The sequence below is a fragment of the Ailuropoda melanoleuca genome, chromosome X, assembly GCF_002007445.2.
Source record: "Ailuropoda melanoleuca isolate Jingjing chromosome X, ASM200744v2, whole genome shotgun sequence".
Taxonomy (NCBI): Eukaryota; Metazoa; Chordata; class Mammalia; order Carnivora; family Ursidae; genus Ailuropoda; species Ailuropoda melanoleuca.
The window spans coordinates 81,129,422-81,201,510 of record NC_048238.1 but is presented as its reverse complement, the minus strand read 5'-3'; the positions used below and the strand labels follow the sequence as shown (position 1 = coordinate 81,201,510).

The window sequence follows — 72,089 nt, the reverse complement described above, 5'->3', positions numbered from 1 at the left end:
GGTTGAACTTGAATAGAGATAGGGGCCAACGATCACCAGGATCAGCATCTATTATAAGGGATTGGTATAGGAGAAGACCTAGGGGGAACGATAAATTTAGGAAACATTGGAAGGTATAAAGCAAAGAAAAGGAGGTTTTTGTTTTTTGGTGTTTTTTTTTTTTTTGCTTCAGCATTGCTGAAAGTATTATTCTAATCTGCTATTTATTTATAGACTCTGGAATTAAGAAAAAACTTGACAGGACATTTAAATTCATCCTTTCTCAAGAAAGGACCACACCCAACCCAGCTCAGAAGCCTGAGGACAGTTGAACAACTGGTTATTTTGTTGCAACTCTGAGGTCAGAAAGAGCCCTTTCAGTTAGGAAATATAATAATTATTCACTTCAACAACATTCCTGAATACCTACTATGTGTGCAGTGCTGAGGGAACAAGGTGTGTGGGGGGGGAGCCAATCAGTCATAGTTCCAACATTCAAGAAACTCACATACGGGTTGCCAAGATGGATGTATAAACAGGTATTTATGACGCAACAAGGAAGTACCATAACGCAGGTATATGCAAAAGAGAGAACAAGTAATAATGGATAATGAGTTAGGGAAGGATTCCCTGAGAAGGTGAGATTTGAATTAAGTCTCCCAGGATGGAGAAAAGTTCAACTCGAGGTCAGAAGCAGGTAGGCAGGAGAAACACACGCAGAGGGACCGTGATGTACAGAACAAAGCCAAAACCAGCACGCTTGCGGCTCTATTTCAGAAGGGTTGGAGCGTAGAGTGGAAGATGAGGGTAGGGAATGGTAGGGGGTGAAGCCGAAGAGCTAGGCGGGAGGCAAATCATGAAGAGTGATTTGTGTTTTAGATCAATCGCTCTGGTTGCAGTGTGGAGACTGGATTGTAAACAGCGAAAGACTGAGCCAGGGAAACCAGTTACGAGGGTGTTGCAATAATATAGGTGTGAGGTGATGGCGGTCTGCATTGAGGTACTAGCGGTGGACACGTAGGGCAGCATCAAGCACTGCCCAGGTGCAAAGGCTTCTTATCAGAAGGGCAGCAAGGGGGTAGAGAAGTAGTCTCAGGAAGCACACCAGTACATTCTCGAAGCCCTCACTGTGGGTGTGAATGCAAATCACATCCGTTTTGTCCGACTTCTCTTGAGCACAAGTAGGTGGCCAGAGCATCGACCATTCTGGTTTATCAAACATGTAATAGTGTATTTCTCTCCTGAAGTACACACACCCCAGGTCACAGAACTCAAAAGAAAAACAAGACAGGATTAAGGTGGCATGGGTTCTCACTTTTGACATAATGCAAGCCATTGTGTTCGGCTCCTCACCAAAATGGTGTACCCAGCAGAGCTCGAGGTGCGGAGACTTCCATATTCTTCCCTTGTGAATCTCCCTTCACTCATCTACTATCGACATCAAGAGTAAAGGAGGCAAGGCAAACCAAAGCACCAGTATTTCCAGAGTGCCTCCTGGGTGCGCAGCCCTACATCAGTCCTTGCAGAAGGTAAGAGGCTGGTGAGGGTGTGGGTGGGGGGTACGGGACCATAAGACACACTCCTTGCCCTCAAGAAGCTCACACTCTACCTGGGAAGGCAGGCCTGAGATAGAACCAGTACCCCCATAACAAGGGAGTGAAAAACTTGACAACCTCGTTCTTTCCTGTACTTCTCGTGTCCCCAGGGCTGAGTGGTTCTCTACCTGTGGACAGCACACTGGGCTTGCACTCTGAAGAGCTTAGTTCAAGATTTAGCTCTCCCACTCACTATCGGTGTAAATATTAATCACAGGCTTTCCTAATCTCCAGTTCCTTATACAAGTATGAAAGGCAAAAAAATATCTACACCACTCAGTCCGCAGGATTGTTATAAAAGTTACATGAGATAATACACATGAAAGCAGTTTGCAGAGTGTAAACACTACACAAATATACACCCTATCGTGGTTCATGGAAACAGCAAACGCTCCATTCTGCCATTTACTACCTGTGCAAACTCCAGATAGCCACAGCTTTCCCCTGACATTCTCCCCAGGGCTGTAAGGAGAGAAAGCTCACCAAAACCCATCCATCCACTCATCTGTAAATGTTTGTTGATCATCTACTCTCTGCCAGGCACTGAGCTAGCTAAAAGCTTGGTATGAAGAGATTGCTCCATTTTCAAGGAACTGCCAATCTAGTTGGAGATACAGGCTAGGAGACATATAAACGTAGTAAAATAGGCCTCACTCTTACGGGGATATATACGCATGGAGAGCAGCAAAACTCGGGAAAGAAAGCCCTAACAATGACTAAGGGGGGGTGTGAGAAAGAGTCACAACTTGTAAATCCTAACCAAAGATTCTCAGAATAGAAAGGATTTGCCTAGAGGCCTAGAGGCGGGGTAGGAGAGCTCACTCAGCTACAGTGTACGAGATAAGAAGACCTTGGGCCCAAGATGAAATTCCAACATTCAAGAGATAGACAGAAATAGGAGACTCTAAAGTAGACTGAGGAAAAGGTAGAACACAATGAAAGAGCAGTATCATGACACCCCAAAAAGGGAGAGTGGTCAAAAGTCAAAGATGAAATTGTTACACTGTATGCCTGAAGCTAATATAACACTGTCTATTGATTATACTTGAATAAATAAATACATAAATAATTTTTAAGTCAAATAAAATTAGACTTGAAAAATATCCCCTGAATTTTGCGGCAAGGGGGTCATTGGTGACCTTGACAAGATCTTGTTAGTGAAATGGTTGTGCTGGGTTCCATATTGAAGAGGGTTAGGAAGTGAGTGGAAATTGAGGAAGTGGGGGTTGCAGGTGTAGTATACCATTATTCTACAAATTTTGCCAATAAAAATAGCTGAAGATAGGAAGTCATGTAGAGGGATATAGGATTCAGAGAAGTGTTGGTTTATTGTTTTGGATTTTGGAGGTCACAGAGACTTAAGCATACTATCTTCAAGGCAAATATCAAAGGGAGAGGGCCATTGAGAATATAAGGGAAATAAAAGACACTTGATAGATCGAGGTTCACTGGAGGCAAGGGTAGAAATAAGAATGCAGGAAGAAAGGGGGGTGCACCTGGGTGGCTCAGTTGGTGAAGCACCGCCTTGGGCTCAGGTCATGATCCCGGAGTCTGGGATCGAGCCCCGCATCAGGGTCCCTGCTCAGTGGGGAGCCTGCTTCTTCCTCTCCCCCTGCCCCTCCCCCTGCTCATGAGTGTGCATGCTCTCTATCCCTGTCAAATGAATAAATAAAATCTTAAAACAAAATGCAGGAAGAAAGATTTATTTCTGACAGAAGCGATACCTCTTCACCTGAAGTGGGTGGGAGGCAGGTGAAGCTGAGTGTAGAACGACCATTCGTGTCGCCCCACCGTATGCATATTCTGCTCTCTCTGCTCCAGATGCTCTTTCCCCCTCATCACGAGGCCAAATCCTTACTCATCTCTCAGACTTCTGCTCAACTGTCACTTTGGCAAGGAAGCCTTCAACTCCTCAGAGACGAGGCTCCGTCCCCCTGTTGTATGCTTGCATAACACTCTTTCTTCTCCCTCCTGGCATTTTTGACAGATTGAAAAAATGCATTCATCAATGTGATCATTTGAATATCTGCTTCACCCACCAGACTGGGGGTTCCATGAGGAACGAAGTCAAGCCTTTTTTTTTTTTTTTGCTCACTTTATTATCTCCAGTATGTAGTACACAGTGTTGAGCATAGAGTAGGTATTTAATGAATACATATTAAATCATCTTAAGTGTATACGATTAATCGCACTAGGTGCTGACAAAATAGGAAATTCCTATTTTGTTTCCTATAAGGGACTGTCAGTCTAGCAGAGAAGATACTCCCATATCCAAATGATTCCAAGGCAGAGATAGCACTTGGTTCAAATAACACTTCCTCCATAAAATGGAACACTCAGCCTGCCCAGAATCAATCACAACTTCCTCTCACCTTTCATTGAACGTTTCTTGTACTGATATTCTAGTACGATCTTCAGTCTGCAATTTATTAGCTTAGCTCCCGAGTCATCCTGTCCATTCTGTGCATTTCTCTTCTGTTAAAATCAACACAGAGTCAGGGTCAGTTGCCTTCAACTGAGAATCCTAGTGCACGTGATCATTTTCACTGAAACATGGAGCCATTTGGCTCTGTCATTTCACAACTAGGTTTTTTCTGTTGTTTTTTTTTTAATTAAATGCACTTTGGGGACACATTTGATATAAACTTCATTTATTTTTTTAAAGATTTTATTACTTATGTATTTATTTGAGAGAGAGAGAGAGCAGGGGGAGGAGCAAAGGGGGATGGAGGGGGAAAGAATCTCAAGCAGACCTGGCACCCAATGCAGGGCTCGATCTCATGACCCTGAGATCAAGACCTGAGCTGAAACCAAGAGTAGGACGCTTAACCAACTGAGTCACCCAGGCACCCCTGATATAAATTGCAAAAACTGGTCAAAAAGTGGATTTTTTTTTGGCCTTTGCTTTTGCCAATCCAATGACATATTCGATTTTTGCCCTATATTTAGGCAATTCAACAACTCACTTTGCTTCAGCAACCTCCTGGCTGGCTGGCATCGTTACAGTGGCTTAACATTATGCTGGTGTCATGACAGATTTGATTATTTCTTTTCTCTTTTCTTTAAAATAAAGATACCACTAGACCCCAAAGCACAAAAGCAGCTAGGCTTTCCTGTGTGGGGTTTCTTTTGCCAGTTCAAATGAGTTATGACTTCCCATAATGGCACAAATTCTAGCATACTTCGAGGCAATTAGGAAAAGCAACAAAAAGGATCTAGGAATCCTGAAAGTTCTCCCCAAAGCCCTAGGATCCAAAAAAGACATTTATCATGCTTTTGGGAAATATTTTAGGGTATTTTGGGAAGCACTGGGCTAGAAAGGGGGAATTTGCAACATCTGGCTGGGAAACCTAAGTATAACATGGTATTCAGCACCTCCTGTCTTTGGAAAAATCATGACAGAACTTTGTCATTGCCCACAATTTCCTTAAAGTTTTCAAGTCAGCTTCTGTGGATGTCACAATGCTCTTTAGTCTGTATGGTCTGGTCTGGTGCATAAAATACCGCCAGTGGGGCCTAGAAGGCAGTATCTGTATTTTCACCCAAATTGCCAGAAAATGATATAGAGCATGATAGCCGATTATAGGTGATAACTTAGAGCTGATAAAGGCAGGAATATCTAATTTCATCTAAACTATGTAAAAAATGTTCCCCCTCTTACATTCCATTTTCCGACCCTGATAAAGAAAGAGCATGGGTTTTGAAGTCAGACACATGTGGGATCAAATTCTAGTTCCACCACTTGGAGCCACCTTCTGGTGTCTTAACGCTTAGTTTCTTTATCTGCCAAATGGGAAACATGCCACCTTCCTCATGGGATTTTTGTAAGGATTAAGTAAAATAACACATGAAAAGTCCCTGGAACACAGTGTCTGGCTCATAGGATACACTCTTGAAATATTACTGTTCTTTTCATTTTTTAAAAAATAGTGGGCATGCCATTTAAAGCTTTAGTTTCCATTTACTTTTATACCAAAATGAATTTTATTTTAGGAGCAGCTGATTTTATTCTTTCGCTAGGAAATGAACTATCTTTTGGAAAATGGGATCACATTTCACAGGGTGGAATCTAATGCATATGACTTTGCATTCTCGAAAATCACCAAATGAGGACTTCTATCTCTCGGAAGAGCAAACAGACCACAGACAAGACCCAGATTTGGGAAGTATATAAATACAAACTACTTCTGTTGCTTTGTCAGCACGTTATCAGGAAATAGCACAGAAAAGTACTTGAGCAGTCTAGCAACATAGCCCAGAGCGTTATGTGATAAGAAGGATCTCCTTCTATTTAAGAAACAAAACGAACAAAGGAAAAAGAGAGAGAGAGACCAACCAAGAAAGAGACTCTTAACTCTAGAGAACACACTGATGGTTATCAGAGAGGAGGTGGGTGGGGGCGATGGGTGAAATAGGCAATGGGAGTTAAAGGGGACACTTGTCCCGGTGAACACAGTGATGTGCGTAAGTGTTGAATCACTGTATTGTACACCTGAAACTAACATAAACACTGTGTGTCAACTAACTGGAGGGAATATTTTAAAAATTTGGGATGAGTTACATTTAAGAATAAATTATCAATTTTGAAAAAAAAAAAAAGCGGGATCTCCTCGTGATCAAGTGACCTTCCGGGAAAGAACAGAGATCTGAATACAAAATTAGGTTTGGGAGAAATTGGCTAATGCTTTATAAAATGGAGATTTAATTTTTTTTAAGATTTTCTAAGCATTATTCTTTGCATTGAATAGTAAAATCGTCCGAAGATATTTTGGTGTTTTAATATAATCTTAATATTTTATATTTCAGTTTCTGAAGCTGGTTGAAAATAAATATGATCACAGTCTGAAATTTTGTACATGGACTTTTCTTGCTGCTCACCTTGATTTAGTTTATGGTTTTAGAAAAATGTGGGTTTTTTTTATTTGAGGATCGTGCCATGGCTGATAATAAAAGAATATTAATCCATTTAGACTTTTATTATGCCTTATGCTTTTATTTACATGATTTCTTCTTCCTTTCTCTTTTTAGTAATTAGGAAGGAAGAGGAGACGAGGTATTTTTTGGACAAAGTTATGTTAGGAACACTTTGCCAGTTCTAATGTTCCCTTTTTGCAAGGTGATCTTAGCCTACCAGGGACCTTTTTCAGAATCCTTTACTTATGCTGCCAGTGGGGAGATGGAAGGACACACTTAACTGGTAAATTTGGGAAGAATAAATGGGCATAATTGGCTTGATTTCGCCTATTTCTCCTCTTGGGGGCCAGCCTTCCAACGGACAGCATAAGTTCTGTACACCGTACATGGCACTTGAACTCACAACCCCGAGATCAAGAGTCACATGCTCCATGGACTGAGCCAGCCAGGCGCCCCGGCCAGTTCCGTCTAAAACTGAACGGATGTATTTGCCTAATTCTGGAGATCAATGAGCAGATCCGCTTGGATACCAGACCTCAAGACAAACGCTCACATTGGAACTTCCCTCTAATAAAGGTGATATCTGGGTGCCCGTATTATAGTCTTTGTTTTGTTTCGCAAAAATATCTATAACCTGGCATAGAGGAGAGTTGGTGTTTATTGGGTGCCTTCCCTCCCTTTCCCTGGAGAGCACATCATGTAAGAAAAATGTTTTTTCTAAATATTAATAAATAATGCAAACCAAAAGTCCTATAGATCTGAAGTAGCATGTTACATTTTTAGTATTTGCTCTTTTAGCATGTGTTGCAACATCATATCTACTAATTTTCTCCACATTTATTGGCAAAAAATTGGGATTTGAAACTTGAAAGTTCCTCACAATGACTAATGTTAACCCTTTACTTAGTGATTTATGGGAAGAAAGCCAAATCCCTGAAACAGCTGAGGAAAGGTTAGTATACAAGAAAAATTAATGTTCACAATTTGGAAAGAGTCTGGAATAGCATTTGATATCTGGCATCCAAAAACAATTCTCCATTTCATGATTAAAGGAACATTTTTGAACCATAACCAAACACAAATGCGGCGTTAAATAGAATTCAGATGGTCACCTTTCAACCTTAAAGGGAGTAAAAAGGCAGTGTTTTACTTTTTTTAATCACTGGGAAAATGAAGACAATCAATGAGACGGAAGTGCTTAAAAATGTTTCTTCAGCCTTGGGCATTAAACTAGTTAACAGCCACTGCTCAGTATTTTTACAAAGGCCAAAGTCCAAGTTCCTAGATATCCATATTCTGATATTGCCCCCAGAGGTATACGTGATTTTATTTCTTGGATCGTATACTGTGGATAGGACTTAGTAGGGGTGACTATATAAAGTGCTATGCCTGTCTCTAATAAACGTGGCAGAGCAAATATGTTCGGATTTATGTTGTCTCCTTAAAGTAGCACCTGTGTATTTACAGTGATGCTGCCATTCAACAAGGATACTTGGACTTGGACTCCTCCTTGCAATTGTTGAACAGCCACAGCCGAGTGCACAAATCTTAAGTACGCAAAGCAATTAATTTTACGTAAGTGTACATCCATGCAGCCAGGACCCAGACCAAGATGTAGAATATTTCAAAAAGCTCAGAAAGCTCCTCTATGCTAACAGCCGTTACTCTTTCCAGAAGGAGACCATTTTTCTAAGCAGTATAAACATAGACTGGTTTTGACAATTTTTGAACTTTATATAAGTAGAGGCATACATTATGTATTCTTGGGTATTCTGGCTTCTTTTTCTCAGCATCTTGGTTTTTTTATTGTAACAATTGATTTATTTTATTCCTGTCTCACATCCTGTTTTATCTTTATTTTACAAATCAGTTCTCCCCACCCCAGCCACTTTCCTTATGTCTTTATGATTTGAGCAGTTCATTCATCACCCCCCACCCTTTGTTGATTTGGAAACTACTGTATTCTCCACCCGCTGCTGGTAGTTAGCTTCCTTTTTCTGTCACTTTCTCTACTGTTATGGGAAAATGAGTTTCCAAATATTTTTCCTTCAGTAAGATTCTCTTGGCTTATTGTTTTCCCCCTCCATCTCAATGAGACTCAGAATGCTTTTACATTTTACCTCTAAGTACCCAACTGCTAGATTTTACTAAGGCAGTTTAGTATTTTGAATTTCAGACCATTGTAGGTTTTTTCCTTCAAGTATTTCTCCCCCATTGTAAGAGTCTTTGCCAAAGCACTCGGCTTCCCCCCACCCGCAATGCACACATGCTTAGCATTGTTCTTAAAGTAATCCACATTCTTGTGTTTATTGCTATATAATATCGCATTGTATGAGTATCCCACAGTTTTTGTATGCATTCTACTCCTGAAGGATGTTTGGATCGCTTCTAATATGGAGCTACTATGAATAGCACCACTAGGCATATTGTTGTACACATTTTCTTATGGGCATAGATAACATTCCTTGCCCAAAAGTGGAGTTGTCAAGTTATATAAAAGTATTTAGCTTGTAAAAAAAAAATAATAATACCAACCCCGAAGCACTAAAGCAGGATCTTGAACGGATATTTGTATAGCCATGTTCATAGCAACATTATTTACAAGAGCCAATGGGTGGAGGCAACTCAAATATTCATTGACAGATGAACGGATAAGCAAACGGTCATATATTCATAAAATGGCATATTAGTCAGCCTTAAAAAGAAATTCTGACCTGAAACAATGTGCATGAACCTTAAGAATATCATGCTAAATGAAATAAGCCAATCACAAAAAGACAAATACTGTATTATTCCACTTATATGAAGGACCTAGAGTAGCCAACTTCATAGAGACAGAATAGAATGTTAGTTGCTGGGGTCTGGTGAGAGAGAGTCATAGAGAGTCATCGTTTAATGGTACAGAGTTTCAGTTTTGCCAGATGAAAAGAGTTCTGGGGATGGGTGGTGGAGACAGTTGCACAACAATATGAATGTGCTTAATATCACTGAGGTGTACATTTAAAAATGGTTAAGATAGTAAATTTTATGTTGTGTGTACGTTACCATGATTAAAAACTTTTTTAACCATTCTATTTATTTTTTTGAGAGAGAGAGCACGAGCAGGGGGAGGTTAAGGGAAGGGCAAAGGGAAAGGGAGAAGCAGACTCCCACTGAGCAGGGAGCCCAACTCGGGGCTCCATCCCAGGACCCTGGGATCACGACCTGAGCTGAAGGCAGATGTCTAACTGACTGAGCCACCCAGGTGCCCGTAAATTTTTTTTAAATACTATCAAATGCTTTGCAAACATAATTGTAGTAGTTTCTACTTCCATCAGCCAAATAGGAGAGTTCTAATTGTTCCATGTTCTCACCAAGACTTGGTATCATTCATCCATTTAATTTTAACCATGATAGCAAGTGTGTCCTAGTATTTCATTATGGTTTTATTTTGCCTTTTCCTGCCGAATAACAATGGTGAGCATCCTTGAGTATTGTGTATCGGTTATCTGGATACCTTCTTTTGTCAAGTGACTGTTGAGCTCTTTTGCCCCAATTTTTTTGTTGGTTTGTCTTCCTTTGTTTTCATTTTGATCTGTAGGAGTTCTTTATATATTCCAGATATATATTGTTTGTCAGCTTGATGTCTTACAAATATCTTCTCCCACGCTGTAGCTTGGCTTTTCACTCGCTTAATGATATCGTTCGATGAATAGTTCTTATAGCATATTCTTTTGAATTTCCTAAATAGAAAAATCTTCTTATAATCCAGGGTGAAGGGATTTGATCACCAGAAAAAAAACTCATCTTTAAGGCCGAGATGATGATGAGAGGATGTTGATGAAGATACACCATCACCCCAAGTCTACTCATGGCGATACAAGGACTGTCTGTGAGGTCAGAACATAGATAAAGGTGGGAAGAAGTTATTCCAAGTAGTAGACTTAGGAATTGCCTTAGCAGGAACTGATGTTTCATGTGTAACTGGTTTATACATCTTGGCTTCCTCCTTGGAGCTGAGAGGGACCCTAAAGGGGCATAACTGTGTCAAACAGTAATAAATGTGCTGAAGAATATTAATAAAGTAACTGACTTAGCCATGGTTACCATTTGGAGTTTAAAACTATTCAAGGCCATGAAATAACACCTGTGTGTGGGTACATGCGCGTGCATGCCCAAAAGGAAAAAGAAGCAGAAAGTGTCCCTTAAGACGATCCAAAAGGACAAGTTCTAAAAACGATTTGGATCATGGCAGACCACTGGACTATGTATACGGTTTTCCAAAGGGATAACATCCATTTGGATGTATGTCTCATTACTTTTTAGTCACAAGTACAGTTGGGCCAATATCCACTAGAACACTTGGACATGGATGAATGAACACTCATGGCCTTTGTGAGGAGCATTGCCTCACCTCTTGCCTGCCCCACCACTCAAAAAATATTGCAATTTTCAAATCAGAAATGGAGTGAAATGACCTCCCGATCCTAAAAGGAACTTAGGCATAGCCCTAGCTTCTGAAATGTCACAGTTATTGACCATTAAAGCTTCTAAGAGCCATCATGGAAGTTCACAGGTTGATCCAAGTTTAGACTTAATACACAGAACTATCTTCCCTGTTTTCTCTTTTTTTTTTTTTTGCTTTCATTCATGCAGTAAGGGAATTCATTAAATAAAATAGATTGTTATTGTTGCATATTGTATAGAGAAATGGGCCTGTTTAGGCCACACACAAAAACAAGCTTCAGTGAAAAGCCAAGGAGCCCTTGTGAGCAAGACAAAGCCTACACGTGCATTCTTATTATGAGCAAACATAAACATTTTTTTGAGCACTTATTTTCCAAGTACCAGGATAAGTTCTTCATATTAATTATCTCATATTACCCTTACAACATTATGAGTCAGACACTGTGATCATCTCCAACTTATAGTTGAAAGAACTGAACTATGTGGAGCTTAAAGTAACTTACCTGAGTAAGTAACATGGTGAGTAACAGAACTTAAACCCGATCCATCTGACCTCAGAGCTACAATACTCCATTGCTTCCACCACCAGAACCTACCTAACATGAGTACTCCAAGGGGCTGGAATGTCAACTAGTTTGTTTAGTTAAATGTGCTAGTCCCACGTATATTGGCCAGAGTTCTTCCGTATAGACAACTGAATCCACTTCAGCTAGTTTTAAGGAGAAAGAGATTAGTAAAATAGTTCGGGTGCCCCCATAGAATCTCTGGGAGTGCCAGGAACCAGGCTTGGATGGCAAATAGCCAGGAGCAGTGATTTAGCAGTGAGAAAATCACAACCATGCCTCAAGGTGGCTCCACCCTGAGCCACAAACTCTGCCGCTGCTCTTTCAGAAGTACCACGTGCTTCAGATCTCTGCTTGACACAACATCCGTCTCCCCAGATGCACTTTCTGCACAACCAGGTCGCCTGCCAGCCTTCTAGCCGCAAGGCAATCTGAAAAATGAAATTTAGCTTCTCTGGCACCAAGTACAGAAAGACAAGCTAGCAGGGAGATAATACGCATGTTGAAGGACTTCACCTAGGGTATCATTGATACATGTAACAGAGTTTCACTTTGGCTTTCTTCTGCAGTAACCTTTTCGTACGTGATCAGTTAGTGACTCCATTGGGTATTTCGGGTCAGGAAGATTGAATGATAATTTTAAACAGAAATGCTGACCTTCCTTAAATAAATCCACGTAGAGGACCTACACTGCCTAAACACAGACCCAGACCTAAGAGTTATATTCTGAATCCCTATCTCTCTATCTCCAGATCTATATCTAGGTATATAGTACTCCTACCCAGTAGGCAGTCCAAAAAACAAAAACAAAAAACAAAAAAAAAAATCAAGAAAACCGGAAGCCTTCCTCAATTTATTGCTCCTTTCTGCCTTCATCTCAACTAATCAGTTACCAGGACCTGTGATCTCTGCCTCCTAAATCTTTCTCAAAATATCTCTCCTTTCCATCATTGCCGTTTCTGCATCAGAATTCATGTGAAAATTACACCATCTCTCTCTGTACAGTCGATTCCCTGTGGCTGGAATGTTCTTTATTCCACAGTCCAACGTGAAATCTCACCCTTCAAAGCCAAATTTAAGAGTCCTCTTCCTTTACACCTTCCCTAAGTTCTCAGATTCCCAAATTCTCTGTTCATGCTTCCAGCGTAACATCAACGACATTCTTTTTTGTTGGTGCTGTTCCTGAGTCCGGCTCTCTCAACTAGACTCCGGGTTATTGGTGAGCAAAAATCATCTTCTTTATTTTTTTAAAGATTTTTATTTATTTCACAGAGAAAGACATAGCGAGAGAGGGAACACAAGCAGGGGGTGTGGGAGAGGGAGAAGCAGGCTTCCCACTGAGCAGGGAGCCCAATGCAGGGCTTGATTCCAGGACTCTGGGATCATGACCTGAGCCAAAGGAAGACGCTTAACAACTGAGCCACCCAGGTGCCCCAAAAATCATCTTCTTATTCCTGTCTGTATCTACAGCACCTAGACTTCTGTCAGATACATAATAGACAGGAATTGTCGACAGAATCAATCTAAGTCCATACAGGGGATAAGATCTTATCCATACTCTGATTTTAATTTTTCATTCTGTAGCAGGGTTGTATTACTAATCCATTTTGACTCTTGCCATTATTAGATCCAACCCGTTGATTGTATATTTTTAAATGTGGTAAAATGCACATAACCTAAAATTTACCATCTCTACCATTTGTAAGTGTACAATTCGGTAGTTGTTAAGTATATTCGTGTTGTCATGCAATGAACCTTTAGAAGTTTTCACCTTGAAAACTGAAACTCTAGGCTCATTAAGAAACAATTCCCCGTTCCTCCCTCCCCACAGCCCCTGGCCACCACCATTCTATTTTCTGTTTCTATAAATGTGACTACTCCAAATACCTCATGTAAGTGGTATCACTGAGAATTCGTCTTTTTGTGACTCCACTGCTTTGTTTTAAACGCTAAAATGTGGGGCACTTGGGTGGCTATGTCAGTGAAGCGTCTGCCTTCGGCTTAGGTCACGATCCCAGGTCCTGGGATCAAGCCCCACATCGAACCCCGCATCGAGCCTCTGATAAAATAATAAAAACTTTTAAAAAGGGCGCCTGGGTGGCTCAGTCAGTAAAGTGGCTGCCTTTGGCTCAGGTCATGATCCTGGAGTCCCAGGATGGAGTCCCACATCGGGCTCCTTGCTCAGCAGGGAGCCTGCTTCTCCCTCCGCCCCTCCCCCCTGCTTGTGCGCTCTCTGTCTCTCAAATAACTAAATAAAATCTTTTTTAAAAATTACAAAGAAATTAACTCCTAAATTGTTCCATGACCAATTGGCATCAGAACAGGAAAACTTTGAAGAGGAAGTGTTCTTATTTTAATAATTTCTTCACTCACAGTGGGGTTCATCCTGTCGGGACATCGCCAAGCTTATCAGAATTCTGTTTCCTGTATTGGAGGAGCTAAAGTGCATTTTTTCATTGTACGTTTTCAGATCCCTCGGAGAAAAGACAAGATAGCAGCTGGCATTGCCGAGGAGAAGAAATTCCAGTTAAGGGCGGTAAGCTTTGCAGTGTGTGCCGTACAGCTGGAAAAGACAAACAAGTGTCAGAAAAGACAGGAAGCAAATTAAAGAAATTCCAGTAACATGACAACAACTGATCTAGGGAAAATGGTATCTGTTTCATTCACTCTTGACAAACACAAGACTTGCCTACAGTTGTCCTAGGGGAAAAGAATTAACAACGGGAAATGTTTGATGTTGAAATTTGCAGAATTTAATGCCGTGAATGAGTAGCTGAATATGATATCAAATCATCGAAATTAAAATGACAAATTCAAACCATATTCCAATCATTGCCTATTTTTTTGCTATTGTTCAAGTCTCATCTTGTTCACAATAAAATTCAAAGTCTTTATGATGGCCTGCAAGGCTCTATGTGAACTGGATTCTATCACTGAATTTCTTCATTCACTGTTCAGCCTTCCCCAACCATAGTGATCTGCACAGCGTTTCTTAAACACTCTAAGCAGACCTCAGGGCCGGTCCCTCCACCTGGAAAGCTTAACCCCAAGACATTCTCTTAGCTTGCCTTTTTTTATTTTGTTGAAGTCTCTACTCAGTGTCTCTTCCTCAAAGAGGCTTCCCTTGGCCATCTTTTATAAAATAGTAACCCTCCTCTGTCATTTTCTCTCCCCTTACTTGGTTTTATTTTTCTTCGTAGATGCTATCATTGTCTGGTACTTCTCAATATTTCTTGTTGTCACCCCCTACTATAATGAAAAATCTCTGTGGTTCACTGATTTCATCTGATTTGTTTATACCTTTATCTCTAGGATCTGGCACAGAGCTTGACACATAGTGGATATTAAATAAACATTCACCAAACTGATATATATATTTTTTAAATTACTTTTATTTTTGAACCAATATATATTTTTTATTTTTTTAAGATTTTTAAAAAATATTTTATTTATTTATTTGACAGAGAGAGACAGCGAGAGAGGGAACACAAGCAAGGGGAGTGTTAGAGGGAGAAGCAGGCTTCCTGCCAAGCAGGGAGCCTGATGCGGGGCTCGATCCCAGGACCCTAAGATCATGACCTAAGCCGAAGGCAGACACGTCACAGCTGAGCCACCCAGACGCCCCTAAGATTTTATTTTTAAGTAATTGTCTCACACCCAACATGGGGCTCGAACTCACAACCCCGAGATCAAGAGTCGTGATGCTCTACTGACTGAGCCAGCCAGGTGCTCCATTGCACTGATCCATACTTTAAAGTCTCATTTGCCAAGTCATTATGTGACAGGTGGAAACACAATCTCCATGCTATAGGTGAATAAAATTAGATTCTGTCCTCCAATCAGCTATAAATACAAAATCTCTGTGACCCCTCTTTATTTGAATGCAGGTGTTCTCCAAGTGTGGTTTCCAAGCCAACAACATCAGCATCATCCCAGAACTTGTTAGTAGTTCCCAGATGAATCAGAAATTCTGGGGCCAAGGCCCAGCAATCTGTATTTTAGCAAGCTCTGCAGGTGATGCTTACAGAACCATCAGTCTAAGTCTTTTTCCACAAGTAAAATCTCTAAGAAGTGTATGATACAAAGGAGTCTTCCTAAGGGTAGAAATGAAAAAGCGTACATGACTAAAACCTGAGTCCATAAAACTCAAGAATAGAAAGATAACTGCTGCCTTTTCTAGATTTTGTTTTGTTCGATATTAGCAGAGCTGCTTTTTTTTTTTTGTCTTATTAGATCTGAGTCTAGCGTGATGTGGATGCCATTTAAGATGATCTTTATATCTGCCTCCTCACAATGAACAGAAGTATCTACTATTGAGCCTTAAGTTGAGCATTTCTCTTCGTAAAAACCTCTTGATACTAATTTGTTTTTCCTTTTTTCAGAAATATTAAAAACACTTCAAGGATATATCCCTGTATTCTGGATAATGACATGTGAGCTCAGTGGTCACCATTTCCCAAACTGTACGTTGCAGCTTGATAACCATTGAGCATAAAGGCCAAGATCTCATTGGACCAAACTGGAAACAGAAAGGACAGACATCCAGAATGGGGGTGGGTGGGCTATTGACATCAGTAACCATTCCATTAGGAAACAGTTCCAACCATTCTTGAAATCTCTCGTTGGTTATGACTTTTTTCCAGCATTATTAGGGCATTTGAGTCAAATAACATTTGCAAGAACTTAGAAAACTATGAAGGACTAGGTAAGTAATACAAACAGTAGCTAATCATTAATTGGATACCTTTGCGTGCCGGGCACTATGCAAAGCACTTTACATACATTATCACAATCTCTCAGCAATCCTTCAACGTAGGTAATATTGTTTTCATTTTATGAATGAGGTTAGGTAACCTGCCCAAGGCCATATAATGAATAACTAGTACAGATGAAATATGAACCAAGATCCGTCCTATTTAAAATCCTATGCTGCTAACCACTACACTCATGGACTTGGTGTCACTTTCACCACATCCATAACTCTATCTACATGTATATATTTAAATACCAAATGAGGCACATTCTTATCGTAAAGATTAAAACATAAAAGAAGAATTTATTTTTATTTTTTTTAAAGATTTTATTTATTTATTTGACAGAGACAGAAACAGCCAGCGAGAGAGGGAACACAAGCAGGGGGAGTGGGAGAGGAAGAAGCAGGCTCACAGCAGAGGAGCCTGATGTGGGGCTCGATCCCATAACGCCGGGATCACGCCCTGAGCCGAAGGCAGACGCTTAACCGCTGTGCCACCCAGGCACCCCATAAAAGAAGAATTTAAAACAAAGAGTGAAACTCCCCTGTGCCATCATCCAACGGCAATCCTACTTTTATTCATATTTGACATGAGCAAAATTCTGTGCTTGCTTCAACAGGAATATCTTCCTACTGAAAGGTAAGGAGAAATGTTTCGAACGTATCTGTTGGTTTTAATAGCTCCCGTATTTTTTAAGAAAGAGATCTGCTTTAATTACAACAAATGGAATAGGTATTACATTTCTTAAAAATGAGTTGGTGAAACGCACTTCAATTTTTAAAGCAAACATTTGCACTATTAAGATACTACCAACTCAACTTGTTACCTGCAAAACAAATCTTCAGTCAGTTGAGCTGTCAGTGTGGACACAGCCCAATATCTCTGTCTTCCCAGGCAGCTATGATTCCTCCTCTGTCAGCTCCACTATGTGATAAATTAGTCAGAAGCTTAGCAATCCATCCAGATTTGCTTCGTCCTCCAGCAGGACAGGTATATTTATTTAACAACTTTTTAGGCTGCTGAAAAAAAGAATGTTTGATTCTACAATTGTCTTTTTTTAAGATTTTATTTATTTATTTGAGAGAGAGTGACTGAGAGAGAGAGAGCACTAGATAGGGGCAGAGGGCGAGGGAGAAGCAGACTCCCCACTGAGCAGGGAACCCAGCTCAGGGCTCGATCCCAGGACCCTGGAATCATGACCCAAGCCGAAGGCAGATGCTTCACCGACTGAGCCACCCAGGCACCCCTGTACAATTATCTTTAATGAATGCTGACATGATCCTAAGTTGAAGAACTCTCGCTGTATCTCTAAGTACCAATGTCAAACTGACCAATCCATTTCCGTGCCCACTACGCTGCTACTGCCCCCTAAGACTCACAGTAACGTAGCAGAGAATGACCTGGGTGAAACATTGTCTTCTTTTGCCTCCAGTCTTTCAGGCAATTCCTGCTCAGTAAATTCCAAGCTGGGTCAGTGATATTTAGTTACTCTTGGCTGCTTTTCTCTGCCAATTAGAAGAGAAGGGTAGCATGCTGCCACCATCAACATTTGACTGCAGTAAATGAATGCCTCAGCTCACAAATATTGGGACCTGCGCCTTCACTCTTTCCACTCAGCTTTAGTGCCCAGCTTCCCAAAAGTTGGCTCCAAAAGCCATGTGTTCTCATTGAGTCATCCTGTTGCAATGCCACTCAGAGCTTCTCGATGATCCCATTTTGATCCTTCTCTGTCCAGAGGCATAGGACTCTGACTCGTTCCTGGGGCAGTTGATATTCTAGGTGAGGATCACCTGCGCACATATTCACCTGTCTGCGACATTTGCTAAGGCTGCATCGGAACCGCTCTATTCAGTGTGAAGAGAGACAGTGCGGGACTCCTAGGATAAAAACCCATCAGCCTGAGTATTAGTATGGCAGTTGGAGGTAGCCTGATCTGACAGCCCCTCCCACCAAGATTTCTGCAGTTAAATACAGAATTTTTAGACTCCAAGAGTATGGATGGAAATCAGGCAGAGGCACTCCACCAGCTAGGCTGTCTACTAATTCATCATCCCTTTGGTCTCTCCTCACTTCCCGCCCCCCACAACGCTTTCCAGTAATAGACACTCTCCCTTGTGCATTGCCAAAGTGTTGTATCCACCTGGGAGGAGCCAGATCCCAACATTAGTTGAAATCCCCTCTAGGTACACGTATGTAATGTGTTGCAGTAGAGTGGATGGAAGAAGATACAAATCGAGATGATATTTGGGTAACAACTTTGAATCCATATAAAATGTTAACCATATTTCCACAAAGTAAAGTTGAAGGAGACAGAGATGGCTTCAGCATAATCAGACATACACAGGCGCACCAAAGATGAGAAGAAAGAAAGAAAAGAAAAAGCAAAGCAAAACAAAACCCTCCAAAACCAAAACAAGGCTTTCTTGAGCACTTTTGTAAGCCGATCAGGTAGGAGTCATGGAAATTGCATAAAGGCTAGTGGAGCACCAGGTGGGGAGTTCCAGGCAGCCTGCCATTCAAGGTTAAGGGAAAGGTGCCATGTGTATGCAAGTGCTGGCTCATCTATGAACACCTGCCACACTTCTGCTTCTATACGATGTACATTACAAGACAAGACAGAACATCGGAAAGTTCCAATGTCAGTGGGCAGGACGTTAGCCTTGAGAAGGTGAACTCTCTCTATTGCTATGTCTTGATAGAATAGGATCACAAAAGGAAAATGTGGGAAAATCTCTTGTTGCAAAAAGACACTCTACTTACATCCAAGACAGGTCTAGGAAGGTGCCTCACTGATACCATAAGGGAAAAGACCTGTGAGGTCTTTGGGTTTGGGGAACACATATCCTGTTGAGTTGGTTAGTTTCCATTTTCACCTCTGAAGAGTTTGGGCTCATAGAAGTGGGTCTATCTGGGAACAATAACAACGTTGTTGTTCAATGTTACCCAGGCCTGGCTGTCTGCCAGTATTAGCAAAGGGACGTATAGGTGTGGTCGGGAAAGTCAGGACAAGACAGAGAGGGCTAAGAGGAGGAGAAAACCAGCAGTTACAGAAGAAGGACCATTTGTTCCACTACTGACATAGAGAGGAAAGGAAACTCCTGAGCAGCCATATTCTATGAGATGTGCAGCTTTGGGCAAGGTGGTAAACCCTCTGAGCCTCAGCTTCTCAAGAGAAAAGGAGATTTTCTCCCACCCTATCCAAACAGTACTGTGATACGAATCATTTATGGTCCTCCATGAAAACATTGTCCCTGGAAAGGTAAGGTGCTTTTGTTCTTTCTGGAATCCATGAAGTTGTACCTCCAACTATTTCTGTAACTACAAAGAAGGGAAGCGGATCGGTCTCATGGAGACCTTCCCTCCTCCCCACACCGGCAACAACAAACACAGAAATGCATACCGAACTACGCCTGCGGCGGATACAGAATCTACAATCTTTGCAGAGGCACCCGATGCCCAGATTTGTTCTGGCACCTTCTGTTCACTTGCTATCTTTTACTTTTTGCGCTTCCTTCCTATCATGATTGAGAGCAGTCTAAGGGTGACTTGGCGGGGCGCCTGGGTGACTCAGTTGGTTAAGTGTCTGCCTTCGGCTCAGGTCATGATCCCGGGGTCCTGGGATCGAGTCCCGCATCTGGCTCCCTGCTCAGCGGGGAGTCGCTTCTCCCTCTCCTCTGCCTGCCTCTCCCCCTGCTTGTGTTCTCTATCTCTCTCTCTCAATCTGACAAATAAATAAATAAATAAAATCTTTTTTAAAAAAAAGAAATAAAGGTGACTGGGAAGTAATTGGAAGTTTGAGGGTCATTTACCTGGAAAGCGCGGACACAAGAGAAGGCCCAAGACAGAAGAAGGAGAAGAAGGAAATACAATCCCTAGAGAAGAAATATTTTCATGATGTTATGAACAAGAGTCCTTCTAGACCCCCACTTCCACCCTCTGCGCCCATTTCTCCTTTCCTAACATCTGGTACCCTCTTGACATCTGTGTAGGACCTGGACAGGGAATCCAGAAAGCCTACCGGCACACACACAGAGAAGTCACAGGGCAAACTACTCATGTGACTGACACGGTCTTCTTTCTCTCTCAAAAATAAATAAATAAATGATTGCAAGTGACAGAGGCCATCACGTTAATAAATTTATGTTTTAAGTAAATGAGTTACAACCTTCAGCCACTTAAAAATTGTTAGTAACCAATGACTTGTGATGTCTGTCACAGATGCCGTGCACTGGGATATGGTCATTGAAAACCGTGACCAGTTTGTGGGCATCCTGCCTGTCACATCTGGTAACATGATAACTTATGCTTCAAAGCCTCCAATATCCATGTGAGCAGCTTGAGGTCAATATTCACACTATCCATCCTTGTATTGTCTTCAATGACGAACATGGTGGTGTATACGAAGTAGGTAGCCAATCAGTGTTTATTTCATCCCTCACGTACAGGTGAGTGGGTTGAGCAATAGAAGCTGGTGGAAACTGTATCTGGAGACTTTGCACTGTGGGAGTTTGCTGGATGACATCCTGTTGACCATCCTCTGAGGCCAACCAGAGAACACTGACAACTGGAAAGCAATGTAAATGTACTAGAAACGAAGTCATTTTCTTGGAAAGAAATGCTTTTTTGGTAAAACGGTCTCCATTTGATGGGATGAGGGGCATTCTTCCATAGAAGTTGGAGCTACCACACATTATAACTGTAGCCTCCAAGTCGCGTGGGTGGCTTTTATTGTTCTACCCTGAAGAGCAGCTATTGCATGAGTAGGCCTAAAATAGAATTTTGGATTTTGTTAAGAGTAATAAGACTGTAACTGCTGCACAAAATTAGCTAATTTTTGTTTTTAGGAAACCCTAGTGCAGCTCCATGGAAGAGCTCCCTCTAGGTCCTCAGCAGGACGTCTAAGACAATGTCTATTTAAGATATTTTCCATCAATGAAAGTATAAACTGATTCCATAATTATCAGTTAAATTTCTCATAGGGGTAGTTATAACGCTGAAGGTTTAAAAAAAAACACCCTCTATTTCGAAACATGCTTTCCTTTTCCATTCTGGAAATAATTCTAGCGCTAGCCATCATGTTTCAGAAAGAAGGGATTTTTTAGAAGCATTTCAATACACATAACAACGCAAATGCTTGTCATTAATTTAACACAAGTTGTTTACTGCAACTGGAGATCATGGGCAAACACAAACAAAGAAGAAACTCTCTTGGCAATTTCCTGTCACATTTCTGTATCCATCTTGAGACACTAAGGATCCGGATAGAAAGAGGGGATGGTTTAGAGTGAAGATTGGGGACACTAACAGGAGAATTTCGATCAAAACAGAAACCAGTATGAGTTGAGAACTGGTGTTAAACTGTTACGTGTGGATTGCCTCATTGGGGAGTCTGGGGAAGAGTCCCAGATAGACCCACTTCTATGAGCCCAAACTCTTCAGAGGTGAAAATGGAAACTAACCAACTCAACAGGATATGTGTTCCCCAAACCCAAGCTGGAAGAATCATCTATCTGATATTGACTAAATTCATTTGTTACTCACAGGGATTAATGAAGATTATGTTTTTCAGCCACCCATTCTTTATTTTGTATGTGTGTATTATCTTGATTTGTACTTTTTATATAAATTTTAGTTAACACACAGTGCAACATTGGTTTCAGGAGTAGAATTCAGTGATTCATCACTTACATACCACACCCAGTGCTCATCACAAGTGCCCTCTTTAATACCCATCACCCATCTAGCCCATCCCCCCCTCCAACAACCCTCAGTTTGTTCTCTACTGTTAAGAGTCTCTTATGATTTGTTTCCCTCTCTCCTTCCCCCTCCTCCCATATGTTCATCTGTTTTCTTTCTTAAATTTCACATATGAGTGAAATCATATGGTATTTGTCTTTCTCCAATTGACTTGTTTCATTTAACATAATACACTCTAGCTCCATCCATGTCATTGCAAATGGAGAGTTCATTCTTTTTGATGGCTGAGTAATATTCCATCATATATATAGATACAGATATATACCATATCTTTTTTATCCATTCATCAGTCGATAGACATTTGGGCTATCTCCATAATTTGGCTATTGCTGAGAATGCTGCTATAAACATTGGGGTGCATGTACCCCTTCAAATCAGTATTTTTGTATACTTCGGTAAATACCTAGTAGTGCAGTTCCTGGATCATAGGGTAGTTCTATTTTTAACTTTTTGAGGAACCTCCATACTGTTCTCCAGAGTGGCTGCACCGGTTCTTTAGACAAGGGATGCTGGTATGTCATAGCATGCAACCAACTGAGCTAATCTGACATCCCCTAGAAACTATCTCTTTCCTTTTAACATTTGAGCGCCTACTGTATGTAAGCACTGCGGTAGGCCCTGGGGATACCCTCTTCCTCCATATAAGTGAGAGTGAAAAAAATCCAGGAGGAAGCGAGAGCAGAGGAGGAGAAATATATACTACAACAATTCCAGCTTTCAGGACTGCCAGAAAAAAATACAAGATGCCCATTTAAATTTAAATTTCAGGTAAACAATGAATATTTTACTGTGAAGTATGTCCTGTGTAATATTTGGAACATGTGTGTCTTTGTTCACTAAATCTAGCAATCCTAAAATAGGTTCCTACATCTAAAGCCTCCCATAGAAGCATGGAGAAATACAGCGGGAACACTCAGAAGAGGACATCAGACTCTCCAGTGTGTTGTCCATCCAGAAAGAATGATCTGCTTTCTTGCAAGCAGAATTAAAAGGACCACAAGGATGGAGGAAAGGCATGGAGAGGATTAAAGGTGAGTCCACGTGTCAAAGCCACCACCAGTCTAGAATCAGTCAGGCAAGAGCTCCAGAACAAATAATATTGTGCCAATAGAGGCCAATAAAACACCTCCAAAAATAAGAGATCAAGAAGAGTATTGACACCTGAGAACAGATACAAAAATCTTGATTTGGTGTAATATATTTGTAGTGTGTTTGTGGTGCAGCGAGGGGGGGGACCGGGGGGGCAGGTAAAAATTCATTACAGAGTAAACCAATAAGATTAGCCTCAAAGAGCATTGCCTGAACTGGGATCATTGTTTTTAAGGAATGCCAGAAGAGGTGGCATCACTGACTAGAACAGAATGGGAGACCTGATCTTTCCCACGGTCATATATAAGGAATTTGGGAAGAATTACAGGTGCCCTAGCTAAAGAACTGGATTAAAACCCTGGTTCCCTCATCATACAATGTCCACAATTGTATGCTTTTGTATTATAAAACATTAGTCATATGATCTTGAGAAAAAAGTCACACACCTCTCTGAATCTCAGGTTCCTTGGCTGTAGAATATGACTAGTAATCATGACGATGACATGGGATATGTATATGGAAGCTCCTACCGTAAGTCTTTTTTTTTTTCTTTTTTAGATTGTATTTATTTATTTGTCAGAGAAAGAGAGAGAATAAGCAGGGAGAGAGGCAGGAAGAGGGAGAAGCAGGCTCCTCGCCGAGCAAGGAGCCCAATGTGGGACTCCATCCCATGACCCTAGGACCATGACCTGAGCTGAAGGCAGATGCTTCACCGACTGAGCCACCCAGGCGTCCTGCTCCTACCACAAGTCTTAACATAGAGTAAATTTCAATGAATATTGATGACCTTCCATTACCACCACTGTCCCCCCACCCATACCACCATATGGCTGGGACAAGACACCGTCCAGGAGACAATACTGGAATAGCACTTCAGCATAGCTGACCACATTACGAAACAATAGACCTCACCCTTCGAGAGCAGGGCTCTTCATATCAACAGAAGGAGGTGTGCCAACTTGACAAATTTCAATATGGAGAAAACTTCCTTCCTGAAAGTATGACAGGAGAAACTACTCCTTATAGAACTGGTTATGGGACTTTCAAGTACTTATGACTAAACTTTTTCTGTCTCTTGAGGAAGCACCATTTAGCGTAACTGTGACCAGAAGGCTTACCAGTAGAGAGTGGTTGGTTTCCCAGCACCAGGTTAATCACTCCTCCAGGAGGCAGCTCAAGAGGCAACCCAGCCTTCTCCTATGAGGGCCCTCTCCAAGACATGAATCATTGAGAGCAAAGACTACTAAAGAACAGACTTCCCACTAGGCACATTTTTACATGTTTTACCTATATTAACTGCTAATCATTTTACATTTGAGGAAAATTAGGGCTCAGAGAGGTCAAATAACTTACATGAGGTTTACACAGAGATGGGATATAAATCTGGGCAGTATGGCTCCAGGGTCCACACTCAATTTCTGTACAATACTGCCCGTGCTAGTACAACCATTCCATACCTCAGCACTCTGCTAGGTGGGCCGCAAGCTTAGCATGAAAAAGTAAAATGTACTTCTCACTCACAAGGACGTTATAATTTAAATTTTATTTTTTAAAGATTATTTTATTTATTTAGAATTTAATTTTTTTAAAAAAACATACAAAAGAAACAGACTATGCCATAGATCCAGGCATGATTAAATGCCAAAGTGAGTGGTTTGGGCAGCAGGTGTGGTAGGAATTCAGAGGAAATGAGAAAGAACTTCATAGAAGAGGCTGATCTTAAAGGAACAATGTCTTGTGCCTGATCGACATTTCTAAAATGGCTGTCCTCCCGCAGTTGGGCTCTCTTAATGATTGATGCCATTTACTGAACCATTGATTGAACAACCAAGATGAGCATCTTTGCCGGAATGATCAATTTGCTGCAAGGAAGCCTGGATTTCTCACCTGAACTATCCATTTCCATTCTGCTCCAAGGTCCTGGCACATCTTTATAAAGCTCGTGCTTTCTATTGCTTGATTTTACTTTAAGAAGTTTTATCTGGGACTTTTCTTGGCCGACAATCAATACCATCCCCCCAATAACTTCAAAGATCTATATACCCAGATAAATCTTGGCAGTCTATATATTTCATGACCAAGTTTTATGTACCATGTTTTTTTTCTAAATTGGTATATGGTTAGAAGCACTATTTGTAATTCAATGTGTACTTTGTTAAAGCAAAGAAAGGATTTCTGCACAACGCTGCCTACCTACCTATGCTGTATTCAAATGACAGTTGCTTAGCTGCCATCTTGTGGCAAACAACACACACTGTAAAAAAAAGTATTCAACATTTCAGAGTAAGAGTCAAAATTTCCATTTTAATGTCCTCTTAACGGACGGTTTTGTATCCCTTTCACCTGTCTTTCAGGAAAGCAATTTTTCTGTTTTTTTCTGGTCTGACATTTGTTGAACGCCAGAGTCATTTCAGTATTTATACTTCAGTGGTTCCTTTATGATACCAATTACGCTTTACATGGAAAAAAAAAAAAGATGTTCCACGGGTTGGGTGAATGTCTATAAACGCACAGAATTGAATATTGCCCTATTTTGAGACAAATTACAAAGAAGTGGTTGAATGTGACACCCACACAGAGAATTGTTTTTTTAAATCTTGGCACCGTAGTTCATTCAGAAAGACCACCCACTAGAGACAGTACAACAAAATCTGCCTTCACATTTGATTTCCGGTTAGCTCACTCGTGATTCCGAAAGTTGGTCAATTCAACTTTTGAGCCTTATTTGTGTTGAGAACAGCTTGACTCCCACCTCTGACACACTTGGATTTGCCCTTGGGTATGCTTACTTATTCCAGCCTTTAAGTTAGGACTTAGATGTTTAGGCCTTATATATAACTTTGGCTAGAGAATGTACGAAGAAGAATTTGTTTCAGAGTCAACTTTGCTTTGCTATCTGTGTTGCTGTGCAACCAAGGAAGGCGACAGGCATTAGTAATTAAGCGTACTGCGTGTGGACTCAGACGACTCTAGGTTCGTACCCTGAATCCTGGCTTTTCCTTTCAATAGCTGTTTGACCTTGAGTGAGTCACTTCACATTTTTGTGCCTTAACTTCCTCAAATTTAAAATGGGGATCATAATGGCATCTTCCTCATAGGGTTTTTGAGAAGATTAAATGTGTTAACACACACACATTCTCTGAATGGTGCCAAAGTAAATAGTCCAAAAATATGAGCTAACATGACTTACTATTTTTTTATTCTTCTACCTTGTCTATTGTTAAACATTATTATTGTTTATACCTTTTTCTCTCTAATACTAGGTCACTCTGCTGATGTCCGACTCTCAGGGTTGGACCATCTTGCTCTTTTAATTGGTTTAGCAAATATTTATTGAGTCCTTCACATGTGCTATACATTATTCTAGGTACTGAAGCTACGGCAGCTGCCTTTTTCAAGACGGACAACATCTCCTTCTCACATATCTCACAACTGAGAAGGTATTGGATGGTAAACAGATTCACAGTCAGCATAATTCAGAAAGTAATGTGTACTAGAAAAAATAGGAAGACACAATGTAATAAAGAGTAACAGAAAATGTAAAGGCCCAAAAGCAGTAGTCTAAATTGTCTACAAGTCAGAGGAATAAAAACTTAGTGAGAGGAAACAAAGTTAGAGAAGTGGGTAGGAACCAGACAACAGGGCTATGCAAGGCATGGTAAGGACTTAACAAGTTATCTTAAGTACAGTGGGACTCCATCAGAAAGTTTTAAAGGAGGGAGTTACAAGATCAAATATATGTTTGCTTAAAAAAAATTTTCTATGCCATGAACTTAAAAGATGAGAGGACTTGTCTTCAGAGAATGAAGCAGATGTGTAGATAGAAACAAATTTGAGGGGCGCCTGGGTGGCTCAGTCGGTGAAGCATCTGCGTTTGGCTCAGGTCATGATCTCAGAGTCCTGGGATCAAGCCCCGCATCAGGCTCCTTGCTCAGTGGGGAGCCTGCTTCTGCCTCTCCCTCTGCCCCTCTACCTGTTTGTGCTCTGTTTCTCTGTCTCTCTCTCTCAAATAAATAAAATCTTAAAAAAAAAAAAAAAAGAAACAAATGTGAGAGATAACAACACAACCCCTTCCTTGAGATGGGTTGCATTTACACGCATGGGTTCTGTGAGATACCTCTTTATAACAAATTCTCCCGTTGTTAAGATATTGCTGATTGTTTTCTGCTGATTTCTTTTTTTTAAGATTTTATTTATTTATTTGACAGAGATAGAGACAGCCAGCGAGAGAGGGGACACAAGCAAGGGGAGTGGGAGAGGAAGAAGCAGGCTCATAGCAGAGGAGCCTGACGTGGGGCTCGATCCCATAACGCCGGGATCACGCCCTGAGCCGAAGGCAGACGCTTAACCGCTGTGCCACCCAGGCGCCCCTGTTTTCTGTTGATTTCTAACCAACCAAAACCCTCCTATCTACTTCACTCTTCTCCCTCTAAACTTGCAAAATCCCTTCTCTCTGCCTTTCTCAGAATACTGAACTCACCTTTATTTCCCTTAGAATCATGTGCCCAAGGGGGAAAAAAAACCTATGTTCTTCTAATGTCCAAATTCACAGCCTCTGAATTGACAGTCTCTTGACGACACTCCTGTGTATCATCTTGTCTTTTACAGTGACAGAACTAGGAGCCAAAAAATTAATAAAAATAGGACACATCGGGGTGCTGCAGACTGTGGGAAACTAATTAAATGTCAAGTAATGGGACTAGACCCTGCCAGACACAAGAAACATTGTTTCGAAGGAAGTACAATAAGAGTCATATGGCAGGGGCGCCTGGGTGGCTCATTTGGTTAAGCGGCTTCCTTCACCTCAGGTCATGATCCCAAGGTTCAAGCCCCGTGTCGGGCTACATGTTCAGCAGGGAGCCTGCTTCTCCCTCACCCTCTGCCTGCCGCTCCCCCTGCTTGTGCTTGTGCTCTCTCTCTCTCTCAAGTAAATAAATAAAATCTTTAAAAAAAAAAGAGTCACATGGCATGGACAAGCTGTTGACACAGTGATAGCAGTGGACAAGAGAATTTCCCAACGAGTGTACAGAGCATAACCACAAAGAGTTTAGGAGCAGAGCGTTCAAAGGTCTACACCGCAGGCAGCACCGAGGAAAATCTGGTAGCTGGCAAGAGGGCTTCAGTCACAGGAACATAGCTTGGAGTTAAAACCGGCAAGAACATGGCAGGGTCCCCATCTCTCAAGTCTTGGTGGCTTATCAGTACCGAAAAGTCTCAGGGACCAGCTAGAGACCCAGTCACCTGAGCGAGGATAAAAAGATGGGGGAGAACTACAATCGACTTTGCCTTGATATTAAAGTTCTCCTGTCTTCTGTTGCAGCTCCGAATATTTGTCCTAAAGAAGGACACGCGGGTGAATATGTGATGGGTAGGGGTTGGAGATCAAAGACCGCAAAGGTAGGACACCCTATATTGCCATCATTTATGAATTACCCATTGGTGCAGAGAGTAGCTCAAAGAGGTAAATACTCAGCTTATTTGTCTCTTCAACTACCGTTCTCCTTGGAAAAGGTCAGATTTTTGAGATGCAGACCTATTCTCTAACAACTCAAGTGAGACCAAAAGAAAATAGCTTCTCGGAAGCACTAAACACTTCCTATTTGATAATGTTTTTGGTCTCGAGTCATGGAAACGAATGCCTTTAGAGCACAGAGAGAGAAAAGGCATGTGTGCACAGGGAGGTCACCGAGCACATAGCTGGCCCAACAGCTAACTGCATAAAGGCTGGTGTGAGCTCGCGAGGACCAAATTCATGTTTATACTTATCTCCTCCCAAAATGCTGCTGTTGCAGTCAAGCAAGGCAACTTCGTGATCTCTAGTGGGGCTTTCCAGCTCCAGATGAAAAGAAACATGTATGTTTCGAATGAGTCGTTGCCTTTCTGGACCGGAGAAAATCTTTCTGATCTTAAGATGGTTGGGCTTTTTCCTGGGTCTTGAGAAAGGGACTGAAATGTGCTATGAAATGCTGTTTTTGTTTTCAAATATCCCTCATTCAAAATCGCTGATGGTGCCTAAACAAATATGACCAAAGTCAGAACAGAATCTAGAGCCTCCCTTACCCTGCAATGGGAGAGAGTCCAGCAGAGATGATGAATTATCTAAACCACATGAGCGGAATGCGCAGTGTTTCCCGCCTGAATCCTGCTCAAGTCTGAGGACTCTCACCTTCCGCTCCAGGGTCAACACTTTCAAAGAATCATCGCTTTGTGGTTCTTCCATTAAAAAGCCTTGTTAATCACATCAGGCTGCTTCCTTGATCTCGGTATCATATTTCTATCACACTCACTCTAAAATCACCAGTAACGGATAAATGGATGCCGACTGCTTCTAGAGAGATGACACACGGCAGTGGACATCAGTGCCAATCCAAATTCATGAACATTGCTTGGAGATCCGATTACATACTCCATCTCCTATTTCACTGAGGCAGTATTCCAAACCTCTTTGGCCTTCTTCTGGGGCCCCTAATCAGGGCCAGCTACATAATCTGCAGGGCCCAGTGCAAAATGAAAATGCAGGGCCCCTTGTGCAGAGAAGGAAGATGAAGCATATTTCTTTTCCTCTGCAGTCTCTGTCTCGGTTTGTCCTGGTGTTCTTTGAATTACTATATAATGCTATGTACTTCCTCAGGTGTGGGGATACTCCTGGGACAAATGTAGACCCTCAGAGTTACCCAGGCCCCTGGCCCACCTCGTAAGGAATGGAATATGCGCCCCTGACCCCCACCTTCAACATGCTCATACCCAGGCCTCTGCCCAGAGGTCAGTGGCAGCAATGGGGGGGGGGTGGCAGGGGAGTGGACAGCCAAGAATCAAGCCCAGGGAGGTGGCGAGACAGCGGGAGGTAAAACCACGCATGCGCTGAGGCATGCCAGCTCCAATGATCCAAGACCAGAGCTCGTGCTCCATTTTCCCATCAGATGTCACTGAACAAAACAAATTCAAAGGCAAAATGATTAAGAACTTCAAGACAGCAGTCATGGAGTAGTAAATCCCAAGTGGGGACCCCCCTTCTGAGTGACTGCATAGGTCACGGTCCCCCGACGCAGGCCCAGCCTCTAACGCACCTCTGGCCCACCACAAAGAGGCATGGATGTCTTCACCTTCTTGATCTTCCATCCACAGACATAACAATATCTTCTACCCATTCTTTTCTTTTTTTCATCGTCTCATCAAAGGAGATGGGCTTCCTACCTATCAGGTGTGCTCTGTATCCCAAATCCCATTATTGTTTCCTCTGGTACTTTCCTCTCTCAAATGTATTGACTCTCTCCTGATCTTGTTGGCTCTTTCCTTCAGGCTATAAGTGTATTCAAACCTTTACCACATCTTAAAAACCCTCCGCTGACCCTGAGTAGCCCTCTAACTATCCCATTTCCTTAATGATCCACACAACCAAGGCTCTAGAAATAGCCATCTATCTTCAGACTGTACCCTGAATCCGACCTCCTTTAGCCACCCCCATTATTGCCCTAGTCCAAACCAGAATCATCTCCTAAACTACGCAACGCTTCTCGAAATAGTCCATCTGTTGCAAACTCTTGCTCTTCTAGAATGCATTCTCCACAAAGCCATCACAGAGATCTTCCACAGCGCAAGATGAACCCTATCATTCTTCCTCTCCAAACCCCTGGCAGAAACCATTTATGGGGTACTTTGTGCATACACAGCGTTTTCATTTCTATGTAGTCTCATTTATCAGTCTTTTCCTTTGTGGCTCCTTCCATTAATTTATACTCAGAAAGTTCCTTCTCAGCTAGAGTTAAATAAATATTCATCTGTATTTGTTCCTGGTCTTTAAAACATTTCTGCTTATCATATTTAAATATTTCATGAATTTGATGTAAGAAATATAATGGCAGAATACATTTATTTTCCAAATATTTATATTTACCGAGTAATCCTTCTATGTCCCCCCACTAATTTGGGTTTTTTTAAAGATTTATTTATTTATTTCAGAGAGAGTGTGCGTGCCAGCATGGGGGTGGAGAGGGAGGGGAAGGGGCAGAGGGAGAGAATCTCCAGCAGACTCCCTGCTGAGTGAGGAGCACGACAAGGGGCTCAATCTCACGACTCTGAGATCAGGACCTGAGCCGGAATCAAAAGTCAGAAGCTCAACCGACTGAGCCAGCCAAGTACCCCTCTCCCCACCAGTTTGTAAGGTCATATGGGTCACATTCTAAATTCTTTATAAAGTCAAGTTGCTGGTGGTGACCGCAGTGGTGATGGTGGTGGCTGTTTTTCTGCTGGACAGTTTCGTTCCATTGATCCAGATATTGACTCTTGAACCAGCTCCACATTTTCTTGGCGACTGCGGTTTGGAGGGAAGTAGGGGATAAAGTGAGAATATGCAATGTGACAAGGCTTCTCTAATTACTCTCTCTTTTCCAGATTTGCTTGGCTACTCTCAGTGTTTATTCCTCCAGCTGATCCTTAGACTCTCCCCATAAAATTCCAATATAAATTCTTCAGGAGGTTGAAATAAAAGTTACATTGGACTCATAAATCATTTAGCAAATAATTTAACAATTTAAAACTATTCAGTGTTGCTGTCCAGAATTGAGATCTGCCTCTGCGTGTGTCTTCTTTCATGGCTCTTGATTTTTTTGCTTTTCTTTACAGAAATCCCAAGTCTTATTTGGTGAGTTTGTTTCTAGGATTGTTTGGGTGTTTTTTTTTTCCAGATCCTGGAAAATGGACTTTCCTGATCACATTGTCTAATGAGGTTTTATAATTTAAATACAAGCTGTTGATTTTGTATGTATATATGTCCATCTTATTCATTTTTACTTGACAATTTTTCAATTAAACTCCGTGGGATTTTTCAGGGAGCAATTGTGCAATCAGCCAATAATGAAAACACTTCCTCCTTATTTTCAATAGCTATAGTTGTCATTTGTGTTTCATGATGTATTATTCTTACTAGATCTTCCATAATATGATAATAATAGTAACAATAATAACAGTAAATGATAATAATAACAGCAGCTGCAGAGACATAGGCATTCTTACATTATTTGGCATTATGACTTTTAGTATTTTGCCTTTGGAATCACTGCTGCTAAGTTTTCTGGCCTCGTCATTTACTATTCCCACACCAACACATTTTCATCATAAGCCAACCAGTCTATTAACTAAGGACAGCAAAATATAGTATGTACGTTTCTCAGACAATAACTTTTTTATTGATATATATTATACATACCATAAAATTCACATTTCAAAATTCACAAAATATACATACCATAAAATTCACATTGATATATATTATACATACCATAAAATTCGCCATTTATTGACATATTCATGAAAAATTCAGTTATTTTTAGTATATTCACAAAGCCATGCAATGATGAACACTAATTCCAGAATATTTTCAACACCCTCATAAGAAATCCCAGACACAGGGTGCCTGGGTGGCTCAGTCCGTTGAGCCTCCAACTCTTGGTTTTGGCTCAGGTCGTGATCTCAAAGGGGTGAGATCGAGCCCCACATCGGGCTCCACACTCAGCAGGGAGTCTGCTTCACTCTCTCTCTCTTCCTTTCCCCCCCCACTCATGATCACTCACTCTAAAATAAATAAGTATATCTTTAAAAAAAAAGAGGGGCGCCTGGGTGGCACAGCAGTTAAGCGTCTGCCTTCGGCTCAGGGCATGATCCCAGCGTTATGGGATCGAGCCCCACATCAGGCTCCTCCGCTAGGAGCCTGCCTCTTCCTCTCCCACTCCCCCTGCTTGTGTTCCCTCTCTCGCTAGCTGTCTCTATCTCTGTCGAATAAATAAATAAAATCTTTTTAAAAAATAAATAAATAAATAAATAAATAAATAAAAAAGAAATCCCATACACATTGGCAGTCTCTCCCAACTCCCCCCCAACCCCATCCTTGCTACCATTGATCCACTTTCTGTCTCTATGAATTTTCCTATTCTGGACAATTTGTGTAAATGCAATCAGACATGAGGCTTTTTATTTCCACCTTCTTTCACTTGGCATGTTTACAAGGTTCATCAATATCATAGAATATAACAGTACTGCATATCTTTTTAATTGCTGAATAATAATCTACTGTATGGTTTTACCCAATTTTGTTTATTTATTCATCCATTGATGGATATTTGGGTTGTTTCCACTTGTTGGTGATTTTGAGCAATGTTGCTATCAACATTCATGTATAAATTTTTGTATGACTATTTGTTTTCAATTCTCTTGGTTGTATGCTAAGGAATGGAATTGCTGGGTCGTGTATTAACTCTATATTTCACTTGTTGAGGAAGTGACAAATTGTTTCCCATAGCAGCTACACTGTTTTCCATGTGTAAGCATTCGTAGATTCAAGAGCGATTCAGCAAAGTATGAGCATTCCAGTTTCCCCGCATCATCACCAACACCTGTTACCTTTTTTCACTACAGACATCCTAGGGGGTGTGAACTGGTGTCTCATTTTGGTTTTGATTTGTATTTCCCTAATACACCATGTGATGTAATTTGGAAATATGTTCTCCTGTCCTTTGGGCTGTCTTTTCACTTTCTTGATCTTGTTCTCTGAATGACAAAAATGGGTTTTTTCAATTTCAATGAAATCCAACTTATCCATTTCAATGAAATCCAACTTATCAATTTTTTGTATGTTCATGACATCATGTCTGAGAATCCATCGCCGTATCAAAGGTCATGAAGTTTTACGTCTAAGATTTTTTCTAACAGTTTTATGGCTTGGGCTTCTACATTTAAATGTTTGATCAATTTTGAGTATATTTCTGTGTATGGGGTGATGTAGGGGTCCAGTTTCATTGTTTCATGTGTGGATGCACAGTTGTTCCAATGCCATTTATTGAAATAACTATCCTTTGGCCATTGAATTGTCTTGGCACCCTGGCAGAAAATCAGTATGAATGTGAAGGCTTGTTTCTATACTCTCAATTCTATTCCAATGTCCTATATGTCTGTTATTATCTAGTACTACACTACCTCGATAATCATGGCTGTGTATTAAATTTCAAAATGGAGAACCACGAGTTCTCCCACCTGGTTCTTCTTTTTAACATTATTTTGGCTATTTTGGGTTCCCAGCATTTCCATACAAATCTTAGAATCAATTTATCAATTTCTGCAAAAACAGTAGGTATGATTTGGGGAAGGTTGTATTAAATCATTAAATCAGTTTGAGGAGTTGCGCCATTTTGACATTAAACCCTTCAGTCCATGAGCATTTATTTAGGTCCTCTTTAATTTCTTTCAGTGATGCTTTGTATTTGTCAGATATAAGTCTTGCACCTACCTGGCTAATTTATTGCTAAGTAGTTTATTCTTTCTGATTCTATCACAAATGGAGTTTTCTCAATTTCATTTTCAGGCTGTTAATTGCTATCATAGAGAAATATACTTGATTTTTGTATATTGATCTTGGGTCCTGCAATCTTGCTGAAGTTTTGCTGTTGTTGTTGTTGTTTGTTGTTTTGGTTTTATTAGAGACTTATTGAATTCCTGAAGATTTTATAAGGTCATGCTCTCTGTAAGTAGAGATAGATTTCCTTCTTTCTTTACAATCTGGATGCTTTTTCTTTCTTTTTCTTGCTCATTTTTCTTTCTAGAACCCTCAGTAAAATAAAGGTGGTAAGAGCAGACATCTTTGTCTTGTTCCTGATATTACGGGCAATCCTCTCAGTCTCTTATCATTAGGTACAATGTTAGCCATGGGAATTTTGTAATTGCCCTTTATCAGGTTCAGGGAGTGCCCTTATATTCCCAGTTTTTATCATGAAAGGATGTAAGTTTTGTCAAATGCTTTTTCTGTATCTATTCAGATGCTCATAAGATTTTTATCTTTTGTTCTATTTATATGGCATGTTCCATTGATTTGGGACTATTAAACCAATCATCATCCAGTCATTGGATCAGTGTGTGAGCCTCATAGTTTGCGTCTCAGAAAATGTCCATTTTATTGAAGTTATTTAATTTCTTGGCTTAAAATTGTTTAGTATTCCCTTATAATCTTTATTTCTTTTTTAAAATTTTTCAAAAAGATTTTATTTGTTTATTTCACAGGGATAGAGACAGCCAGCGAAAGAGGGAACACAGGCAGGGGGAGTGGGAGAGGAAGAAGCAGGCTCCCAGCAGAGAAGCCTGATGTGGGGCTCGATCCCAGAACACTGGGATCACACCCTGAGCCGAAGGCAGACGCTTAACAACTGAGCCGCCCAGGCACCCCTATAATCTTTTTTATTTCTGAAAGGCCAGTGGGAATTTCCCCTTTCATTCTTGGTTTGGGTAATTCAAATACTTTTATTTTTCTTGGTCAATATATCTAAAGTTCTGTCAGTATTGTTGATCTTTCAATCAAGTTTTGGTTTCTTTGATTTTCTCTCTTGTTTTTTATTCTTTATTTCCTTTATTTCTATTCATAACCATCCTTCTGTTTATTTTGGATTTAGTTTGTTCTTCTTTTTCTAGCTTCCAAAGGTGAATGCTTAGGTTGGGTTACTATTTAGGTAAGTTTCTCTCTAAGCTCTACTTTAGCAAAGTCCCATAGGTTTTGGTATATTGTTTTTAATTTTTAATTTACCTCAGTGTAACTTCAAATTTCCCTTGTGCTGTGAATTTCAAATTTCAAATTTCCACTGTGACCCACTGGTTACTTAGAAGTGTCTTGTGTAAGTTTTACATATTTGTCAACATTCCAAACCTTTTGTTATCGATTCGTAATCTCACTTCCCTGTGATTAGAGAACGTTGTATTATATCAAAAATGGAAATTTATTGTGGTTTGCTTTATGGACCCCTCTGCAGGTTTGCTGCTACTTGTTGCTGGTGGTGTGTTTATGTATTTGCAGACATTTCTAAATAGTTGTGTAAAATCTGTATCCTTTACCATGTGCAGCCACTGAAGGCTCTGGCTAGCTTAGGAGTCCACTAATGATGGGACAAAGATTTCATTAAGCATTTGGGCCAGTAAGTCTCCTCGTATTTGCCAGGGGCTCTGTGTGCATGTGGAAGAACAACATCAACGATACCAACACTCCATCGGGCAGTTTTGCATTCTGTTTTAGCTTTTGTTCCCTGCTTGGACAGAACCTCAAGATCGGCCGGAGTTGAGAACTTAATGGCTTCTCAAGTCTTTCCTGAGCATTGCACAGCTGCACACAGCCGTGGGCATGCACGCAGCCTTCTAAATTTCCAGGCTTGTGTCAAAGCTTTTCAAAGCCCCTATCGATCTCGTTCCCCAGCTTTCCTTTTCAAACCTTGTGGTTAGTCTATTGTTTGCCTCAACCGTTATCCGCAACCTCAGGCAGCTGCAAAGTTAATTACTTCCCTGTAATTGGTTTCAGCAATTACCCTGGAGGAAAAGGCTTTTCACACAGGGTTAGCTCTGGGTCAGGTCAAGTAAAGATAATTCTTGAAACCAGGGTTATCCTTGAAACTGTCAGACAAGTCGCATAATAGCAATTTGCTGAAAGGGGAGTTTTGAAGAGTTCCAACACCCGTCCAACTCTGCAATGGCTGTTAATACTGTTGGTTTTCACCATGATATGGGCTTTGGGATTTCAAAGCTAATGAGGAAGATTGGACGAGGGGCATAAGAGTAGGGCATGTTAATATGCCATATTAACAGGCTATTACTGTGTAATACATTTCCAGAAAGTGCCCATATCATAAACGTACACCCCAATAATTAACAAACTAAGCACATCTGTGTAACTAGCCCCCAGATCAAGAATCACAGCATTACATGGGGCCCAGAAGCACCATTCATGCATGTTCCGAGTCACTATCCCCCTACCGATGTTAACTACCATTCTGATTTCTAACACCATAGTTTATAGTACTTTATAGTAATAGAATCGGACCCTGTATACTTTTCTGTATCTTGTTTCTTTCAAACAATGTTCTGTGTGTTAAGTTCCCTCATATTGTTGTCTGTAGCTGTTGCCAAACTTTTCCAAAAATGGTGGTACAATGTATACTCTCAGCAGAAAAATATGAGAGTTCCATTTGCCCCAAATTCTTGACAAAACCTTTTTTTGTCTTTTTCATCTTACACATTCTGCTGGGTGTGTAATGATATCACAATATCATTTAATTTGCATTTTTCTAATGACTAATAAACTTGAGGAATTTTCCATTTATTTTTTGACCATTTAGTTATATTCTATTGGGAAATGCCTGTTTAAAGTATTTTGTACATTTTTAATTTGGGTTGAATGTCATCATTCTTTTGACTTCGACTTCTTTGTATATTCTGAATACAAATATTTTTAACACAAATGCATAAATAACAAAATATTACAAATATTGTCTCTCACGTTGGCTTGTTTTCTCACCCTTTCAATTGTGTTTTTTGATGGAAAAAAGTCTTCCCAATTAAAATGAAACCCAATTTGTTATTTGTCATCTTTTTATTTTACAGTTAGCAGTTTTTGTGTCTTGTGTAAGAAATCGTTGCAAACTCCAAGGTCACAAAAAGCCTTATGACTCCATCTATGGAAAGTTATTTTATAACCTCTTACTATTAGGTCTGAAACCTATCTGCAGTTGATATTTGATATTTATGTATGATGTAAGGTAGAAATCAAAATGCTGGGATGGCTGGGTAGCTCAGTCTGTTAAGCATCTGACTCTTGATTTCAGTTCAGATCATGTTCTCAGGGTCATGAGATGGAGCCCTTGTCTGGCTCTGTGCTCAGCAAAGAGTCGGCTTGAGATTCTCTCCCCACCCTCCCTCACCCTCTCTCTAAAATAAATAAATAAATCTTTAAAAAATAAAGAAACCAAAATATACCATTTCCATATGGCCTTCCAATTTATCCAGTAACATCTCCTGAAGAATGAAAATTTTGAATATTTTCAAAAGACATTTTTCTGATGAACATAGATGCAAAAATCCTCAACAAAATATTAGCAAACTGAATTCAACAATACATTAAAAGGATCATACACCATGATCAAGTGGGATTGATTCCAGGGATGCAAGAATGGTTCAGTATTCACAAATTTATCAATGTGATGTACCACATTAACAAAATGAAATATAAAAAACATATAATCATCTCAATAGATACAAAAAATCACGTGACAAAATTCAACATCTGCTTACGATAAAAACTCAACAAGGTGGGTATAAGAGGGAACATACCTCAACATAAGAAAGACTTAATGACAAGCCCCCAGCTAATATCATGCTCAACAGCCAAAAATTGAAAGCTTTTCCTCTAAGATCAGGAACAAGACAAGGATCCCCTCTTTTATCCAACATAGTACCGGAAGTTCTAGCCACAGCAGTTAGGCAAGAAAAGGAAATAAAAGGCGTCCAAATTGAACAGAAAGAAGTAAAACTGTCACTATTTGCAGATGACATGTCACTAGATATAGACAACCCTAAAGGCTCCACCAAGAAATTATTAGAGCTAATAAATTAATTCAGTAAAGTTATAGGATCCAAAAATTATATATGACAAACTGTTGTGTTTTTATACATTAATAAACTATCAGAAAGAGAAATCAAGAAAGCAATCCCATTTACAATTACATCAAAAAGAATAAAATACTAAAAAAAAATGAAATTTTTTTTAAAGATTTTATTTATTTATTCGACAGAGATAGAGACAGCCAGTGAGAGAGGGAACACAAGCAGGGGGAGTGGGAGAGGAAGAAACAGGCTCATAGCAGAAGAGCCTGATGTGGGGCTCGATCCCACAATGCCGGGATCACGCCCTGAGCCGAAGGCAGACGCTTAACCTCTGTGCCACCCAGGCGCCCCAAAAAAGAATGAAATTTTTGCAACTTCCTGTGCTTTAAGCTGCCCCCCGTCCCCCAGTTCTGCCAGTTCTGTTAGTACTCCAGGTGAGGCGAGAAAGAAACTAGTCCCTCAGGTAGCTCTCTAAAAGCCGGAACCTTGGGTGCACATTTCACCATTCTCTTCATCCTCCCACCATCCCTTGAAAGAGAAGCCAGAATCCAAGCTCAGTTACACCTGCCAAGGGAGGGATAATTGTGGCAACATGAAGTGGCTTTTGTCCATTTCAGAGCACCTGTTTCAACTTTGCATTCAACTAGGATAATACAATTTCTTAGCTACTTTCTGGAGTTTTCATAAAGGTATTTTGGTTCATGTGTTGTTGTTAAGTTGAAGTCTCTATAAGGAAACAAAGGCAAGGATGTCTTATTCCCCCACCTTGCTGGTGTCACCATTATGTTGGTGGGGGTTTTTTTAAGATTTTATTTATTTAAGAGAGAGAGAGAGCTAGCAGGGGGAGAGGCAGAAGGAGAGGGAGAAGCAGGCTCCTGCTGATCAGGGAGCCCAACGTGGGGCTCAATGCCAGGACCCTGGGATCATGACCAGAGCCAAAGGCAGACACCCAACTGACCGAGCCACCCAGTGGCCCCCATGTTGGTGTTTTTTTTTTTTAGTCTATATTAAAGGTATGATTAATCTAGGGTGAAATTAAATCAGTATGAGCATCTTTTATACTCTAAAAATAGAGAATGTCTTTCCATTTATTCAATAGTTATTTTTTTGCAGTCTCATTAATAGTTTAAAGTTGTCATATAAAGTTCATGCATTCTTGTTAAGTTAATTCTTAGGCATTTAATTTTTGTTATCGTTGTCTTTATTGTAAATGAGATTTGTTTTCCATTATACATTTTAGCTGGTTGTTGTTTGTTTTACTTCATCAGAAGTTTATTGACTTTTGTATACCTATTCATTGTCCAGCCACCATACTCAATTCTCTAATCGTATTTCTTAAATTTCAGCAATTTCCAAGTACTCATTTTTTCCCCTTTTATTCAGAGAACTCTGAGCAGCATTATGAACATCGGAACTCAAGTTTTCCTAAAACTATTAAGTTTTTTAGTAAGACCATTTAATTTCTACTCTTTCATCAATTTCAAATATATATATTACAGTATTATTTTAAGTTTTTGTTTTAATTCCTGTCAGTTAACATACAGTGTAACATTAGTTTCAGGTGTACAATATAGTGACTCAACACTTCCATACAACACCTAGTGCTCATCACAAGGACACTCCTTAGTCCCCATCACCTATTTCCCCCATCCCCCCACTCACCTCCCCTCTGGTAACCATCAATTTGTTCTCTATAGTTAAGAGTCTGTTACTTGCTTTGTCTGTCTCTCTCTCTCTCTTATTTTTTCCCTTTGCTTGTTTAATTTCTTTCTTAAATTCCATATATGAGTGAAATGATGTGATATTTGTCTTTCTTTGACCAACTTATTTTGCTTGGCTTTATACTCTCTAGTTCCATCCATGTCATTGCAAATGGCAAAATTCCATTCTTTTTTATGGCCAGATAATATTCCATTGTGTATATATATATACCACATCTTCTTTATCCAATCACCAATTGACAGACACTTGGGCTGCTTCCATATATTGGTTATTGTAAAAAAATGTTGCTATAAACATAAGGGTACATGTATCTCTTTGAATTAGTGTTCTTGTATTCTTTGGGTACATTGAGTAATGCGATTGCTGGATCATGTGTAGTTCTATTTTTAACTTTTTGAGGAACTTCCACACTGTTTTCCACAGTGGCTGCACCAGTTCGCATTCCCACCAACAGTGTAAGAGGGTTCCTTTTTCTCCACATCCTCGCCAACACCTGTTGTTTCTTGTGTTGTTGATTTTAGCCATTCTGACAGGTGTGATGTGATGTCTCATTGTAGTTTTCATTTACATTTCCCTGATGATAAGTGACGATGAGCATCTTTTCATGTGTCTGTTGGCCCTCTGTAGGTCTTCTTTGGAGAAATGTCTGTTCATGTCTTCTGCCCATTTTTTTTTAATGTAGGCTCCACACCCAGCTTGGAGCCCAACAGAGGGCTTGAACTAACAACCCTGAAATTAGAGACCTGAGCTGAGATCAAGAGTCAGATGCTTAACTGACTGAGCCACTCAGGCACCACTCTTCTGCATTTTTTAATTGGATTATTCATTTTTGGGGTGTTGAGTTTTATAAGTTCTTTATATATTTTGGATACTAACCCTTTATCAGATACGTCATTTGCAAATATCTTCTCCCATTCTGTAGGTTGCCTTTTAGTTTTGTTGGTTGTTTCCTTAACTGGGCAGAAGTTTTTTATTTTGATGAAGTCCTACTAGTTTATTTTTGCTTTTGTTTCTGCTGCCTCAGGAGACTATCTAGAAAGTTGCTACAGCCAGTGTCAAAGAGGTTACTGCCTGTGTTCTCTTCTAGGATTTTTATGGCTTTAGGTCTCACATTTAGGTCTTTAATATAATGTAGTATTATTAACTATAGAATGTAGATTAGATCCCTAGGTCTTTAATACAGTATAATATTTAATTAGGTATTCATTTAGGTCTTTAGTATAGTATTATTAACTATAATCTGTAGATTCGATCGCTAGAACTTATTCATCTTTTATTTGGAAGTTTATACCCTTTGACCAATGTGTGTCCATTCCTACCACTCCCCAGCCCCTGGTAATCACCATTCTTCTCTGTTTTTATGAGTCTGACTTTTTTTTAGATTCCACATTTAAGTAGATCACACAGTATTTGTCTTCCTCTCTCTGGCTTATTTCACTTAACATGATGGGTGTTTATTAATAATTTGATTGTGGTAACCATTTCACAATATACACATGTATCAAATCATATTGTGAACTTTAAGTATGCACATTGTTATCTTGTCAGTCATAAAAAGCAGGGAGAAAAAACACACCAAAGCTATTAAGTATTCCCATTTATTTATTTTTTCTATGTTCTATATTACTTGTTTCCTTAGGATGCTTGTTCTTAGTTTTGTTGAATTTGGTTCCTCTTTTTCATGCCATTTCTTTTCCTCACAGGTTTAGTTACTTCTTAATTGTTTATATTTGTAGATGCAACTCTAAATTAAATTAAAGTAATTGCTAGAGTGTATTTCCTCAGGTAAACGGAGAACCCTTGTCCTCTTGTTCTATTAATACAAATTTCAATTGTAGGAGCCAGCATTCCAGTAGTTGTGATGTGGAGAGGAAGAGGTTTCTGCATCTGGCAGGCTTTCCTAAGGAATGTAAAAGTAGTTTATTTTCTACATGGGGGTTTCCCATCCACTTGGATCTTAAACATTACGTAGAGTAACCTTCTCCTCTGAAATCCACACTTATTCTGAGTTTTTTGCATCTCAATGCCCTCTTTAAAGAACTGTATTCATGACATTAGCCTGTAAGCAAATTCCTGAATCACTCCTAAGTGTGAGGCACAGGACTGGCACAGGTGTTCTACTCTAAAATTAACTAATTGACCCATTATCCATGAACTCTTTTTTTTTTTTTCAGCCTGAACTTCCTTCGATCGTGGGAATATTTGGAGTTCTGAGGATAATTAACTTTTAGATGTCTACTTATCCACCTTGGGGTACCTGGATGTGAAGCTTCAATGTACTACATCGCTTCTCTATTTCCATCCAATTTATACCTTCCAAATATCCCTCTCTAGTGAGAGCATATCTCCTGGGTTTCCAGAGGCAATAAATTATATTTTTGTATTCCATTTTTCACTGCATTGGGATATGAGGATAAAGAGTCTGTAAATGGGTGCATTCAAAAAATACACTGGAACTGGAAATCTTTTTATCTATCTCACCATCTGATCATCATCAATATACTTTAGAAAACAGACTTATAGGTCAGTGTTGATCTCAATAGAAACAGATTTTGGCATCTTCTACAAATCACCTAAATTTATTTTATTTTTTTAGATTTTATTTATTTGTTTGAGAGAGAGAGAGAGCAGAGAGAAAGAGAGAGAGCGCACAAGCTTGGGGTAGGGACAGAGGGAGAAGCAGGCTCCCTGCTGAGCAGGGAGCCCATCACAGGGTTGGATCCCAGGGCCCTGGAATCATGACCTGAGCCAAAGGCAGAGGCTTAACTAACTGAGCTACCCAGGTGCCCCTATTTTAATCAAGACTGAGGTGAAAGTAGGAGCGCCTGGGTGGCACAGCTGTTAAGCATCTGCCTTCGGCTCAGGGTGTAATCCTGGCATTATGGGATCGAGCTCCACATTGGGCTTCCTGCTCTGCTGGGAGCCTGCTTCTTCCTCTCCCACTCCCCCCTGCTTGTGTTCCCTCTCTCGCTCGCTGTCTCTATCTCTGTCAAATAAATAAATAAAATCTTAAAAAAAAAAAAAAAGAATGAGGTGAAAGTAGTTTCTTTTCCATGGTGGGGATCACCAAAGCATAGTTAAAGAATATTTGTTAAAAGCAGTGGCCACTCACGTTGGCTGAAAAAAACACATAAATTTATAGGATGGGGGTAAGCCAACGTTTAGAGCAGATAAATTTGAGAAAAGCTTTAAATTTGTATATTTCAAACAGCATGCACTTTCCTGAACTTCTGGTCTGAATATAAATTCATATATATTTTGTGGCGGTCAATGGGAAATTATTCCAAAAAAGAAAATAATAACAATAACAACCTAATCCCTTTGGTATGGCAATTCCATTCTTAAAAATGTATTATAAAAACTAAACAAAGGAATATGTAAAAATTTAACTACAAGGATGTCAACCATAGTATTATTTATTAAAGTAAAAAAATTAAAAAGAATAAGATTCATCATTGGTCTCTGCTGGTGGCTGATTAGGCACTCAGCTGTGGCCTAAGCCAGGTTGTCTTTGGTGAGTGAGGCTCCATATTGCTAAATCTATGAATAATCTTCATCCCTGCCACCATGGCTACTTTATTTACGAGCTCATTGGGTAATGGCAGGGGTGGCTAAGGAAAGAGACTGGCTGGTATCCACAAAAAAAGTTCACCTTATCCATTTGATTATTAAAATACTCTTCTATTGAGTTCATCCTTTGGTGAACATTCATATGGGACACAAATATTTTCACATTTTCTGTGTATTCAAAGAGTTCTATCCACATATCTCTTTCCCAAATTGCCTTATCACCAATTTTCCAATCATGTTCCTTCCAAGTGTCTGACCATTCAGCTAAACCACTGACCACGGACAATAAATCGATATACAATTACACATCTGGTCATCTCTTCTTCTAGGCAAAGAGAACAACCAAGTGTACTACTTGAAGTTCTTCCCAATGGGAAGATTTCCTTTCACCACTATCCTTGAGGAATGTCCCAGAGAGGGGTCACAGTGGTACAGCTGTCCACTTTTGGGTGGTGCCTGAATATTGTACAGAACCATCTGCCAGGCTGGCCCAAAGCTTCTGTTCCTCTGTCAACTGAGCATAGGGAATTCCAGATGAGGCCATAGGTGCAGGATGGAAGAAAGAAGGTTGTGTCACAGGAATGTGGACCCGTGACATTTGGACCACTTGTTCATGTAACTTACTTACACCTTCAGGGCCTGCTTGGGTCCGATCAGGTACACAACAGCTCTGCTTGTTGAAGGAATGCCGCTGTGCATGTCCACCTCTATAGCCCAGTGGGTCAGATGGCGCTTAGCTCTTGATGGGCAGCCCAGATCATACGGTAAACATCCTGACCAATGGCTAAATGTTTGATCCCTACTAAGGCCCCGTGGCAGGCCAGGAGGAGTTTCTCGAAAGGGGCAAAGGTATGTGCAGAGAATGGCAGGGCCTTGCTCCCAAGTCCTAGTGGCCTGTGCTGCATATTGATACTGCTGGATCATATGACTTGTGTCACAGAGCAGCTTTGCACAGCAGCCCAGACGTGTCGCAGAGCCCGGTCTTGTTCTGAGCCTCACTCAAAATGAGCAGCTATTCAGGAAGTGAGCCAGAACAACACGCCCAAATAAGAACTATGGTGCCTCCAAAATCGAACGAGGCTTACTAGAAATTGTGCCTCTTTCTTGGTTGTAGGAGGGGTCAAATGAGACGACTTATCTTTTATCTTAGAAGGTATGCTTCTGCATACCTCACATCATGGAACCCCTAGAAATTTCACTGAAAGAAAAGGCCCCTAGACTTTTGTTGGAATTATTTATCATGTTCTGACAAGCAAAAGTCTTACAAATAAGTCTAAAGTAGTTGCTACTAGCTGAAAGCAAACTGTTTCCGGTGCTCTTTACGAAAAGATACAGAGAAAAAAGTACTTCTGAGATTAATTGTTGCATATCAGGTGCTAGGGGATGTGCTAATTTGCTCAAGACATAAAACCACATCTGGTAGCTGCATCTGGAGTCACCTCCTGGTTAAGCTTTACTAATCTACTGTTACTCTCCAAGATCCCTCTGTCTTCTGTGTAAACCAAACATGTGAGCTGAACGGGGACATGATGGGAACCACCACCCCTGCTCCTTTCAAGTTCTTGATGGTGGTACTAAGTTCTGCAATCCCCCAAAAATGCAGTATTGCTTCTACTTTGTTATTTTCCTAGGTAGAGGTGGTTCTAGTGCCTTCCACTTGGCCTTTCCCACCATAATAGTCCTCACCCCACAGGTCGGGGAACCAATATGAGGATTCTGCCAGCTGCTGAGCATATCTGTTCAAATCATGCCTTCTGGAACTGGAGGAATAACCACAGGCTGGGTTTGGGGACACACTGGGCCCATTGCAAGACAGACTGGAGCTTTAAAAAAAACTCCATTGCTCCCCTGACCTCCACAAGTCCCTACACTGTCTGGTGGACCCCAGTGACTTCAGGTCTTTATGAAACAAATGTCAGTCTGTAGCCAATGTCTAGTAGTCATTACTTCATTTTCTTCAATGCACTGTTACCCTGTTAAAAGACCGTAGGTATTTCGAGGGAAGGCTCAGAGAAAGATCGACAGTATACGTTTGTAGTAGCATGCGGAGATCCTCCCTAAAGGAACATGGCCTTCCCTTCATTCTGGACTGGGTCTGTAAACTGACTTAAAACTAGGAATTAATGGTCGCAGATGACATGATACTTTATATGGAAAACCCAAAAGAATCCACTCCCAAACTATTAGAAGTTATAGAACAATTCAGTTAAGGTGGCAGGATACAAAATCAATGCCCAGAAATCAGTTGCATTTCTATACACGAATAACGAGACTGAAGAAAGAGAAATTAGGGAATCCATCCCATTTACAATAACACCAAAAACCATGCGTTACCTTGGAATTAACTTAACCAGAGACGTAAAGGACCTATATGCTAGAAACTATAGATCACTTTTGAAAGATATTGAGGAAGACATAAAAAGATGGAAAAATATTCCATGCTCATGGATTGGAAGAATTAACATAGTTAAAATGTCCATACTACCCAGAGCAATCTACACTTTCAATGCTATCCCGATCAAAATACCGAGGACATTTTTCAAAGAACTGGAACAAATAGTCCTTAAATTTGTATGGAACCAGAAAAGGCCCCGAATCTCCAAGGAACTGTTGAAAAGGAAAAACAAAGCTGGGGGCATCACAATGCCGGATTTCGAGCTGTACTACAAAGCTGTGATCACAAAGACAGCATGGTACTGGCACAAAAACAGACACATCGACCAATGGAACAGAATAGAGAACCCAGAAATGGACCCTCGGCTCTTTGGGCAACTAATCTTTGATAAAGCAGGAAAAAACATCCGGTGGAAAAAAGACAGTCTCTTCAATAAATGGTGCTGGGAAAATTGGACAGCTACATGCAAAAGAATGAAACTTGACCACTCTCTCACACCATACACAAAAATAAACTCCAAATGGATGAAAGACCTCAATGTGAGACAGGAATCCATCAAAATTCTAGAGGAGAACATAGGCAACAACTTCTATGACATCGGCCAGAGCAACCTTTTTCACGACACATCTCCAAAGGCAAGAGAAATAAAAGATAAAATGAACTTATGGGACTTTATCAGGATAAAGAGCTTCTGCACAGCCAAGGAAACAGTCAAAAAAACTAAGAGACAGCCCACGGAATGGGAGAATATATTTGCAAAGGACACCACAGATAAAGGACTGGTATCCAAGATCTACAAAGAACTTCTCAAACTCAATACACGAGAAACAAATAAACAAATCATAAAATGGGCAGAAGATATGAACAGACACTTTTCCAATGAAGACATACAAATGGCTAACAGACACATGAAAAAATGTTCAAAATCATTAGCCATCAGGGAAATTCAAATCAAAACCACACTGAGATACCACCTTACGCCAGTTAGAATGGCAAAGATAGACAAGGCAAGAAACAACAATTGTTGGAGAGGATGTGGAGAAAGGGGATCCCTCCTACATTGTTGGTGGGAATGCAAGTTGGTACAGCCACTCTGGAAAACAGTGTGGAGGTCCCTTAAAAAGTTAAAAATTGAACTACCCTATGACCCAGCCATTGCACTACTGGGTGTTTACCCCAAAGATACAGACGTAGTAAAGAGAAGGGCCATATGCACCCCAATGTTCATAGCTGCATTGTCCACAATAGCCAAATCATGGAAGGAGCCGAGATGCCCTTCAACAGATGACTGGATTAAGAAGCTGTGGTCCATATATACAATGGAATATTACTCAGCTATCAGAAAGAACGAATTCTCAACATTTGCTGCAACATGGACGGCACTGGAGGAGATAATGCTAAGTGAAATAAGTCAAGCAGAGAAAGACAATTATCATATGATTTCTCTCATCTATGGAACATAAGAACTAGGAAGATCGGTAGGGGAAGAAAGGGATAAAGAAAGGGCGGTTAATCAGAAGGGGGAATGAAGCATGAGAGACTATGGACTATGAAACAAACTGAGGGCCTCAGAGGGGAGGGGGTGGGGGAATGGGATAGACTGGTGATGGGTAGTAAGGAGGGCACTTATTGCATGGTGCGCTGGGTGTTATATGCAACTAATGGAGCATCGAACTTTACATCGGAATCCGGGGATGTACTGTATGGTGACTAACATAATAAAAAATCATTAAAAAAAAACTGGGAATTAATGGGGGGGCATGACTCTTTGTTTTTATGACTCAGGTTAGACATTTGCTCCATTGAATTAGAACTTTTCTGCTCATGAAGATTAAGAATTTAGTAAGCTGCCTACGTATTTCACCTCAGACCATTCTGATTGCTGCTTTGACTCTGCCATCTCTTATGGTAACTATACCCACCTTGTCTTTGGTGGTTCTTGCTGCCACCCCAGAATCCGAATACTACCATTGCATTTAGGTTCCCAATTGAAAAAAGGCAGTTCCCACTGTAAATTCTGGCCTAACGAGAAGAATGCACACAGAGTTCTTCAAGAATGCCAGGGCTGCCCTTACAGATTTATTTCTTACTCTGTTGGTAAAAGATATGTCTTCTGGACCCTCCCACGGTGGGTCAGTAGGTCTAAAATGACAAATCCACCTTAAAATTCCAATGTCCCCAAGCCTTTGAATCCTTTCCTCTGCATTAAACCAAGGCAGGTCCAGCATTTCTAATTTACTCACTTTGGTCTACCTTTTGGTCCGTGGTTCAGCCAACCAACCAACCAAAGAGCCTCTTCTTTGTTTGAGCCTCTTCTAACTCCTCAAGCTGAAACATTAAATGCAGAAGCTGAACAGTGAACAAATATCAATTTGGCCTGATCCAACTTTATGTTTCTTCTACCACTATCCCACACCCTTAATACTTACTCACACACATTTTCCCCAGATTTCTGTCTGCGTAAGTTAGAAAACTCAAGTATCTCTACTGGAGTGTAGTATACCCCCCTGGGGTCAAACTTTAGGGGCCTCACCTTCAGGGGCCTGCTGGAACTTGAATCTAGTTATAGATCTAAAAGCTAACAGGGGTGATGGTGTGGGTCCTGAGGGGACTCCGAATTCTTCTGCATGGCAACAACCTTAGGAGAGACCATTATCATTTTCTCAGGCAATGCAGGATTAATCCCCTCAAGTGGGGGTAGAAAGGCTGCCACCCCTGGGGGTGGAAAAGCCTCCTCCACTGGCAAGGAATATTCATCAGAATTTAGGGTTCAATGTTCTCAGTTTCATTAGGGTCAGGCCACACATCCCCATTTCAACTTACAGGATCCTGTTCTTTCCCAATCGATGCTCTAACTTTAACCACAGACACCTGGTGACCTGGGAGTTCAATTTGCATTGTAATTCAGCCAATTGTAAAAAGAGATTCTGCATTTGATTTTCAACAGTCTCAATCCTGAGGCTACAAGACCTAAAGATTTCCTTCAAGGCACACACAGAAGCTTGGAAGTGATTTATGCAGGACTTGAACTGGTAATTCAAATCTCTGAGTTCATCCTTTTCTTTCCCCGCTTTGTCCAGCAACATTAGGAGCAACTAGTCAATCTCTTTACTACTAGAAATAGAGCGATTTAAAACTAATCAGATTAGAGAGACAATTCAGAAAACTCTTCCTTGGGGCCCCTGGGTGGCACAGCGGTTAAGCGTCTGCCTTCGGCTCAGGGCGGGATCCCAGCGTTATGGGATCGAGCCCCACATCGAGCCCCACATCGGGCTCCTCCGCTAGGAGCCTGCTTCTTCCTCTCCCACTCCCCCTGCTGTGTTCCCTCTCTCGCTGGCTGTCTCTCTCTCTCTCTGTCAAATAAATAAATAAAATCTTTAAAAAAAAAAAAAGAAAGAAAACTCTTCCTTAAAATTGCTCTCCTCTAGAACCACTTTCAGGACCAAGATCCATAGTAGTCTGCTGGGGCTGCCATAACAAAATATTATAGACTTGGTGGTTTAAACAACAGAAATTTATTTTCTCATAGCTCTGGAGGCAGTAAGTCCAAGGTCAGGGTGACAGTATGGTTGAGTTCTGATGAGTGCTCTCTTCCTGGCTTGTAGACAGCTGTCTTTTCACTGTGTGTTCACAGGACTTTTTCCAGTGGGGAGAGAAGGAAGTATCTACCTCTTCTTAGAAGGCACCCAGTCCTACTGGGTTAAGATGCCATCCCTATGACTTCATTTAACCTTAAATATTTCCTAAAAGCTCTATCTCCAAATACAATGACATTTCATTTCGACATATGAATTTTAAGGAGACACAATTCAGTACAGAACAATAGATATTAACATACCCAGAGAGACCATTTCAAATTATTATCCACAAATATTTCGAGTTGTTAAGACATCAAGAGACACTGTTGATTTTTTTGTTATGGGAATGATCACTTCAATGGTAATGAATGTAGAGTAAGCAGGGATCCATTATGTAAAGAGAAGGCTAGAACTGGGAATTTGGGGGTTTGGCAATCTGGTGGTTCCAACTTTTTAGGCCGATGGACCTATGTCAACTGTATCTCATACATATTGGCGTATTGAGCTTGGGGATTTGGGGAAGAGGCACTTGGCAAAGGGGCCTTTTGAGAAAAAAGGAAATTTAGTACTAGGCCCTATTTTTCTAAGAAGTTCAAAGTTATTATGGTATATCGAATGCATGGAGGTGTTGCTTTCTAGTGTCATCAATCAAGAAGCAACATCAGCCCTACTACCTATTCCCTCTCCCAACCGGGAATACTTGTTTTTACTGAGAAGGAGTTTGAACCATGATCCAGCTGCATGGAAGAGCTTCATTTAAGAAAAGGGAGGACTGGTTCCTGGGATGACCCGTTCCTTCTGCTAGATTTCTGCTGATCCCTCCCTCTCCATGGAGATGCCAAAACTAATGGAGATGCATTTGAGACCTTGTCTACTGTGGCCTGCATCAGCTATAGGAGAGTGTAACACTGGGGAGAGGGGCTTCCTTTTTCTCTCTCCTACACTCTATCCGATAGCTTGTGCATAGATCACTTAGAAAGGCCTTGAAGTGGACAGGAGTCTGCACCAGACTACCGAACCATCTGTTCTCGTGTGCTCCAACTGATAAACGCAGCAGCAACAACGGCAGAAAGTGGGCCAGTGGTCTATCAGGTTTTCCACTATTTTCCCCCACTAGGCAATAGTAACCAGGTATAATCTCTTGGATTGCTTACAGGTTTGAGGATTTGGGGCTTATCATAAGAAAAGAGGACTTAAAGTTAGAGAAAGAATATTTTCTAGTAAACCAGGTAGGAGCTTGGGGTCAGAATATTTTAAATATTAAAAAGAAATGTACCATGGGGTGATGAAGGCTATATCCAATAGATAATAAATGAAAAGAGAAAGAAATATGGATACCGAGAAAGAGATAAAAAAAATAAATAGTATATATATCATATCACATATATATGTATGATATCACATATATATATCATATATATGTCTATATTTATAGCTGTAATCTTACCCCATGGTACTAACAGTGATTATCTCCATGGCTAATTTTTAATCTATATAGGTACATTTTTCAATAATGAAAAATATTGATTATTAATAAGAAATCCATACCAATTATTTCTAATTTTGAAAAGAATTCTCTCATCCCAGAAGAATTTTCTTTCTGAGGATGTTAACCCTTCATAGGTATGTTTGTGCAAGTGAGCATGAATGCGTAGAAGGCTAGTCAACTCAGCTATATGCCACTGGTCTTTTGCAAAGGAAGTGATTATTTTTAGTGATGGCATGCAAATTTCTGTTATTTTATGTGACTCATTATTGCTGATACAGTTTATCTAGGAATTAACAAATAATTAAGTGCTACACTTTCCTCACTACCTCAACCCTTTCTTGTTTCTGTCAACACATGGTTAATTCAACTTGTCGATTTTGGAATTTTCTTTTGTTAATACGTAAGGCCACCAAACAGTTTCCCACTCTTGGGTCCTTATGGGGAAAAAAGAAGTCAAAATACAGTGTGCTTTCCTTCAGAACGTCTCTCATGTAGATGCAGACCTCAAAAGATCAGGAAAAAAAGGGATTTTTCCAAGACATTCTATTTAGTAGACTTAATTTAGGGACATAAAGTGTAGGAAGAATTAATACTTCCCTTTCCATAATAAAAATGCATATTCCTTCTGCAAATTGCAAGAGATTCATTTCTCTGGTAACCCCATATAATCTCATTTCATGGAGCTGAAGGTTTTTTTGTTGCTCAAAAGAAATGTTTGAGGTGACTGTCTTGCTTTGTGTGTGGGGTAGCGGGGGCAGCAGGGGATAGTGGTTACTTCATGCAATTCTGTACAGCATGGAGCACAGGGAAAGGGCAGTGGAGAACAAGGGAGAAAACTTCATCCACCTGCCTCCTCTCCTTTTCTCCATAGGTGCAAATATGCCACCTGCCCAGAGTTCTTGGACTGCTGTGGTCAGGGATGTCCAAGCAATGAGGTTGGGAGGGAAGGGTTAAGGACTGCACAAGACCATCTCTGAAATACCCGCTTGGTAGCTTAGGATCCATATTTAAACTACTAAATACCGCTGACTGGGATTATTCAGCTCAGCTGGCAGAGCCAAATTTCAAGATTAGTAGGGACTCATTTGTGCCTCAGTGTCCTCATTTGTAAAATGAGAATAATTGTCATTGTGGGAATAAAATGGGATAATTCTTAAAAATATATGTAATAGTGTAGAGCATATAATGCTCACCTAATAGTAGCTATTGTTGTTATGATTAAGAGCCTCTTAGGCATTGTGTAGGTAAGGTGCATAAAGGAGGGCCCATAGAAAAAGGAAGGGGATTAGGTAACACCTGGAAATATGGCCAAATGAGAAGGATAGTTTCATTTGCTGTCTGAGACACTTACCTGAAATTTACATTTGCAAAGAGAAAAGAGGGCATTTATACCTTCGTGCATTTCTGCAGTCAGAGTTCATATGTTCATGCACCACCTTTTCAACTGACATTTCTTCTTAGTCCCAGGAAAGTCCAAGCCTCAGAGAACCACTTCGGGCTCAATACTGGCCTCCTATGGAAGCGGAAGCCAGGCTTAACATCCCAAGAACTAGAGAAGAAATTCTCTTTATTGAGGGAGCTCCCAGGGGAGGGGGGCTGTATTATAATTAGTATAATAAATATTATTGTGGTAAAGGAATTGACATGAGCAGAATGATAAAGGCTGAGTAGGTGTTCAACAGCTGAATGAAGGATCCTGGGGGTGAGAATGATTGGAGGGGTGTTCAGAGAGACAGAGTTGTGTGAACAAAGGCAGAGGGGCATGAAAGGACATTAGGCCTTAAAAAAGCAGCTAGTCATTTGTGACGACTGAACATAGAGTATAAGGGAGAGATGGCAGAGCGAGAAAAAGCCAGGGAAGCTGGGAAGGATCAGATCTCTTATGGTCTTGCTGATAGACAATCTGGACTTTCTTTTCATAATTAATAAGAAATTACGGTTGAGGACTGAAGAGAGAGAGACTTAGAAGAGTACATGAAGAATTCAGATAAGGAATGATGGGGACTAAAACGATAAAGTGTAGTAGGGATTGTAAGGAGGATACAGATACAACAAAAGGTGAGAATCTATACTTGGGAGTAGTCAAAATTTTTTTTAAAAAGTAAGTACAGGGCACCTGGGTGGCTCAGTTGGTGAAGCATCCGACTCTTGATTTCACCTCAGGTCATGATCTCAGGGTCGTGAGATGGAGCCCCACCTCGGGCTCCATGCTCAGTGTGGAGTCTGCTTGGGATTCTTTCCCTCTCCCTCTGCCCCTTCTCCCTTCTCTCTCTCTAAAATAAATAAATATATTTTTTTAAAGTAAGTACACATGATCTTCCAATTAAAGATTTTATTTATATGCGATGTTTTACAAAATTACTTAAAATATGAAGATAGAATCGGTTACACATTTAGCTATTTATTTTGTTGATAATAATAGATTACATGAAATTAGGCATTCCCAGGTATTCCCCGAAAGTAGAGATGAGAGACTTCTTTAATCTATAGCCCTGGAACCTGACAGACACACGTCTTTGAAACCTATTTCTACTTCAGAGGTCAGCATTGGTCTAGGAAGGTCCTAGATAACCTGGTATAAGGTGGGGCTGGTGCAGAATGAAATGTCTAACTTCTAAAATTAGGACTCATACTCTAAGTAAACTCTAGGTAACTCAGCCAGTTTTAGGTACTTCTCCGGCAGGAGTCCTAATAGTGTGGAAAAGGAGATCCATGGACCAGTGATTGATTTAAGAGAGGGCCACAGAATCCTATAAAATCTGGAAGAAACAGAAGTCACAGGTATAGGTTCAGACTACCCCATGGTCTCGACCTTCAAAGACACATCGCACTGCCCCAACAGGTTTGTTTGTGTGACAACAAAGTTGTCATTTGCTGGATCTCTTTGTCTCCCTGGGTATCAAAACTCCATTCTGGCATAACTTTTTCCCATGCTTGTTAAAGGTTTATTACAAACTAAAGAGTTAAAGAAGCCCTCCAGATATTTTGGGAAGCAACCCAGAACCAAAGCATCAATAATGAAAGTCAAGTCAACTTCCTATATATCAAAGCACCAAAAGGTCAAGGATGTAAAAAGTGACCTTTGCATTTTATAACACAAGACACAGTGTTTAGTTACTGTTTTCAAAAAACTGTCAGAGAACATAGAAATCTTCAAACAACAGTTAAAATGGATAGAAAGTTCTAAAGAGCATGTATTCAGAGTTTAGTGAACACTCAAATATTTGTTAATCTCAAATCTATGTTATTATATATTCTACTTCCTATAACTGTAAAAATAAGATAAATGCAGGAGTACAGGTGATCTAATCTACATTCCTAGCCCTACTCGATATGTAGCTATATCTTAAATACCAACCTGTGCTCAAGTAAAATGTAAAAAGTTATTATTTATAATATCTTTAAGTAGAAGACATATGCCTAGAGCCTGAATAATTCAGTACCAATCTACTGTAGTACACTTCACTTAGAAATGCTTGTGTTTCTTAGCATGATGTCTTGTAAATAATGCAATGAGTTAAAAAAAAAAAACTGGCCTTGGTTCGAGAGGAAAACCTGATGAAAATGGATATAAAAACCAGTTTAAAAACAACAACAACAACTTCGGCATCTGTCAAGGAGAAATCAGAAACCCCCAATCACCAGTCACAATTTGCTATTAATAATCATTTGAGATAACTCCTCAGTGACTTCTAAGTTACGGTTCTGTCCTCCCCATGGCCGTCTTATACCCAGAAACTGAAGGAAACGGGCAGTTCCTGAAAGTCACTGGGTCACACTCAGAGTGACATTGGGCTTCCTGTTCTAGCTCGAAGAGGGAGAAAAGATTACATGAAGGGAGAAACTTACTCCTGGACTAAAGGCATTCAACGATCATTCAAGGGGCCCTCGAACCAAGTAGCCGTGTTGTGAACATGCTTTCCACTCCCGTGTTTAAGACACAAAGGTCTCCATTTCTCTAAGGGAGCTGTTTTTTCGGCACGACACACTCTCTCGCTTGCCTTGGAGCCAAGTAATTGGAACCCTGAACACACGGCGGAGCTTCTGTTGGAAGCGGTTACCAACGAAACAATACAGAAAGGGATTAATGCAGCTGTTGGTGAATCCCAGGAGGATGGCAAAAGGAAGTGCCAGGTCAATGACAGCTATCACTTCACAGCTATTAATGACACCCATCCAGGCCAGCGCATCCAGGAAGGTCAGAACGTGGAAGGGAAGCCAACAGATGATGAACGCCAGGACAACAGCAGCTGCCATCTTCAGGACTTGGTCGCGAGTTATTCTGTTCTTCCCGTAGCTATTGGTCTTCAGTAAGTGTTTTCTGATTCCGAAATAGCATGTGGCTATGAATATTAAAGGGATAATAAAACCAAGGATATTTTTCATTAAGGCAATCCCAGCTGACCATTGGGCATATTTCTCAGGTGGGAAGGCCATAATGCAGGCGTTCACTCCTAAATACTCAATGGTTCGGACATCTCGGAAATAGAACGTGGGCAACGAGGACAGACAGGCCATACACCAAACAAGGGGAACGATATAAGACGCTTGCCAAGGATTTCTTCTTTGAGACAGAAAGGGATAGATAACAGACTGGTACCTATCTACGCTCATGCAGGTGATAAAAAAAATGCTTGCAAACATGTTCAGGGTCAGGAAAGAGCCAAACACTTTGCACATCACAGGTCCAAAGAGCCAGTCATATCTGTAAGAATAATAGGTTGCCCAGAGAGGAAGAGTAGCCAAAAGCAGCAAGTCAGCCACAGCCAGGTTGAAGATGTAAATGCTGGAAACCTTTTTAGGACCCTTTTGACAACAGAACAGTGTAACCACAATGGTATTGACAAGAAATCCAATCACGAAAATAATATAGTAGAGGATAGGAATTGCATCTAAATGCTTATCTGACGGCTTATGCGAGCAGTTAAAGGTCGACTCGTTGCCAATGATGTTCACAAGTCCGAAGTGAAGGCTGTTGGTAACGTTTTTGCTGATGGTGGCAAGGGTGACGTTGTTCTTCATATTGCAAGCTGGGGAACTCCTACTTCTTACACCTTCTGTGACAATTTAAAAAAGAATGGAACTCTCAGAACACACACAGAGTGTAGGGGATCATTAAATCATTAGCATTTTGAAAGTTTGTCGAAAGCAAAAAAAAAAAAAAAAGGTGGGTGATTATAGATTGTAGAAAACACTGGGAAGCACAGCCATGCCTTGTGAAATAAGAGTGGATTTTGCTTCTTGAGGAAGAAAAAGAAATTTCTTCAACAGCACCAAGCAGGTAAGACATTTCAGCCTCAGGGACCGAAAATGCTGAACAAAACTCTATTTTGCCCATCGTTCCTATCATATTTTCAAAAGGCTTAAAGAAAATCAATAGTCCAAAAGGTTAGCCTGGGTAAGAAATAGGGGGAAACAAATAAGAAGGAATCAAGAAATAAGAAAAGTTAATATTTCAAAAACACTTGAGCACATATCTCAGGCTGTATACTTTCTAGAAACCACAGTGCTGCCCGATATTGCATAGAGAAATGCCTTATTCAAGTAACTAATTATTTTTTCCATAGCTTATGTTACTTATAAAAATAAGTAAGCGCACAAAAGACTGAAAGAGAATATGCAAAAGGAACATATTGAGATGGGGGGTAGGGTTGGTTTTCACTAATTTAAAACGAATTCCTTTACTTCTACTTTTCCATTGTTTTCACAATAATAATATCATTAACAGGGAGCTCTGGAGTATGTACATATTTCTAAAAGACCCCCTGTTCACATTTTAATAGAGACTATTAGTTTTCGATCTAGATGTTTCATCTGCTTAAAAGGAAATCCATTTTCTTTTTCAATTAGGAAAAGAACAAGAAAGAAAACAGCCAAATCTGATTTAAAGTCAAGTAGAAATAGTTTTGATTACTCAATGAAATAAGAATTGAACATCAATGATGAATCATGAGCTAATTGTATCATTTTTCCTTTGCTATCATTTCAGTTTTAACACAACAAAATAGGAACAGTGCTACATGGCTCTCAAATGTTATAATCAGTGCTCGGGTTTTTGTGATACTGGGTTTTGTTGTTTTGTTTTGTTTTGTTTTGTTTTGTTTTGTTTTTAGGAGCAGCATTACTTTAAAACAAAAGAGAATTAGCTGAAGATAAACACAGTAAAGGAAAGACTATTATTTTTGATAGTTTCAAAATACATACAAACTACTCAATGAAAGCCGCAATCACCAAAGAATCTGCTAGTAAACAGCAAAGTTATCATCTTTGCCTAAAGCTCATTCTCTCATCATCTTGACCTAACAAAGTAACATGAAAGAATCTCAAATAAACCCACTTGAAGACTTACTGGTCGTTGGAGTTTAAAACTTAGTTATCATAAATCAGCTTGCCTAGTTCCTAAGTGCACCCCTGTAAGAGAAATAGCAGTAAAAGAATTTAGGAGTTTTGCAAAATACAGTGTTAAAATACAGGAAAAAGGGAAAGTTCATGCATAAAAAATACTTTCACTTAATGTATGTTCTACTCTCCAAATACAGTATATAGAAATTGTGCAGACCTACCTTAAAAATTCAGGCTGAAGAATGCTTTTAATTCTGTGCTTATTCGTTCCCTTAGACGCAGGGACGTAATAACACTAGATCCCTGGTTTCCTTCTTATATGTTCGGTCTGTCCACTGGGAGCCTTCAACCTACATAATTCTAGGGCTGACTTATGAACACTTGCCAGCTTTCCAGAGAGGGTTTTTTTTTTTTTGGCTGCAAAACATTAATCTGAAATTCTCACTGTCTCCAATCATAACAGCTCATTCAAATAAATCTCAAACAAAAAAATGAAGTTTCCACAAATGTGTTAGAGAATTTTGAAATCAGTGGCTTACTTTAAAAGAAGAATATAATTATTTGCAGAATTTTCTCCTTCCTTTTCCCCGATACTGGCATTCTGAGGCGAGTTAAGGAGTGGAGAAGAGAGAATTTATTCTAGTAGCAGCGCCTTTGTCCACCAATATGTGTTACCACCTTCATTACTTTTTGAGATTTTTACCTCTGTTCATTAAAGAACAGTAGCAACTTTACTCAAAGTCTAAACTTTCTAAAACTTCTCCCTTTGCTTCAAGCAATTTTTGTTGGCTGGTTGCTGGAGAGGTGTTGATAGGAGGGATATAATTTTCATGTCTTCGAAAAGAGGTATTAACAAATAGTGCCTCCTTTCATAGGTCCCTGTCCTGTTTGTGGTTTAAACACAAAACACACAAATGTGAAGAGGGATCGGGCAACCACCACAGCTCAGATCACTGTTGGTTTTTCTTTTTGTTGGCAGTGGGGGTGACCAACCTTACAAATCGCTCCCATGGCAGCAAGAGTGACAAAAGAAAGAAAGATCAGAACAGGTAACGGCAGTGAGACTAACAGCCAACAATAAATTCTAAGTGCCAAACACTGCGCTGAGGGCTCAGTAATTTCAGAGAGAGCCAATGGAATGTACTGGTCTGTACGTGGCCTCTAGGATACAACTGCCAGGCTCCACAAGCTCAGCTATACCCACTTCCTTATCCTATGACCTTGGCCACTTTACTTTCCTTTTCCGTGTCTCAGTTTTCCCATCTGAGAAATGGGGATGATGTTAATTACCTACATCACAGAGTTATCAAAATTAAACGAGCTAATACATTTGAAGTGCCTGAAACCGTGTTCCCCATATGGTAGATGCAATTGTAAAGTTTTGCTATTACCTCCATTTTCCAAATGGGGAAGCGAGGGCTCACAGAGTTTTAATGACTTGCCTGAGGTCACATAGCTATTAAATGGAGGACATCTGAATTTTAACCGAGGCAATCTCGTGACAGAGTCCACGCTCTTAACCTCCACGTTACAGGAGGGAGCTCTTGCTGGCCCTTTCCTCTCGTTCTTTGTCCTGGCAAAAAGAAAACATGCGACATTTTCAAAAAGCCACAGCCGATCATTCACAAGCTGTCACAAAAACACTAAAGGAGGGGGAAAGAGTTTGAAGGATTGTTAGGTAGGAGAACTTATTTGTCTTAATTTTATTCCCCATATTGCGGTCAACCCTGTGGCACATGGGACCAGAAGGAAGAGGTCACCCTTGCCTGAAAAATACAGTAGGATTCAAAGGTTCGCACATCTACCATCTTGGTGAGCCTTTCGGTTAGACTGTGTTTGCGCATTGAGGAAATGCTCCTACGATACACAAACACCGTTGTGTTACGTTTCAAAATATTTGTTTCCTACGCTCTGGACGGATTCAGGTGGAGGCTCTGTCCAAATGATGGAGCACTGATGTCTGGGAAACGAATGAGCGGGCACATATGGTTATCGGCAGGAGAGATGACATGGGAACTGGTTTCACCCTTTGTTTAAGTCTACTTTCTCCCTCCATTTCTAATGTTTGTTTTTGCCACATACAGGGGAATTTTCTAGGCCAGAGCCCCCTGAGTGGTCACGATGGGTCAGATTCCCACTCTGCTCTATTTCTAGCCCCCTCTCGGGCCGGTTGCAAAGAAATAGCCAGGAGGTAAGCTATAAACATTGGAGAACAAACTTTAGGCTCGCCTCTGGGAGACCTAGCCTTGAACACCCCCAAGGAGCAGGGGACCTTGTCTAGAGCTTTTGTCCTTCATTACAGTAAGTTCTGACGTAAATAAAGTTTAAAGAGGCACACATTTCCCAGAAGATTAAAAGAACATTTACTCGGCTTCCTCATAATTTTAGAAGCAAAAATTTTCACAACTCAAAGAAAAACTTTGCAACTGCAGGGAATTAAGGGGAAAAAGTCTTTTTTTTTAAAGGAATAACAATAATATTGACACCACTTGAAACAAGAAATACAGCATATTATTGGTGCTTAATCAAGTTAAGCCAACAATGTAAATACACTTGAGAGTCAAATAAATGTCAGCCATAGGAAGCAGTACAACACAAAACAAATTCACTCTCCTGGGGACAGGGGGTAATTTTTCTGCAGGAAGATTGACTTTAAAAGCCTCAGGTCATTTGAATAAATTATGCAGCTCTTCAGGGCAAGTGCAGCTTGGCTAGCAGAATTAAACAATGGTAAATCACTTTAATTTTTTTCTAGTGAATACCTATTATTTATCATGAGATTACTTAACAGTAAAATTTAAACGATCAGGTTGAAAAAAAAAAAAAGATGTTCTTGAGAGGACTTTCTCCTCTGCTAGAAGGATACAGGGTTCAGAAAAAAAATCTTATTTGTCCCTCTCACCGCCCCCCATACACACAGATAAGGCTTTGAAGGAGAACAGGAATTCTTAAATGCAAAAGTCAGGATATAATGCCCTGAAGCTAAAGGTGAGGATTAGAGGTGTAGATCTTGGAATAATTAAATGTGTGGGGGCCCTCTTTTTCAGTTTAAGTTTTTCAGGGTCATTTTAATTTCCCTCACCCCAGCCACCTGTGTCCCTATCCAGACCGATAGCATTTCCATTTCTCCCAAATTCAAGTTTGCGTGCTGCAAACACACACACACACACACACACACACACACAGAGTTATCCACATATATACTTAACACCAATCTTTTTCATTTCACTTACCCATAGGGAAGCCTTACTTTAATTGCCACTGTATTTTTCCAAACCTGGGCATCCCTGAAAGAAGAATGGTTAAGAAGATTGCTCATTATTGATATGTCTTTCCAGATTCTCTTTGTGCATCTCTTTAGTTTCCAGTATAATGAGAACAAGAACATCAGGATGAAAGCAAGTGAAAAAGAGCTAACAATCAGTTATTCATTTTGCAGAAACCAGCCTAAAAATGGAGTAAAATGGCCAAGTGAGTGATTATTTGCATCAAATTAACTGTCTGCTTAGGCATCATATAGAGAGTAACTGAGAGGGATATTAAATCAATTAACAAGGTGGAATCCATGTGGTGAAATGAGTAGATGTCTGATTCAGTACATTCCTTAGACCAGTTGTTTCCAGCTGAATCTGGTCCCAAGAACAGAAGGAGAGGGAAGAGTTCCAATTTCCCTTTGCCCCAAAGGCATCTGCAGGCCTCGCTTCATGTTCAGACCAGGATCTCACAGAAGGCACCTGAGTTCTACCAAACAGCATCTCAGCGCCATGTAGCCCAACAGGTAGAAAAATAAAAAAATTGATCCTTGTCTTTAGTTTTTATTCACATTCATTGAACTGATCTGGCATTTCCCCCTACTTCTCTGACTCAAATTGATTAGGTAGGGTATTATCATATGCCACTCCAAAATAGGCCACTTTGGCTAAAGATCATTTCGAGCTAGAGACAATTGAGCAGAAACAGATATAAGAAAAACTCTCTGTCCTCCCCCTTATTTGCCTGAAAGCATGATATGAAGTTGTGTCTTTCTTTCCTTTACCCTAACGGACAGAACTCTTAATGACTGACAGAGCTCTAGACTGTCACCAGCCCAGAGATGGACACCAAGAGGAATCTACATAATAAATCTTAATAAATAATTCCTATCTTCTATAAGTTTTCTCCATATATTTACTTTCCTACAGTTTGCCACTCTCCCTTTGTCCCCCCCCCAACTCACGCTCTCTTTCTGTCTCTAAAATACATACATAAATAAACAAAATCTTTTAAAAATTCTCACAGATCTGATATACCATCTTGACTGCTACTGAATTATTTTACAATAGGGATATACTACTTTCCAATGACCATACAGCTTGTATCCTTTATTTAAAGCACCCTCTCCATCTCTTTCCCAGCATCGATAGAGGAAATCTGGCTTGGTGACTATGCGATCAGGCCAAAAAAACTGGCATATTTCACTTCCACTCTGGGAAATTCTATAGCGGGGATGATCATTCTAGAAGTCAGATTGATGAATCCCCCAAATCATTCTCTCCACCTCCTTTTGCCTCTCTGAGCCCTAATTTCTACTTGCCACCCAATTTTATTGGTACTTTATTTTACTGCTGAAGCTATAGTCAAGTCCCTGCTCCAGGCAGCCTAGAAGCCTTTGTTCGATTAATTCAAATAAGACAAACTCAAAGCTGGAGAATGGGGGCGGGGAAAAGCAATGCCTCCTTGTTTGTGCCTACAACAAAGAGAGAAGGAAGGGAGGCAAAAGCACATCTCTCAAAAACTAGCCATAAGTTCAGAGAAAATAATAAAAACAAATGGTTATTTGGCTTTGTTTGAGGAACTCATCTGCTCAACCTCTTCCTGAGGCCCCTAAAAAGACAGAAAAATAACAACACATTGTACAGCTTTATTTATTTATTTATTTTACAGAGGAGAGAGAAAGCATGTGCACAAGCAGGGGGAGGGGCCTAGGCGGAGGGAGAGGGAGAGAATCTGAAGCAGACTCTGCACTGAGCATGGAACCCCACGCGGGGCTCGATCCCATGACCCTGAGATCGCGACCTGAGCTGAAACTCAACCGCCTGAGCCACCCAGGAACCCCTGTACAGCTTTGGATATATTTTGCTTTGAAGGTATAAAACAATTTAAGATTAAAAGACAGAGCAGGGGCGCCTGGGTGGCACAGCGGTTACGCGTCTGCCTTCGACTCAGGGCATGATCCCGACGTTATAGGATCGAGCCCCACATCAGGCTCCTCCGCTGTGAGCCTGCTTCTTCCTCTCCCACTCCCCCTGCTTGTGTTCCCTCTCTCGCTGGCTGTCTCTCTCTCTGTCAAATAAATAAATAAAATCTTTAAAAAAAATAAAAAATAAAAAAAAAATAATAAAAGACAGAGCAAATGACAGGAAGTCACATGACAGGAAGTTCTTGAAAGATTATAGTGCTTTTATTCCAAGGAAATGAAAAACAGGACACTTATCACTGGGAATTCTGAGACTGCTCCAGATTTTAGGTATTGATCCTACCAATATTTGGATTCATGGTGTTCAATACAGATTTGTAAAATCTACAACCAAAAGGAGAGTTTTTACTGTAAATAATTTGCAGTGCGTCCCCACAGAAAATAGTTCACGCTCAGATATCTGGAAGTTGATATAATTCCACATAATTACGTTGTATCTTAGTTCACCATCAACACTCCTGTTTCGTATTGGTTCTGTTTGATATTGGTCACACAATCAAAATTACTCATCCTTTTTAAAAAAATCAAGATATAATTCACATACCGTAAAATGTACCCATTCAAAATGTACAAGTCAAGGTCTGCAGCATATTCACAGAGTTGTGCAGCTATCACCACTATATAAGTCCGGAACGGTTTCATTACCTCTAAAAGAAAATTCATACCCATTAGCAACCGCTCTCCTTTCCCCCTCTCCCAGCCTCTATTCTCTTCTTATTTTAAGCTTAAAAGATGAACTGTAGGGGCGCCTGGGTGGCTCGGTCGGTTAAGGGTCTGCCTTCTGTTCGGCTGTGGTCCCAGGGTCCTGGGATCAAGTCCCACATCAGGCTCCCTGCTCAGCAGGAGCCTGCTTCTCCCTCTCCCTCTGCTGCTCCTCCTGCTTGTGCTCTCTCTCTCTCTCACTCTCTCCCTGTCAAATAAATAAATAAAATCTTTAAAAAAAAAAAAAGGATGAACTGTAGCCTAGAAATTCCAGAAGACATTGTCTAGAGAAAAAGATAACAAACGAAAACACAAATGAATGAACTTTAAGAACAACCTTGCGTACTATTTTCATTGTGCTCTAGTTATTTTCAGTGGCATGAATCTGTGGTCCCACAGGTTGCAATAAACTAAACACTCATTCAGTGAACATTTAGTCCTGTTAATGTAAGTCTACTTCCCCCCCCGACTGTATACATTCTTGTTAAGCTATTTGTACTAAACTCCCAGTCAGGTTTTTTTGGCATTAATGCAAAAAATAAATGTCATATAAATAGCCTTTAGCGTTGATTCTATCTGAAGGTCCCCAACCTCTTTAGGAAGAGAAGCCACTTTTCATTTCCCCAGACACGAAGTCCCCAGGGGTTGTTAGGGAGGTGCTGGCATCAAAGACTGTGAATAGAGTAGGGAGGGGGTACCAGACACGATGCTGGCCACTCGACAAACATGTCCTATAAACCTCTCAACAATCCTGACAGTTCTCATCCTCGTTTCATAAATGAGAGGAGAAATTTGGACACTGAAGTGCACAGAAGGTTAAATAACTTGCCCAAGATCAAACAGCTCGTAAAGTATGGAACTCAGGCTCACACCCCAGCCATGATTTTCACTACTCCATTCTGGTAAATGTGAGGCGCAAGATGAATTAATTTCCCCAATCCAAGAGAGACTTCTAAGCATTTGGGAATTTCTGGGTTAAAGTCAGTCAGAAAAACACTTTTAAAAATTAGCAGGGGCGCCTGGGTGGCACAGCGGTTAAGCATCTGCCTTCGGCCCAGGGCGTGATCCCAGCGTTATGGGATCGAGCCCCACATCAGGCTCTTCCGCTTGGAGCCTGCTTCTTCCTCTCCCACTCCCCCTGCTTGTGTTCCCTCTCTCGCTGGCTGTCTCTATCTCTGTCGAATAAATAAATAAATAAATCTTTAAAAAAAATTAGCAGGATAACTCAGGAAATGAGAATAATTGATAAATACAATATACTCAGAGCAAATCTCACAGGTAAAATGTTGTAAAGAGAAGATTTTTCTTTACTGACTCTTAACTCAAAAGTGAGTGCCTGTAGCTAAGATGGAGTCAATAAGGTGAAAAGAGCTTGAATTGCAACAATTTAGGGCTTTGTTTATATAACTTAATTGACTGTACAAATCTTTTTGGAGTACTGGGAAAGCTTTCTAAAGAAATCTAAAACTGTATACGTATATAAAATAAAATGACAATGAATACATAACTCGTCCTACGCTTTCAAAATAAATGTATTTTTTTCTATCAGATTGTAAATTTCTATTTTTTCCCTTGAAATTTTGCCAAATACTCTGAGCAGCTCCAGGCACTCCCCTGTAAGACTTAGGATGAATAATAGAGTAAAAAAAAAATGTGAGTTCTATTACATATCCAACTAGCTAACCTTACTTATAATGCCTTCCCACTGAGCAAGACAGCAAACGCCAGGCAGCATAGGACAGGAGAGGAGATGGGTGAGGAGGCTCCAAGCTCATTGCTCCGGTTGTTAAAAAGTAAATCTTTGGGAATAATTACTCGATTGGGGCCAGTAGGTTAATTATGGCAGTTCTGTGCTTGTTGAGAGGATCGAGCATGGAAGCTAGAGAAGAGAATGGTCCTCCTTTCTCTGGGAAAGGAGTACATGGAAAATGAAAGAATGAAGGGATCATCCCCCTTACCAGGCATTTGGGCCCAATACAGCCAGTTACTGGAAAAGTTGGAGTCAACATCTTTAGAGCCTGAGCTTCATTGAGACACACTTTTTTTTCAACAAACACTTTCTCGAGGCCTACCATGAACCAGGCCTCGGGCCAGGTGCTGAAAATACAGAGATAAATAAAATGTAGTCTGCTAGTTTCCAAGGAGCTTCCGGTCTCATTTATTTCAAAGAAATAAACTTTTTATAACAATTTCTTCCTTTCTTTGACTTTGCGAATATGAGCAAGCCTTTGGGGGAGTTCTTAGGGTAAGGAGAGGGAAGTGAAAGCAGAATCTTTTAAAGTCTACTGTAGACTGGTGGCTATTGGAAAACTCATACTGGTAATATATTGTCCATTGGTCAGAGTTTGTCTCTCTCTCTTCCCCCCGCAACCCATCTGTCACATCCCCTTCCTTCTCGTAGCCCTTCTTCTCCCCCTCTCTCATTGCTCTTCCAGCAATTCATTTTTGTATTTTGTCCTTGTTACCGTTTTTGTAACTTGAGTTGGACAGACTGCAATGGAAAATGTATTTTTCCACATGTTACATATTCCAAGTAATAGGCATGCCACGGCCATCACTGGTCTCAAGGACCAGACAGTTCAGATGATTAGAGAAACAACACAGGGATCACATGGACAGATCAAGGCAATAATGTGGCAGATTGTCACAGAGGCTAGCCTAAAAGGAACAGTACAGTCATGGTACAGGTTTATAGGAACTTAGGTTATCGTACCACTCCAAATGGACCTAAGCATCCAACTGCTGATGGCTCTACGTTCACAGATTAAAAAGGAAATAAAGAAGATTTTGAAATATGGAACACCAAACATACTGTTAACGATTTTGAGAACCTCAGTCAATTCTCAGCCATCTTTAGTCATAGAGCACAGCAGTTCAAAATGCAAGCCCTGGAGTCAGATGCACCCAGTTGGGTGCCTGTTCTACTATTTGCTGTGTGACCTTAGATAAGTTACTTCACTTCTCTGAGTTCCAGTTTCTTTGTCTGGGCTATTGTACGGATTAAATGAGACAATGCGCAATAAAACATTTAGTACGGTACCTGGAATATAGTACATTCAATGAATACTTTCCATTTGGATTTTTTTAACATTTTTTTTATTATATTATGTTAGTCACCATACAGTACATCCCTGGTTTCTGATGTAAAGTTTGATGATTCATTAGTTGCGTATAACACCCAGTGCACCACACAATACGTGCCCTCCCTACCACCCATCACCAGCCTATCCCATTCCCCCACCCCCCCTCCCCTCTAAAGCCCTCAGTTTGTTTCTCAGAGTCCATAGTCTCTCATGCTTCATTCCCCCTTCTGATTAGCCCCCCTTTCTTTATCCCTTTCCTCTCCATTTGGATTAAACCACCGTGATTACTTGTCAAAAGTAAGTAAGCCAGGGACGCCTGGGAGGCTCAGTCAGCGAAGTGTCTGCCTTCGGTTCAGGTCATGATTTCTGGGTCCCGGGATCGAGCCCCACATCGGGCTCTCTGCTCAGCGGGGAGTCGGCTTCTCCCTCTCCCTCTGTGTTTTCTCTCTCTCTCTCACTATGTCTCTCTCAAATAAATAAATAAAAATCTTTAAAAAAAAAAAAAGTAAGTAAGCCAAATAAGTCAGTCATGCACTAGACTATTCTGCTGTTGCTTTATCCCAAAACAAGACGGATGTAGTTTTAAGGAAGGCACATGGCAGCGTAAATAAAATCTTTTCTGGCGATTAAGTGACTCATGTTCACATTTCTACAAACGTAAAGTAGGAGGAAGAACAGTACCTCCTCACAGGTAATTGCGGATTGTGGGAAATAACGTAGACAGAGAGTACACAGAGCAGGCACTAAGTGAGCGGCAGCGTTTACGCACATTGTTGCTATTATTGCTGCTGTTGTGAAGATCCTTAAAATGAATAATATTAAGTATTATTAAACATAATCAATATTATTAACAATTACCTAAAACTGCCTAAACAGGGGCGCCTGGGTGGCACAGCGGTTGAGTGTCTGCCTCCGGCTCAGGGCGTGATCCCGGCGTTGTGGGATCGAGCCCCACATCAGGCTCCTCTGCTTGGAGCCTGCTTCTTCCTCTCCCACTCCCCCTGCTTGTGTTCCCTCTCTCACTGGCTGTCTCTATCTCTGTCGAAAAAATAAATAAAAAATCTTTAAAAAAAATAATAATAATAATAAAACTGCCTAAACTGCTCTAATCCCCCTCTTTGACTTCTAAACCGAGTTATGAACTCAAATGTGGCTTAGCAATGACTAACGAAGAATTTAGAATGAAAGACCCAGCTTATGTAGACAATCTATAAACATCAAATAATGTCACTCCTCTGTTCAAACGTCTCCAGTGTCTTTTTCTCTTTTAATGTGGCTTACAAGGCCTGCCATGATATAAACTGCATTCCTCCCCCAACCCACACACACACTACCATCGCCACTACTCCGAAGACCTCAGTTCCTACCTCTTTCTCCCAGCTTGCTCCACTCCAGTCACACCAGCTTCCTTGGTACACGTCCTACTCCCCAAGCACACTCGGCCCTCAAGGCCTTCACAGATTCTATCCCCGACGGACGAATTCTCTTTTCTCAGATAGCCACGTGACCTCCTCTCTCACTTCTTTTTAGATCTCTGCTCAAATGTCATCTTATTAATGAGGTTTTCCCATCCTTTCCTAACTAAAAGACCCCCCATATCCTGCTCTATCTTACATCATAGCCATTATTACCATCTATCATAGCATTCACACACACACACACACACACACACACACACACAATCACATTTTGTTTACTGACTCTCTTCTCAGACCAGAAAGTAATCTCAGTTAACAGGAACTTTGCCTCTGGTTCATTGATGTGTCTTTAGGTCTCAGAGCCAAATTTGACACAAAACAGGAGCTCAATAAATACTTGTTGAATGAACGACTGTCACTTCAACAAATTTGTCTTTTAATTGAAAGTGTTTTTTGTTAGTTTGAAACAAAGGACCATCCGATGGAAAATTCTGATGGTATCAGTTACACCTAGATTTCTGACAACTCTTGATTCAAAAATGTACCCTGAATATGGATTTTATGAAACTGGTATGGATCTAAAGTTTTCTTTCCTATTTGTTATCATTGTGGTTGTTCCTAGGCTCAGAATAATACCACCTGTTATGACAAAACATTTGTCATCATTGGGATTTGATATATTAACTTTTCAAAGTCTATTTGAAGTCACATAACTGAAATGCACTCTGCAGCTCTCCTTTGCTGAGTAAATTCATCAGCTGTAGGGCACGGAGCTTTATTTGTGTTACTCAAATTTTGGAAAATTTCATACCAACTACAATATTCAAACTAGATTTTTATTATTTAACTACTAATAAAAGAAATGAAACCTAATACTATGAACTATTCAGCAAAATTCCTAATTGTTCTCACTAAGGGAAATTGCTATTTACGTCCCAGGGCAGAATTCAACCGAACCATTTCTAAACTACAATATACATTTCATCTGATGGTGAATCTAAAAATGAAGTCCCTCCCAACTCACTCACTCATTTATTGTAGAACCATTTCTCGGGCATCTATTGTTATGTGTTAGACCCTGTGCCAAGCTCTAGAGGGTGACACAAAAATGACCGAGAAGGTCTCAGCCCTTAGAAGAGAGTCGAAATTGATCGAGGGAGATTAATACAAATATCAGCATTCAACATGTGTACAAAATGTGGAAGGAGTAGTAAGTCTGTTTAGGCAAAATTTCAAACAGGGAGTAACCATGAGACAGGTCAGGATGGATTGGTAGGTTAATCAGGCAGAAAAAAGGGAAGAAAAGAATTGAAACAGAGGGACACAAAGACGGAGACGTACAAACTGAGATGGACTTTTGAGGGAATGAGAAGACATTTGTCGGAACAGGGCTTAGGCCATTGTTTGTCAAACTGAGATCTGATCATCAACTGAATGGCTCATTAAAAACTCCAATTCCTAAACACCGCTGCCAGACTTCAAGATATGACCCGAGGACCTGAAGCCTTTAGTGAGCTTCTGACCTGATTCTGATGCACACTAAATGTAAGAAGCTGGTATATGGCAGGGAGAGAATGGAAAGTAAGCGTAGAAAACAATAAAAATGTATGTCGGTGCACCTGGGTGGCTCTGTCGGTGAAGTGCCCAGCTCTTGATTTGGGCTCTGGTCATGATCTCAGGGTCATGAGATCGAGCCCCCTGTCAGGCTCCGTGCTGGCATGGAGCCTGCTTAGGATTGTCTCTCTCCCTTTGCCTCTTCCTACCCCCCGGTAGCTCTCTCTCCCTCTAAATATATATATATAATGCTTCGAGATACTCAAAGCATTATTAAAAAGGTCTTTTATAACCCCACATTGGAGTTTAGATTTAATCTGCTCATTTTTTTTTAGAGATTTTATTTTTAAGTAATCTCTACACCCAACGTGGGGCTCGAACCCACAACCCCAAGATCAAGAGTCGCGTACTCCACCCACTGAACCAGCCAGGTACCCCTAATCTGCTCATAAAGAGGAAGTTTTAGGCAGAAAACTGGCACAATTAGGTCCTTTTTTAGAAGAAATGTCTGGACAACAACGGGCAGGATGAGTAGGTGTGAAAGAACTTAGGGCTGTACATCCTGTTAGGTTGTTTGGTGTACAAGTTCACGCTCTATGTTCCTTACCAAACTTAAATATGGCTCGAAATCCAGCATAAGAGCTTGAAAAAAACTATGGTCATGGCACGTACAGAATCTGTTGTTTGGTTTGAAGGAAAGGCTGGTTAGGTGAATAAGTCACTTGCTACGTTTCCTAAAAACATCTGACATTTTCTCCTATTATGTTGCAATCTATAGAAAAGCAGTGTTTATCTGTGGAAATAAACTGATTTTAGTTTGCATCCAGATTTATTCTGGGAACACAGTTGATCAAATCTCTTCGTAATTTTTCTGAATCACCTCAAGCTTACCATATTCCTAACCAAATGTCCATTCGTAACTTTCATTCCTCCTGAATTTCTGAAGCTTCATGTTTCCTATCTGTGTGAAGGTACCTCTGTGAAGTGTGAGAGAAACAGTTTACTTTTCTCCTCCAGGTTGATCCAGTTCTACCAGCTAAAGTTCACAGACTTTGCATATGAGGTTCCTTTTAAAGAGTATTGTTCAGGGCAACATTACTCAATAAAAGAGGTAACCGTAGTGGTTACTTCTATTCACACAAAAATGTGTGAACATTTTATTATGATAATTAATTGAGACATTAATACTCCTGCTAAAAATAACGGTGTCAACGATAGCTACCACTTCTTTCATACTTACTATGTGTTAGGGACTATACTAAAGAAGCATGTTACAAGCACCATTATCTCTCATTTCCCTTTCATAACAACACTTTGAGGTAGGAACTCTAAGTCTCACTTTTCAGGAACTGAAACAATGTGGCCAATGTCACTCAGCTGATATCTGACAAACACAAGACTGGCATTCAAGTCAGCTTGCCTCAAGAAAACGACATTCTTGACTCCCTTGCTCTACCATCTTGGCTCATTTTAGCTGTATCTAGTTTTCTTTATGGGTATGTTACTGTTGCCATGTTTCTTCTATTTCATTGCTGTAAGACATCAAAAGACCCTATGATATCCTATGATCCTGGTTTACAAAGGTTCAGGGATTAGGGATTTCCCTTGACACTATTTTAGCTTATTATGAGATATTTTCCATAAATATATGCAAATTTCAATTTCCTAGAAGTGTCCTAAATTGCTTTTTGTATGTGCTCTTTTTCTTTTTTCTAGGGGTACGCTATGTCAAAAGTGAAAGCCTGTGCCTCCTCCCTTTAAATCGCTGATAAGATGGAGGGTTCTCTAAGGGCACCATAGTCCATACTGATAGCACCTCAGATTCAGAATATTAGGGAAAGGGATAGTAGATTTTGGATGACAGTCTTAGCTATGGGATTTTGAGCATCCAGTTTTCCTCACCATAATAGTAATAGTAAAAATACCTCACATTAGGGGCACACGGGTGGCTCAGTCAGTTGGGTGTCCAACTCTTGATTTCAGCTCAGGTCATGGTCTCAAGGTCTGTGAGATCAAGCCCCATATTGGGCTCCCCACTCAGCAGGGAGTCTGCTTGAGCTTCTGTCTTTCCCTCTCCCTCAGACTCTCCCCGCCACTTGCACTCACTTGCTCTCTCTAAAATAAATAAATAAATCTTTTTAAAAAAATACTTTACATTAATACTTACCAACTTTTGTCACATCTGTTATCTTATTTAACCCTTACAAAAACAAAGTGTGTTATTATCTCAATTGTTACACGGAAATTAATACTCAAGAGCAGTTAAGTGATTTGGTCAAGGTCTTATGGCTAGTAAGGCTCCTGTCCCTATTCCAGTTTTCAACCAGCCTCTTTGGTATTTCTGCACAATGTAATTTTTTGCAAAGAATACAATAGACAATTCACATGAAAAGAAATAATAATAATAGCTGTTATTCCTGAAATCAGTCCCCAAGTTAGGTTTTTTACAAGCCACATATACGCCTGTCAAAAAAACCTTACACAGTAGGTAATATTATACT

At 40.4% G+C, this 72,089-nt stretch overlaps 1 protein-coding gene across 2 annotated transcripts; it reads right to left on the bottom strand.

The window, feature by feature from the left end:
• Nucleotides 1-53,589: 53,589 nt before the first annotated feature.
• AGTR2 (angiotensin II receptor type 2) lies at nucleotides 53,590-57,939 on the bottom strand. 2 transcript variants are annotated; one of them, XM_034649724.1, is made up of 3 exons: nucleotides 57,817-57,907; nucleotides 57,603-57,664; nucleotides 53,590-56,310 (listed from the first exon to the last, which is right to left on the bottom strand). In XM_034649724.1, the coding sequence occupies exon 3, from the start codon at nucleotides 56,273-56,275 to the stop codon at nucleotides 55,187-55,189; it is 1,089 nt and encodes a 362-aa protein (XP_034505615.1). In that variant the 5' UTR covers nucleotides 56,276-56,310; nucleotides 57,603-57,664; nucleotides 57,817-57,907; the 3' UTR covers nucleotides 53,590-55,186. The 2 variants fall into 2 exon arrangements, with proteins under 2 accessions (XP_034505615.1, XP_034505617.1); XM_034649726.1 differs by lacking the exon at nucleotides 57,603-57,664 and having other exon boundaries at nucleotides 57,817-57,939.
• Between the last annotated feature and the right edge of the window lie 14,150 nt (nucleotides 57,940-72,089).

Excerpts from the sequence above, each read along its gene's own strand:
- AGTR2 (XM_034649726.1), bottom strand. The coding sequence starts at position 56,275 with ATGAAGAACAACGTCACCCTTGCCACCATCAGCAAAAACGTTACCAAC.